Here is a 70,759-nt window from a genome sequence, read left to right on the forward strand (position 1 = left end):
GCCGATCAATCTGAATGGCCAGAGACATAGAATCACTCAGACCAGCAGGCGTGGGGAACCCCACCATAACATCTTTAACGGATTCAGAAAGACCCTTTCTGAAAATTGCCGCCAAGGCATCCTCATTCCATTTAGTCAGTACAGACCATTTTCTAAATTTCTGGCAATATGATTCTGCCGCTTCTTGACCCTGACACAGGGCCAACAAGGTCTTCTCAGCATGATCCACTGAATTACGTTCATCATACAATAACCCAAGCGCCTGAAAAAAGGTGTCTACATTAAGCAACGCCAGATTCCCAGGTTCCAGGGCAAATGCCCAATCCTGGGGGTCACCACGTAGCAGAGATATACCAATTTTAACCTGCTGGATGGGATCACCAGAGGAACGGGGTTTCAGAGCAAAAAACTGTTTACAGTTATTTTTAAAGCTCAAAAATTTGGACCTGTCCCCAAGAAACAAATCAGAATGGAATTCTAGGCTCTAAAACCGGAGTCTGAACGATATAATCGGAAATACCCTGTACTCTAGCAGCAAGTTGATCCACACGAGAAGCCAATCCCTGAACATCCATACCAGCGCCGAACTCCTGAGCCACCCAGAGGTAAAGAGGGGAAAAAAAAACCACAACAGACTACAGAAAAAAAAATGGCTCACCACTTTCCTTCCCTTCTTCTGAGATGCGGTTAACTCATTGTGGGCCTGTTGTACTGTTATGATCTGGTGGCCTAAGAGCAGCATGAGACGTACTCTGGAGAAGGTGGTACCTGTACTGACCGCAGACCCTGAACTTAACACCGCAACTAGAAGTAGCCGTGGAATGTACCTATCACTCCCTAGACATCTCGACACAGCCGGAGGACTAATTACCCCTAGAGATAGAAAAGGGAAAACTATCTTGCCTCAGAGAAAATTCCCAAAGGATAGACAGCCCCCCACAAATATTGACTGTGAGAGGAGAGGGAAAAAACATACACATACTGAAATCAGAATTTAGCAAAGGAGGCCACTTCTAGCTAAATAGAAAGGATAGGACAGAGTACTATGCGCTCAGTATTAAAACGCTAGAAAATATCCACCACAGAAAATACAAAATCTCCACAGCTAACTAAAGATATGGAGGGTATATCTGCATCTCCAGAGATACCAGCTTGGCTAAACAAATCCTTATACAGACCAAGCTGGACAAGACAAAATGGAAAAGAACTGAACAATAAGGCCACAGCATGTGGACAGCAAAAATCAAGGCCAGAACTTATCTTTGTTGAAATGAACAGCAAAGCAGGAGAGAGCAGGCAGGGATGTGAATCCTCCAGGAACAATGGGCAACTGGCACTGACTAAAAGGTCAAGCAAGGCTAAATAGCCCAGTCAGGATTGCAAAAACTTGAAACACCTGATGAATGCTGCGATCCAGAGACAGCAGCACTACCACTTATAACCACCAGAGGGAGCCCAAGAGCAGAATTCACAACACTAGACACACTAAACTTGTGCTCTGTCATGCATCATTTTGGGGGGGCATGTATGCCTACTGAAGACAAGAGTTGAGCGACTTTTACTTCTTTCGGATCGAGTCGGGTTTCGCGAAACCCGACTTTGTCAAAAGTCGGGTCGGGTGAAATCGGCCGATTATTACGAAAAGTCGGGGGCCGACTGAAACACGAAACCCAATGCAAGTCAATGGGGAATCAAAGTCGGCAGTGAGTGGAGGACAGGAAAACACCTACAGTGCCCATTTTAATGCCAAAAACATCAATTCTTATTACTTAAGCTTGTCAATCTTAATTTACTTTATAATAATAGTTAGGCATTGAAAACTGGGGGTCATTTGGCTAAAGTTGTGGGGGGGTAGGGCTGGCTCAAGATTTTCGTGGGCCCAGGAAACGCGGAATACGTCATGGCGGTGGAGCAGGGAGAGGTAAGTATTTCAACTTTGCAAGTGCTGTGATCCTGAGCAAGCAGTGGGGGCCCACTCGTTGGCATTGGCACTGGCACAGGGCCCCTCATAGTATGGCGGTGTGTTTGACGGTGGGTGGCGCCTCCCACCGGCAGAGACACTTTTGCGTACTATGAGGGGCCCTGTGCCAGTGACGTCGCCAACGAGTATGCCCCCCACCTGATGAAGGAACCTGCACTTTCATCTGTACCTTCCTCTTTGTCCCCGTGTAAGGTGGTATAGCATGCGGGAAGGGGAACCTGACTTTCAGCAGGGTCAGATTCTGGCTGTGTAGAGTGCAAGGGGAATGTAGTGGTCGGGGTCAATGTACCAGCAGACTCATCTAGCAGTGGCTGGGCAATGGGCAGGATGAGGAGGAAACACAGATATAGGCCCAAATAATAAAGTGGGTCAAATGCAGTTCAAATGTGGTAACAGGACTAAACAGGCGGCATTGCTTAGTTCAGTGGAGGAAAACTGTAATGAGTGGCAGACACAGTTAGTAGGCCCAAATAATAAAGTAGCCTAAATGCAGTTCAAAATTGGTAACAGGACTAAACAGGCAGCATTGCTTTGTTCAGTGGAGGACAACTGTAATGAGTGGCAGACACAGTTAGTAGGCCCAAATAATAAAGTGGGCTAAATGCAGTTCAAATGTGGTAACAGGACTAAACAGGCGGCTGTTGTGAATTTGGTTTCTGGGCTCCCCCGGTGGTCACTGGTGGTACTGAACTTGTGTGCTTCATCTCCTCTGTTCACCTGTTTCCATCAGGATGTGGGAGTTTTCTATTTAACCTTGCTCCTCAGTCATTTCTATGCCGGCCAACAATGTTACCAGAAGCCTTTCTGTTGCATGTTCCTGCTCCCAGACTACTATCAGCTAAGTTGGACTTTTAGTCCTAAGTTTGTTTTGCATTTTTGTTCCAGTTCTCTGTGATTGAATATTTCTGAGGCTGGAAGCTCTTGTGAGCTGAAATTGCCACTCTGGTGTCATGAGTTGATATTAGAGTCTTAAAGTAATTTCAGGATGGTGTTTTGAAAAGGGTTTTCAGCTGACTGTGTAGTTCCCTTTTCTGTCTTCCTACTATCTAGTAAGCGGACCTCAATTTGCTAAACCTATTTTCATACTTCGTATGTCAATTTCCTCTGAAATCACCGACAATATATGTGGGGGCTACTGTCTGCCTTTTGGGGAAAATTTCTCTAGAGGTAAGTCAGGTCTGTATTTTCCTCTGCTAGGGTCAGTCAGTCCTCCGGCTGGCGCTGGGCGTCTAGGGATAAAACGTAGGCACGCTACCCGGCCACTGTTAGTTGTGCGGTAGGTTTAGCTCACAGTCAGCTCGAGTTCCCATCTTCCAAGAGCTAGTCCTTTTGTATGCTTTACTACGTTCTCTTGCCATTGAGAACCATGACAGTTTGGCCGGCCAAGGGTTAAAATAATTGGCAGAAGAAAGGAGAGAAAAGAAGTCTGCAGAGAATTTTTTTTTTTTTTTCCCTGAGTTTGCTCATTAGTTGATTCACTTGCATCTCTGCTTACTCAGCCTTCGTCTCTCTCTCCTTCTAATCCTTGAATGGTTCTGATTTCACCTGATAAAAATGGATCAGCAGAGTTTAGCTACAGGTTTGAATAATCTCGCTATGAAGGTTCAAAGTTTACAGGATTTTGTAATTCATGCTCCTATATCTGAACCTAGAATTCCTTTACCTGAATTTTTCTCCGGGGATAGATCTCGCTTCCAGAATTTCAAACATAATTGTAAATTATTTTTGTCTCTGAGATCTCGCTCCGCTGGAGATCCTGCACAGCAGGTCAGGATTGTAATTTCCTTGCTCCGGGGCGACCCTCAGGATTGGGCATTTGCTTTGGCACCAGGGGATCCTGCGTTGCTCAATGTGGATGCGTTTTTCCTGGCATTGGGGTTGCTTTATGAGGAACCTCATTTAGAGATTCAGGCTGAAAAAGCCTTGATGGCCCTGTCTCAGGGGCAAGATGAGGCTGAAATATACTGCCAAAAATTTCGTAAGTGGTCTGTGCTTACTCAGTGGAATGAGTGCGCCCTGGCGGCGAATTTCAGAGAGGGTCTCTCTGATGCCATTAAAGATGTTATGGTGGGGTTCCCTGTGCCTGCAGGTCTGAATGAGTCCATGACAATGGCCATTCAGATTGATCGGCGTTTGCGGGAGCGCAAACCTGTGCACCATTTGGCGGTGTCTACTGAGAAGGCGCCAGAGATTATGCAATGTGATAGAATTCTGTCCAGAAGCGAACGACAGAATTTTAGGCGAAAAAATGGGTTATGCTTCTATTGTGGTGATTCAACTCATGTTATATCAGCATGCTCTAAACGTACTAAGAAGGTTGATAAGTCTGTTTCAATTGGCACTTTACAGTCTAAGTTTATTCTATCTGTGACCCTGATTTGCTCTTTATCGTCTATTACCGCGGACGCCTATGTCGACTCTGGCGCCGCTTTGAGTCTTATGGATTGGTCCTTTGCCAAACGCTGTGGGTTTAATTTAGAGCCTCTGGAAGTTCCTATACCTCTGAAGGGTATTGACTCCACGCCATTGGCTAGTAATAAACCACAATACTGGACACAAGTAACTATGCGTATTAATCTGGATCACCAGGAGATTATTCGCTTCCTTGTGTTGTATAATCTACATGATGTGTTGGTGCTTGGATTGCCATGGCTGCAATCTCATAACCCAGTCCTCGACTGGAAAGCAATGTCTGTGTTAAGCTGGGGATGTCAGGGGACTCATGGGGACGTACCTTTGGTTTCCATTTCGTCATCTATTCCCTCTGAGATTCCGGAATTTTTATCTGATTATCGTGACGTTTTTGAGGAGCCTAAACTTGGTTCACTACCTCCGCACAGAGATTGCGATTGTACTATAGATCTGGTTCCGGGCAGTAAGTTTCCAAAGGGTCGTTTATTTAATCTATCTGTGCCTGAACATGCTGCTATGCGGGAATATATTAAGGAGTCCTTGGAAAAGGGACATATTCGTCCTTCGTCATCTCCCTTAGGAGCCGGTTTTTTCTTTGTATCTAAAAAAGATGGCTCTTTGAGGCCGTGTATTGATTATCGGCTTTTGAATAAGATCACGGTTAAATATCAGTATCCTTTGCCACTGCTTACTGATTTGTTTGCTCGAATAAAGGGGGCCAAGTGGTTCTCTAAGATTGATCTTCGTGAGGCGTATAATTTAGTGCGAATTAAGCAGGGGGATGAGTGGAAAACCGCATTTAATACGCCTGAGGGCCATTTTGAGTATTTGGTAATGCCTTTTGGTCTTTCAAATGCCCCTTCAGTCTTTCAGTCTTTTATGCATGACATTTTCCGTGAATATTTGGATAAATTTATGATTGTGTATCTGGATGATATTTTGATTTTTTCGGATGACTGGGACTCTCATGTCCAACAGGTCAGGAGGGTTTTTCAGGTTTTGCGCTCTAATTCCTTGTGTGTAAAGGGTTCTAAGTGTGTTTTTGGGGTTCAAAAGATTTCGTTTTTGGGGTACATTTTTTCCCCCTCTTCCATTGAGATGGACCCTGTCAAGGTTCAGGCTATTTGTGATTGGACGCAACCCTCTTCTCTTAAGAGCCTTCAGAAGTTTTTGGGCTTTGCTAATTTTTATCGTCGATTTATAACTGGTTTTTCTGATGTTGCTAAGCCGTTGACTGATTTGACTAAGAAGGGTGCTGATGTTGCTGATTGGTCCCCTGCTGCTGTGGAGGCCTTTCGGGAGCTTAAGCGCCGCTTTTCTTCCGCCCCTGTATTGCGTCAGCCTGATGTTACTCTTCCTTTTCAGGTTGAGGTCGACGCTTCAGAAATCGGAGCTGGGGCGGTTTTGTCGCAGAAAAGTTCCGACTGCTCCGTGATGAGACCTTGCGCGTTCTTTTCTCGTAAATTTTCGCCCGCTGAGCGAAATTATGATATTGGTAATCGGGAGCTCTTGGCTATGATGTGGGCTTTTGAGGAGTGGCGTCATTGGCTTGAGGGGGCTAGACATCAGGTGGTGGTATTGACCGACCACAAGAATTTGATTTATCTTGAGTCTGCCAGGCGCCTGAATCCTAGACAGGCGCGCTGGTCGTTATTTTTCTCTCGGTTTAATTTTGTGGTTTCTTACCTACCGGGTTCTAAAAATGTGAAGGCGGATGCCCTTTCTAGGAGTTTTGAGCCTGATTCCCCTGGTAATTCTGAACCTACAGGTATCCTTAAGGATGGAGTGATATTGTCTGCTGTTTCCCCAGACTTGCGACGGGTCTTGCAGGAGTTTCAGGCAGATAGACCTGATCGTTGCCCGCCTGGTAGACTGTTTGTTCCGGATGATTGGACCAGTAGAGTCATCTCGGAGGTCCATTCTTCTGTGTTAGCTGGTCATCCTGGAATCTTTGGTACCAGGGATTTGGTGGCTAGGTCCTTCTGGTGGCCTTCCCTGTCGCGAGATGTGCGAGGTTTTGTGCAGTCTTGTGATGTTTGTGCTCGGGCCAAGCCTTGTTGTTCTCGGGCTAGTGGATTGTTGTTATCTTTGCCTATTCCGAAGAGGCCTTGGACTCACATCTCCATGGATTTTATTTCTGATCTCCCTGTTTCTCAGAAGATGTCTGTCATCTGGGTGGTGTGTGACCGTTTCTCTAAGATGGTCCATTTGGTCCCCTTGCCTAAATTGCCTTCCTCATCCGAGCTGGTTCCTCTGTTTTTTCAAAATGTGGTTCGCTTGCATGGTATTCCGGAGAATATCGTTTCTGACAGGGGAACTCAGTTCGTGTCTAGATTTTGGCGAGCATTCTGTGCTAGGATGGGCATTGATTTGTCTTTTTCGTCTGCTTTCCATCCTCAGACTAATGGCCAGACCGAGCGAACTAATCAGACCTTGGAGACTTATTTGAGGTGTTTTGTGTCTGCGGATCAGGATGATTGGGTTGCCTTTTTGCCCTTGGCGGAGTTTGCCCTCAATAATCGGGCTAGTTCTGCCACCTTGGTTTCTCCTTTCTTCTGTAATTCGGGGTTTCATCCTCGTTTCTCTTCCGGTCAGGTGGAGTCTTCGGATTGTCCTGGAGTGGATGCTGTGGTGGAGAGGTTGCATCAGATTTGGGGGCATGTGGTGGACAATTTGAAGTTGTCCCAGGAGAAGACTCAGCAGTTTGCCAACCGCCGTCGTCGTGTTGGTCCTCGTCTTTGTGTTGGGGACTTGGTGTGGTTGTCTTCTCGTTTTGTCCCTATGAAGGTTTCTTCTCCTAAGTTTAAGCCTCGGTTCATCGGCCCGTACAAGATATTGGAGATTCTTAACCCTGTGTCCTTTCGTTTGGACCTCCCTGCATCTTTTTCTATTCATAATGTCTTCCATCGGTCATTGTTGCGCAGGTATGAGGTACCGGTTGTGCCTTCCGTTGAGCCTCCTGCTCCGGTGTTGGTTGAGGGTGAGTTGGAGTACGTTGTCGAGAAGATCTTGGACTCCCGTGTTTCCAGACGGAGACTTCAGTATCTGGTCAAGTGGAAGGGCTACGGTCAGGAGGATATTTCTTGGGTGACAGCCTCTGATGTTCATGCCTCCGATTTGGTCCATGCCTTTCATAGGGCTCATCCTGATCGCCCTGGTGGTTCTGGTGAGGGTTCGGTGCCCCCTCCTTGAGGGGGGGGTACTGTTGTGAATTTGGTTTCTGGGCTCCCCCGGTGGTCACTGGTGGTACTGAACTTGTGTGCTTCATCTCCTCTGTTCACCTGTTTCCATCAGGATGTGGGAGTTTTCTATTTAACCTTGCTCCTCAGTCATTTCTATGCCGGCCAACAATGTTACCAGAAGCCTTTCTGTTGCATGTTCCTGCTCCCAGACTACTATCAGCTAAGTTGGACTTTTAGTCCTAAGTTTGTTTTGCATTTTTGTTCCAGTTCTCTGTGATTGAATATTTCTGAGGCTGGAAGCTCTTGTGAGCTGAAATTGCCACTCTGGTGTCATGAGTTGATATTAGAGTCTTAAAGTAATTTCAGGATGGTGTTTTGAAAAGGGTTTTCAGCTGACTGTGTAGTTCCCTTTTCTGTCTTCCTACTATCTAGTAAGCGGACCTCAATTTGCTAAACCTATTTTCATACTTCGTATGTCAATTTCCTCTGAAATCACCGACAATATATGTGGGGGCTACTGTCTGCCTTTTGGGGAAAATTTCTCTAGAGGTAAGTCAGGTCTGTATTTTCCTCTGCTAGGGTCAGTCAGTCCTCCGGCTGGCGCTGGGCGTCTAGGGATAAAACGTAGGCACGCTACCCGGCCACTGTTAGTTGTGCGGTAGGTTTAGCTCACAGTCAGCTCGAGTTCCCATCTTCCAAGAGCTAGTCCTTTTGTATGCTTTACTACGTTCTCTTGCCATTGAGAACCATGACAGGCGGCATTGCTTTGTTCAGTGGAGGACAACTGTAATGAGTGGCAGACACAGTTAGTAGGCCCAAATAATAAAGTGGGCTAAATGCCGTTCAAAATTGGTAAAATGACTAAACAGGCGGCATTGCTTTGTTCAGTGGAGGACAACTGTAATGAGCGGCAGACACAGTAGTAGGCCCAAATAATAAAGTGGGCTAAATGTCTGGCAAAAAATTGTTCATAAATAAACAGGTGGCCAAGCTAGGTACAGGGGTGGGCTCCTCTGCTGAGTAGCAGACAGTGGTAGTAGGCGCAAAGTATTAACTGGTCTAAGGGCCCTTGTATATTTTAACTATCATCTATCATTTCAACAAATTTGTATTGGCAGTGCCATTGAAGGATTTAACAGCCCAGACTACACAGTGTTGAAGCAGGGAGAGGTAAGTATTGCATGTGGTAGAGCACTGTTCGAGCTGGGGGGAACACTCTCTCGTGGGCGGTGGTACTGGCACAGGGCCCCTCATATTATGACGGTGTGTCTGACGTTGGTTGTGCACCACCACCGTCAGAGACACTTCATTGTACTATGAGGGACCCTGTGCCAGTGCCGTCGCCCAAGAGTGGGCACACCCACCTGTCCAGGCAAACGGCACTCGCACTGGTGCTTGCGCCAGGTGGTGACCACGGCCCTGTGGGGGGAGTCAGCCCATTTAGGGAGGTATAAAAATGGCCTATGGTGGACATTCAGCAGCTGCAAATGGAGGAATTGGAGCAGTCAGTAAGAGGAGGCCAAAAGCAAGACATTTTTCAGGCAAGCTACGTGTTAGCAGGGGAAGGTGGGGCCAAATAATTTGAAATCCATGATTGGTTCATTTTAATGAAGGTTAGATCATCAACATTTCGGGTAGCCAGACGTGTCCTTTTTTCGGTCAGTATTGAACCAGCAGCACTGAAGACTCTTTCTGATAGCACACTAGCAGCAGGGCAAGCAAGCTCCTGTAATGCATATTCTGCCAATTCAGGCCAGGTGTCTATTTTAGATGCCCAGTAATCAAAGGGGAATGACCTGTGAGGGAGAATATCGATAAGGGAGGAAAAGTAGTTCGTAACCATACTGGACAAATGCTGTCTCCTGTCACTTTGAATCGATGCAGCAGTACCTGTCGTGTCAGCGGTCATTGCGAAATCGCTCCACAACCTGGTCAGAAAACCCCTCTGTCCAATGCCACTTCGGATTTGTGCACCTCTAACACCTCTGCCATGTGGCCCCCTATGGCTCGTGTGAGAACCATCACTGCCGCTGTGTGCTGGGAATGCCTGAACCAAACGGTCTACAAGAGTTGCTTGTTTGGTAGCCAATATTTGCTCAAGGTTCTCATGTGGCATGATATTTTGTAATTTTCCTTTATATCATGGATCCAGGAGGCAGGCCAACCAGTAATCGTCATCGGTCATCATTTTGATAATGCGGGGGTCCCTTTTTAGGATACGCAAGGCATACTCAGCCATGTGGGCCAATGTTCCAGGTGTCAATTCACTGCTTGTGCTGGGTTGAGGAGCACTTTCTTGCAAATCAACATCACTTGTGTCCTGTAAAAACCCTGTACCTGACCTTGCAATGCCACCAGTTTCTATTGCCCCCTGAGAAGCATCCTCCTCCCATAAATATTCATCCCCATCATCCTCCTCCTCTTCATCCGCCACCTCGTCCAGGACAGTTCCCTGAGCAGACAATGGCTGACTGTCATCAAGGCTTCCCTCCTCCTCGGCTGCAGACGCCTGCCCCTTAATGTGCATCAAACTTTGCATCAGCAGATGCATTAGTGGAATGCTCATGCTTATGATGGCATCGTCTGCACTTACCAGCCATGTGCATTCCTCAAAACACTGAAGGACTTGACAGAGGTCTTGTAGCTTCGACCACTGCACACCAGACAACTCCATGTCTCCCATCCAAGTGCCTGCCCGTGTATGTGTATCCTCCCACAAATAAATTACAGCACGCCTCTATTCGCACAGCCTCTGAACCATGTGCAGTGTGGAGTTCCACCTTGTTGCAACGTCGATTATTAGGCGGTGCTGGGGAAGATTCAGCGATCGCTGATGGTTCAGCATATGGCTGGAGTGTACGGGCGACCGGCGGATGTGTGAGCAAAGTCTTCGCACCTTCAGGAGCAGGGCTGGTAACCCCGGATAATTTTTCAGGAAGCACTGCATCACCAGGTTCAAGGTGTGAGCCAGGCAAGGTATGTGTTTCAGTTCTGAAAGGGCTATGATAGCCATAAAATTCCTTCCGTTATCACTGACTACCTTGCCTGCCTCAAGATGTACACTGCCCAGCCATGACTGAGTTTCTTGCTGCAAGTACTCGGCTAGTACTTCCGCGGTGTGTCTGTTGTCACCCAAACACTTCATTTCCAACACAGCCTGCTAACGCTTACCACTAGCTGTTCCATAATGGGACACCTTGTGTGCAACACTGGCAGCTGCAGATGGAGTGGTCGTGCGACTGCGCTCTGTGGATGAGCTTTTGCTTCTGGAGGAGGAGGAGGAGGAGGAGAAGGGGTGCCGAACGCCTACAGCCAACTGTTTCCTAGACCGTGGGCTAGGCAGAACTGTCCCACTATGGCTGTCCCCTGTGGACACTGCATCCACCACATTAACCCAGTGCGCCATGATGCGTAACATCCCTGGCCATGCCTACTGGTCCATGCATCTGTTGTGAGGTGCACCTTTCCACTGACTGATTGCCTCAGTGCATGGACAATGCGGTCTTTGACATGCTGGTGGAGGGCTGGGATGGCTTTTCTCACAAAGAAGTGCTGACTGGGTAGGTCATAGCGTGGTACTGCGTAGGCAATCAGGTCTTTGAACGCTTTGCTTTCAACCAACCGGTAGGGCATCATCTCTAACGAGATTAGTATAGCAATGTGGGCGTTCAAACCCTGTGAACGTGGATGAGAGGATGAGTACTTTCTTTTCCTAACGAGAGTCTCTTGTAGGGACTGGAGAGCTGCATTTGGTGGAACTAGCGGTGGTGTTGGACATGGTGGATTGAGAGAGGGTTGGTGATGGTATTCTTGATGTTGGCCTACATACAGTGTTTCCTACCAAGAACCTTGTGATTCCCTGACTGCTTTGGCCTTGCGACGATACCTCCACATTTGCTGCTGGTGGTGTCCTAACCGGTGGGCTTACAGTGAAGGAAGCAATGTAGCATTGCTGACTACCTTCATTCTGAGCAGGTGCACCAACGGTACAGGACGTTTGGTAGTTAGTTCAGTCTTGCAAGTGCATGCTGGTTAAATGTCTAAGCATGCACATTGTATTTAAATTTTGAAGATTCTTCCTTCTGCTAAAGGTCTTTGAGCATTTCTTACAGATAACTTTTGACTGATCATTCAGATCTTGGTTAAAAAATTGCCACACTGCACTCTTCCTACTATGGAATACCTTTTCAGGCATTGCACGCTGTGCTACTTTCACCAGATGGCCACGCTGTCCTAAAACTGTTTTTATTTTTGACAAACGTTTTTGGCCTGAAACGGGCCTGCCAGATGACAGCTGTTGCGATGTAGATGGCTGCTGCAGATCATTCTCCTCCGCTTCTGAGCTACTGGCAGCGGCACCCTCTTCCCCCAATGGCTGCCAATCTGGGTCAACAACTGGGTCATCTATCACCTCCTCTTCAATGTCATGTGCACCTTCCTCTGTGTCACTGTGTAAGGTGCTATAGCATTCGGGACAGGGCACCATAGTCTCATCAGGGTCAGATTCAGGCTCAGTACACTGCAAGGGCAATGTAGTGATCTGAGTCAATCGAACAGCATAATAATCTAGCTGTGGCTGTGCATCAGTGCACTCCATGTCCGATTCATCTTGTAATGGGCAGTTAACAATTTCCCTTTCTAACCCAGGCACGGTATGTGTAAATCGCTCCATGGAGTAACCTGTAGTGTCGCCTGACGCATCCTTCACTTTTGGTTTGGGTGAAGGACACAAGGAAATGTCTTGTTCCTGACCGGGAGCATCCACTGACGACTCGCTGCTTTTATATTTGGAACTTTCTGAAGAGGAGGTGAAAGAGCTAGAGGCTGAGTCAGCAAGGAAAGCCAAAACTTTTTCCTGCTGCTCCGGCTTTAAAAGCTGTTTTCCTACTCCCAGATAAGGGAGCCTTCGAGGCCTTGTGTAGCCTGACGATGATGCTGGCTAAACACCTCCAGCCTTAGGTGTTATTGTGCTTTTGCCACTACCACCAGATGCACCACTACCACCACCACCATCAGTACCAGCTGGCAACGACCGCCCACAGGCTCTTCCACCAGACTTCCTAATTTTTTGGAAAATCTAACCAAAATAACAACCATTATATGGTACTGTAAAACAAGGTAGAAGTGTATATAAACTTGTTGAGAATTTAAATCTCCCTTTTTTTGGGAGACTGAACCAAAACTCAGGCCCAGTGTATAAAATAACACAATGTAAGTGGCAGAAAGTGGCTGGCTGATATACGACAAACTAACAGAACTGTAGTATATCCACTTTGTGAGAACTTGAATCTCCCTTTTTTGGGGGGGAGACTGAACCAAAACTTAGGCCCAGTGTATAAAACAACACAATGTAAGTGGCAGAAAGTGGCTGGCTGATATACGACAAACTAACAGAACTGTAGTTTATCCACTTTATGAGAATTTGAATCTCCCTTTTTTGGGGGGGAGACTGAACCAAAACTCAGGCCCAGTGTATAAAACAACAAAATGTAAGTGGCAGAAAGTGGCTGGCTGATATACGACAAACTAACAGGACTGTAGTATATCCACTTTGTGAGAACTTGAATCTCCCTTTTTTGGGGGGGAGACTGAACCAAAACTTAGGCCCAGTGTATAAAACAACACAATGTAAGTGGCAGAAAGTGGCTGGCTGATATACAACAAACTAACAGAACTGTAGTTTATCCACTTTGTGAGAATTTGAATCTCCCTTTTTTTGGGGGGAGACTGAACCAAAACTCAGGCCCAGTGTATAAAACAACACAATGTAAGTGGCAGAAAGTGGCTGGCTGATATACGACAAACTAACAGGACTGTAGTATATCCACTTTGTGAGAACTTGAATCTCCCTTTTTTGGGGGGGAGACTGAACCAAAACTTAGGCCCAGTGTATAAAACAACACAATGTAAGTGGCAGAAAGTGGCTGGCTGATATACGACAAACTAACAGAACTGTAGTTTATCCACTTTGTGAGAATTTGAATCTCCCTTTTTTTGGGGGGAGACTGAACCAAAACTCAGGCCCAGTGTATAAAACAACACAATGTAAGTGGCAGAAAGTGGCTGGCTGATATACGACAAACTAACAGGACTGAAGTATATCCACTTTGTGAAGATTTGAATCTCACTTTTTTTTTGGAGACTGAACCAAAACTCAGGCCCAGTGTATAAAACAACACAATGTAAGTGGCAGAAAGTGGCTGGAAGATATATGAAAAAATACAAGGACTGTAGTACAATTTCAATCTCCCTACAATGATCTCAGGACAAGTATGGCAGCAATAAAAAGGGCTGCTGCACACAAAAGTGCACTGTGGACAAATAAACAAGATAACTGTGCTGAAAGGAGCAACAGGATTTTTGCTTTTAAAAAAGCAGTTGGTTTGCACAGCAGCATGCAAACTGCAATGCAGCTATCAGGGAGCCTTATAAGGCAGCCTAATAAGCTACAGAGCTGATGCACAAAAATATAGCCTCCACTGTCCCTGCAAAAAAAAGGTTGTGTTGGACAGTGGAAATCGCTACAGCACAAGCGATTTGGGGGTTAATCTTCCCTCCCTAACTATATCCCTTCTTCTGATGAAGCTGCAGCAACCTCTCCCTATGCTAAGATCAGCAGAAGTAAGATGGCGGTCGGCGTGCATGCCCCTTTATACCCCCTGTGACGCCGCAGAAAGCAAGCCAATCACTGTCATGCCCTTCTCTAAGATGGTGGGGACAGAGACCTATGTCATCATGCTGCCCACACTCTGCGTCCTCCTTCATTGGCTGAAAAATGGCGGTGAAAGCGTCATATGAAACGCGACTTTTGCGCGGAGATCGCCGACCTCATGGCCGATCCCACACTAGGATCGGGTCGGGTTTCATGAAACCCGACTTTGCCAAAAGTCGGCGATTTTTTGAATTTGTCCGATCCATTTCGCTCAACCCTTCTGAAGACGCATACCTAGATGGAGGCACAAAAGAGAAAGGCTGCCAGCACTCACTAACTGTGGATGCTCATACAAGCTCCAAGGAACCCTCTTGGAAAATCAGCAACATCAAATTGAAAGAAAACAGCGTTCAATCCCAGGTGAATAATTTCAAAGATAAGGAAAAGTTTATTCAGTCGTCAAAATACGTTTCGACCTATAACAGGTCTTTATCAAGACTGGAGAGCTTGAGCTTGGAGCTTGAGCTTGGAGCTTGAACAAGCGTTCACAGTAAGTGACGTTGTTTTCTTTCTATTTGGTATACCTAGCTGCAGTCTACTACATCTCAGATTGAAGAAAAATATCACAAGAATGGACAACTAATTGGCTGCAGTGTTTCTCATTACATTTTTGAAAGTGAATTATATCAAATTTGCTTACATACTTTTAAGTTATATGGATGTGGAAGGATTCATGGAGGGGATATTACTGTCATGACACAGCTGTTAGGTGACCCGGGACCAGGAGCTCATTCCCTGTCGATAACAACACGGGGCACCCTTGCTCGCCTTGTTTCCCAGGATACTTCAAATGGTGAAGAGTCTGGGCCTCTGCCCTTTCCTTATCTCCTAAGTTAGCCTCCATCTGTTCACATCCCCCACCCAGGGAAAAGGGGGCGCTACTGTGCACTGTAGTACACCAACCCGACAAACAAGGTAACACGGACAAGGGTTAACAGAAAACTCAAGGCATACAAAATATTCAACACATGTAACAGAGGAATGCACCAGGGTGTGAAGGTAGGGGAATAAACCAAAATAGAGAAGGATAAGGAATTACAATGCATACAAACCAGGCAACAGTCACTAATAACTCCTCCAACTCTCCTCATATGAACACCTCTCCCTCCTTTAGCCATGCAGCAAATGCTAGCTCTGACAAGGATTTATATCAGAGCCCAGATTATAAAGGGGAAAGGAGTGGCTAACCAAGCTCAGGGATTTCCAACATGGCCGAATAACCCCTGTTCTGACAGAAGTAAACACATGTAAAATGAAGGAGAAGTGCTTCTTATCAGCGTCGAAGTAGGAGCAATCATAAGCTGCGGTCTTCTGGCTCCACACTGTCGCGGTAACTCCATGACAGTTACTGTGTGCATGCAAATAATAGCTATTTATTTCGGTTGGTTTTAGGTCATGATCTTGCCAATTACAGAGTGGCTTATCCAACGTTTAGCTTTATATGTCTCAATTTACAGCAGCTGCTAATTGCACTCTGACTCTTGGTGTTTCATGTCTCAATGACACATAGTCTGCCCCCTCCATGCAAACGAGTCATTACTGACTCAGCATGAGCTACAACACCATCACCATGCTTCTGTGTTCTCTGCGTTCTGTACAGAGGAAGATAAGAAAATATGAATGCAAATTGCATTTCTGTAATTGATAAGTCTGATTTACAGCCTACATTTTAATGAAAACAAAACATCCTGTCTGGTAAGATGATTCTATAATTGTCTTTCTGATTCACTTGTTTATCAAAATTGCCCATATATAATGCTAGTCATTTATCACAGAAACACTGTATTTATGTAGCATTTTATAAGACCGGTGACATTTAAGTGCATGTGCAGGATAGCAGATAAAAAGTAGTTTCTTACTGTGCTACTAGTAAAGCTGTGACTAATACACACTGCTTAACATCTAGAAAACTATGCACTGGCGCAAGCACCTGTGACATGAAGTGTTATCGTTGTCAGTGGGAGGACACCAGCGGCACCCAACAGACCGCTTAAAAACGATCTGTTGGGTTTCAATCTTTCATTTGCTCTTTTATCAGAAAAGTAACACAGCATGTATGCTCATATACACTGCTCAAAAAATAAAGGGAACACTTAAATAACAGAATATAACTCCAAGTAAATCAAACTTCTGTGAAATCAAATTGTCCACTTAGGAAGCAACACTGACAATCAATTTCACATGCTGTTGCGCAAATGGGATAGACAACAGATGGAAATTATTGGCAATTATCAAGACACACTCAAAAAAGGAGTGGTTCTGCAGGTGGGGACCACAGACCACATCTCAGTACCAATGCTTTCTGGCTGATGTTTTGGTCATTTTTGAATGTTGGTTGTGCTTTCACACTCATGGTAGCATGAGATGGACTCTACAACCCACACAAGTGGCTCAGTTAGTGCAGCTCATCCAGGATGGCACATCAATGCAAGCTGTGACAAGAAGGTTTGCTCTCTGTCAGCGTAGTGTCCAGAGGCTGGAGGCGCTACCAGGAGATAGGCCAGTACACCAGGAGATGTGGAGGGGGCTGTAGGAGAGCAACTACCCAACAGCAGGACTGCTACCTCCGCCTTTGTGCAAGGAGGAACAGGAGGAGCACTGCCAGAGCCCTGCAAAATGACCTCCAGCAGGTCACAAATGTGCTTGTGTCTGCACAAACGGTTAGAAACCGACTCCATGAGGATGGTCTGAGTGCCCAACATCCACAGATGGGGGTTTTGCTCACAGCCCAACATCATGCAGGATGCTTGGCATTTGCCAGAGAACACCAGGATTGGCAAATTTGCTACTGGCGCCCTGTGATCTTCACAGATGAAAGCAGGTTCACACTGAGCACATGTGACAGACGCGACAGAGTCTGAAGACACCATGAAGAGCGATCTGCTGCCTTCAACATCCTTAAGCATGACCGGTTTGGCAATGGGTCAGTAGTGGTGTGGGGTGGAATTTTTTTTCAAGGGCTGCACAGCCCTCCATGTGCTCGCCAGAGGTAGTGTGACTGCCATTAGGTACCGAGATGAGATCCTCCTGAGACCATATGCTGGTGCAGTTGGCCCTGGGTTCCTCCTAATGCAGGACAATGCCAGACCTCATGTGGCTGGAGTTTGTCAGCAGTTCCTGCAAGATGAAGGCATTGAAGCTATGGACTGGCCCGCCCATTCCCCAGACCTGAATCCAATTGAACACATCTGGGACATCATGTCTCGCACCATCCACCAACGTCACGTTGCACCACAGACTGTCCAGGAGTTGGCGAATGCTTTAGTCCAGGTCTGGGAGGTGATCCCTCAGAAGACCATCCGCCGCCTCCTCATGAGCATGCCCAGGCCTTGTAGAGAGATCATAGAGGCACGTGGAGGCCACACATACTGTACTACTGAGCATCATTTCCTTGTCTTGAGGCATTTTCACTGAAGTTGGATCAGCCTGTAACTTCATTTTCCACTTTGATTTTGAGCATCATTCCAACTCCAGACCTCCGCGGGTTATTAGTTGTGATTTACGTTGATCATTTTTAGGTTTTATTGTTCTCAACACATTCCACTATGTAATGAATAAAGATTTACAACTGGAATATTTCATTCAGTGATATCTAGGATGTGGGATTTTAGCGTTCCCTTTATTTTTTGAGCAGTGTATATATTTTAGGACATTACAAAAAATCCCCACATACCACATATTAGTTATATTTGCATTCCATAGACTCCATATGTACAGTATTGTGTGACATGGACTAATGGAACCATTTGAAGTTTATAACATGTGTTTAAATAAATCAAATGCAATTAATATGGGATTTTGGCAGCAAGGTGGTTCAGTGTTGTGCAGGGTACTGGGTTCAAATTCCACCAAGGACAATATCCGCAAGGAGTTTGTATGTTCTCCTATGTTTGATGGCTTTACTCCCACATTCGATAGACATACTGATAGGGAATGTAGATTGTGAGCTCCAATGGGGACAGTGATGATGATCACTAATATGTGTAACATGCTATGGAATAAAGAAAAAATGAAATTATAAAAAATTACATGGAAGTTGAACAACACCACACTAGAATTCCTAGATTCCGACTTCTACCGATGCAGTAGTTGAAAAGTAAAAAAATCCATTTGTTGCATGTACGCCACTCAGGATATGAAGAAAACATGAGCTCTTGTTGAAATCCTGGGGAAATTTTACTCAGGGTGACTGACCATTAATTGCAATTCTTCACAGCAGAAGGAAGGTAATGGTTTACAGGTACACAGCTATGACAGTTCTGAGCTGAAGTTGATCACACGGATTTTATTCAGGTTTTTTTCATCACACAGAATCACTTCTCTTCATGAAATGCTTCATCAACATATATGAAGTCTCTTCACAGATAACTTCTCTTCACACACAGTGTCTTAACTAAAGCAGAACTGTACCTTTCTCATGTAGTGAGGTGAGGAAGGAGGGTGAGTCCGGTGCTGTAGCTCTCTCACTGCTATCTTGAGGTAATAAAGATGCTTCTGGCTGTCCTGACTTCTATGCTTACCTCAAACACTTCCCATGAAGAACTGGTCTATACAGCTTGTCTGATTTCAGTCTGACAGTAGACTCTCTAACACACACCTTACTCTTGGATGTCCAACACAGAGGACACAATATTAACTTTCCCAGTATCCCCTGGGGCTGATCTAACCACTTACTGTCTGCTATACCATTTTAACTCCTCAGCTGGATGATTCTAAATCAACAGTGCAGAATCTACCTGTCACACATTTAACACAATCACTTAAGAAATGCTGCAGAATATGTTAGCACTATAGAAATAAAATTATTATTATTATTGTTATTAAGAAAAATAAAAAAGGTGATCTGTCATCTTTCCTGAGTATTCTTTTATTTATTCTTTTTTAAGCCTGCCATGCTGATAGGGCTCATGCACAAGATCGATTACATTCTATGAAGATGTGTAATTATCTGATTTTTTTCCTTGGTTCGCAGAATAAATTGGAGAAATGTCCAATTATGATCCAGGTGTCGTCTCAAAATCGGCAATGCAAGTCTATGATTCCATTAAAAAATTGGACTTGATATCCAAGTGTGCTTTGATTTTCATGGAGTGACAGAATGGAGAAAGTGTAGAAACCTTTATTTCTATCCACATTCAATGGAAACTGATGCCACATTTATCAAACTCTGAACAAAGTCTGATCAGAATAATCGGACAGTTTTCATTGGATGGAGAGAAAACAGTCGTATGAACCCATCCTTAAAGAGATATGGGACTTTAGGTTAAATTCAACTTTTTAAAGTCTTTACCAAGGGGGCCGGGCTTACAGAATAATAATATAAAGCAGCATTTAGGCACTCCCTAGAGAATCCTGTGAGCACCGCACACTTGGGAACGACCATACACGTTTGCAGCAAATAAAAATGGCCATAATTTCTGGAATCGTAAAAAATCAACACAATCAAAATATGAACAGAGATTAAAGACAGTTTGGTTCTGATTCATGGAAGGTTTTACACCAGAATTTTTGCATTTAAAGCTTTGAAAGGTCATAAAATATTGGTGCGACCCGAGGATGCACTAAAATTTTGCTAATTTTGCTCAACTCATGCCATTTTCACCCAGCTCCGACAAAGTGGGTGCAACTGGGGTAGGAAAGAGAGGCGGCAATCTAAGCTCATCAAATTTATGAAGATTGGATTGGCGGCGTTCCTCTTGTCACAAATCTTACTCCAGCCCCCCATGAATCAGGAGTGTCTGACTCCAAAACTCCTCCTCATCAAGACTGGTGTGAAAAACGGTGATCTTGATGAATCGTGGGGCCTTAAAACATTCATTGAGAAATCTCAACTCATTTCATATGAACAAAACCATAATATTATCTTAAACATACAGTATATTGGTTTTAAGCAGACTATGTAATTCTTACTGGCTTGGACCAATGAACCCAGAAGAAAATCACAATTGTGGTCAATGCTCGTGAATCAGAGTCAGGCTACATTATGAGGCTAAGAAAGTAGATGCAAATAGAATGTGAAATTGGTTCAACAAGAAAAGTCCATTAAAAACTAACTTTTAATGAAAAATTACCTAAAATAAACCCTACGAGAAGTGCTGACCTTAAATATCATCTGTGAACGGTTCTGGATGTGGGTTGGACTTTAATGATTGGGCAATTAACAATATCATCAAGTGATAACTTTTTATTCTCAGTACATGTGCCTTTTGATTATATACATCATGTACAGTACAGACCAAAAATTTGGACACACCTTCTCATTTAAAGATTTTTCTGTATTTTCATGACTATGAAAATTGTAAATTCACACTGAAGGCATCAAAACTATGAATTAACACATGTGGAATTATATACTTAACAACAAAGTATGAAACAACTGAAAATATGTCTTATATTCTAGGTTCTTCAAAGCAGCCACCTTTTGCTTTAATGACTGCTTTGCACACTCTTGGCATTCTCTTGATGAGCTTCAAGTGTGAATTTACAATTTTCATAGTCATGAAAATACAGAAAAATCTTTAAATGAGAAGGTGTGTCCAAACTTTTGGTCTGTACTGTATGTCGCACGTTCCCCATCCCTGACAATCTGCTAATAACTGGTTGATAATTTACATTATTTGCCTATCTCTTTTCCCATGTCTCTTTCTTGGGTGCAGTTATGATACAAAGCCTATAAGTGCTTGCTGCACGCAACCTCTGGAATACATCTGTCATCAACACCTAGCTCTGCTGTTATGCCCGCCCTACATATGGATCTATAGATATCTATGTTGCACCTGTGAGTTTCTTCACTTTTATGCCCCAGTCGGTGGGCACTGGGCAAGCTTTCCCATAAAAGTGCTGCCAACATGCACCTGTGCATTAAGATACACCATTCTATTGGGAATGATAGTTTATTCTGGGCTGAGATACGCTGCTGACTCATGCGTGGTTCATTGTATCTTCTGCGCTTGCGCAGCACCCTGACCATATAAGGTGGCAGTGTCAAGACCCGGCGTGCTTGCGCCATATACATCCTCGGCCTCTAGCATCTGACCGCAGTTTGGTGATGTGCATTGCTGCACTGGGAGACAGCATTCTGGTATGCATAGCTGTACGCCGCTCACCTGGGGGGAGGAGGTCAGTACTTGTATTTATATGGAGAGAGGGTTAGAACAGTTTCCACGTCGTCTGCTGGACACTGACTCATCACTTCATGTTGCCATCATGGATCTCCTGATGAACCTGAAACTATGGGCGAAACGCGTTGAGATAGCTAGTAGGAGCAGTATCACCATTCACCAGTAGGAGCAGTATCATCTAAAGATGAGTTACCAGACTTGTACATATATGTTTGTTTCCTTCTCAGGGGTTATCAGGTTATCACCCTGACATATTTGTATTCCTTGGACTTGCTCACACTGCCTCCCTGCTGGGAAACAATATTAACATCTACATGCTTTTGGCATTTATTTCATTTATATGGCAAATCATGACCTTGAGTATGTGCATTATATGCTTTTAGATTTACTCTATGATCATATGATTGATATCTGCCCACTCTATGCCGCATCTTTCGCACTTTTTTCTTCTGTCCAAGTGTATGGTCTTTGCTTTATGTATGGGACTGTGCTTTTCAATATAATTGCCCCATTCACTATCATCTAATTAATCTAATTTGAACACAAATTGGAGTGATCATTCTACCATATATTTTGCCTTATAGGGTAGCCTATACCAGCTCTACCCCCCCCCCCAAATATTTACCTGTAGACAAATGTTTCATTTTTTCCATCTATACGTCTAACAATAGGGATTATTAGGGGGGCAAAGCCAACGCATGAGCTGGGGCGCCATCTCTCATTTATTTAGGGTGCCAACCTCCGCAAGAAGGAAGGTATTCAGCAGGCTCTAGTTTAGGAGATAGTGCACCTCTCCTTCCACCGAGCTTTTTGTATGAATGCATGCTTCATAATTTCCTGCACTGTGCTAATCTTACATACATACAGATTTACCTAGGCATGTTTTTTTTCAATGGCATTACTATCATGTAATATCCACTTTCCCTTAGCTGGCGTTATTGCAGAATTAGGGTTGGAGCCATTGTGCATTTTCTTTTGCGCATCTCTTTATTGTTATTCTCCTCTTAATGAAGTGTTTTTTATGAGGGACATTGTTTTTTATTTGGTCCCTTGCAAGATTATCAGCAGGGACTATTGAAATGGGAGTTATAGCGCACTCGGATGCATATCTATAGTGAGCGTCTACCCCTATAGTCAGGGTTATATTTTTTCATAAGTGTGAGAATGAACTCATTCCCTGTTCTTTTGCTCTTTTTACTGGTACTTTGTACCTGTTTTGCGCATTTTCACTTTTCTCACCTTCGTAGAGTTTATTTTAGGTAGTTTTTCATTAAAAGTTAATTTTTAAAGGGTTTTTCTTGGTGAATCATCAGGCTGCATTGTTGCAGACATATATACTTTATGCTATGGAAATTCAGAGAAAGCATACTTTGCAAAACCATCCTGGGACAATGGTGCAAATCCTGACAGAAAATGGATAATTTTTAGACCGTTTATGCAATTTAGGTAGCCTAAAAATGTTGATATGCAGACTGCAGAAATATGCCACTCATTACCATCTGTTTTTCCCTAGCCAGGTAGGTTGAATACATTTGTGCTTTAAAAAGGCTGTCTTTGCATTGCAGAAATCAAAATGTGTTCAACTGACTCCAAAGGGAACGCACAGTTTTCTACACATATTGTCTTTTTTTACTTTTTATGAATGTGTTTTAGTTTCTCAACCTGGGTTCTCATGTCTCCCTGCATGTTTTTTTCTACCATTGTTGGATTTGTGTTGAAGTCTCCCCCCCTAGTTGCTCAGAAGATATGAAATACCCCTCGATGGCCTTTTAGGGAGCCAGGTCTTAGGTATTTAGTTGTCTGGCTAGGGCCTTTAGTAGTCTGTACAGGGACAAGTTGGGTACAGGTGCGGCTTCTCTCTTTGGTTAATCTTTCCTCTTCTGTTACCCGTTTGAGTGTGTGAGCATGATCATAACAGTCTTGCATGTGGGCAGGGCAAATACAATGTGTAATTATGAACTAAACGTTAAAACATTGGGTAAAATTGTTGTTGAAAAACACTTGAACATATGGGTTGACAGCAAACGGAACTTTATTGACCAATGATAGGCAGCTGCTGCCAATGGCACCTGTCTTGAAAAATATAATATTACAGATTATGGACACTAGATTCACGATGGGGCGCTGATCCAACTAACCAGTCTGATCGTGGAGTCATGTGGAGTGAAGATGAAGTTTAACCCCCTAATATGAGGCAATTAGCATTTGACTCATGGGATTTTTAACTTTCTCAGGATCAACATGTTAGACTATAAATTGAACTCAGTTGATTTACAGTATGTCTGCCTTCAACCTTAAAAAGTATGATATTAACTTCTACCTTTTATGCAAAGTTTGTCAAAGTGATAGTGATTTTGTTTTATAGTCTCCACTGGAGATTCCTGAACAACTGAACGGTTTCTGCAGTCTTGAAAAACAAAAAAAAGAGATGAAACTCTCTGCTCTTCCTTTTCGAGGTTATCCAACCACATTATGATGGAGCGCTCTCTCTATTTTCTCATATTCTATTAAGTGAAGAGTGAAAAAATACTACAACACTTACTTTCCCAAGGACAAAAATCCTGGGTCTCCTTCTACTCATGTTCCGTGAAAGTCCCAGAAGTTGGACTTATGTATCCTTCCCTTTTTTCATGCTTACAAAAAATGGGTATATAGCTCGACACGATTTTTGTGGTAGCACTTTATGGATGCAATTTTAATTCTTCTATTTTTTATTATAGGCTTAGAATGCTTTCTTAGATTCTACATTGCTTTTCTGCATCATTGAAGAAAAGCGAGATAAGAGGCCATTATGTGTGTACAAGCCAATGCTCATTTGTGTGTATGTGTGCAGTTACGAATGTTTGTGTATGTAGTATCTAAATATGTGCATATTTGTAATGTGTTTATTAGCAATTATACTTGTGCATGTGGATAAGTGTTAACTTTTATTTTTTGAATTACCCTTTAATTTCAGGGTAAATAAGACCAATGTTTGACAAGTGCTTAAAGTATTATGTTATTGTATCAAAAAAGGTATAAATTGTAGTAAATGGTAACATTTTTTCAAAATCTAAATTAAGTGAATTTTGTCGACAAGTATAATTGTTTGTAACAAATTAGAAGCATAAAAGATAAAGAAAAAGATGTTGTCTTTCTTTCAGGTAGCTGATACATAAATCTGTTTTGAAGCACGTATTACAATGTCATTTGAGAATGTGAACAATTATGGAGGCATTGACGGATTAATTCACAACATGCTGCTTATACCCTAGAACATATGCCTAATGGATTTATAGACTTTCTGTATTCTTTCTGTTAGAAAGGCCAAGGTAATTTGGCACTTTGATACAAAGAAGATATAGTGTTATGGTTTGGTTTCTTCATCTTGTTATTCGGTAGCATGGGAAGATGCAAACTTCATGTTAATTTGTTTGTAAATGTGTTAAATTCTTCTTCTGTCAATTTTTACATATTTTTATTTTGGGACGTCCATCTTTATTGACCACCGCTATTTACAAGCTGCTAGATTTGAACAACCAAATGAATTATGGAAACATTTTGAAAAAAAAAAAAAAACAGGCTTTACTATATATTTTCTGGGGTACTTAAGATTGGGATAGGAAATAAGTACACAAAACACTTGGAGTCCGATTCATCAAGACGGGAGTTTTGTACTCCAGTATTGATGAAGAATGCTCTTGAGTAAGATGCGCCCAATTTTTTACAAGGCATGCATCTCTTAAAAATTTGGCATGCATAGCTGCGATTTGCCATCGCCAGAAATTTACTCCGCCAGTGAATTTTTGTCATACCTCTTATGCCCAAATTATGATGAATTTGTTGGCGTTGCTCGACTATACCCCGTTCCACTGAAGCTCAGTGTCTGCAAATTGAGAATCTGGTTTGGCTTGTAAAAAGGCTCGTTAAAGGGTCGATATTGGCTTTTAGGATTGCTAATACCTATAGGTAGAGTTTTAGTCCTCTTCCTCTCTGAAGAGACAATTAACCATTTCATTAAATGTCACAACAGATAACTTATCTTTCAGTTTATGCCATTGAACATATTAACAAATATATACGCGGGTGTGATAAAGAAAAAACGCTATGACACAGGGAAGCATTCTGGATATATTTCCTTAACACACAGGTTCCTGCAGGACTGAATCTAAAACGGGAAATCTTGTTACATTACACAGGTCAACAAAAAAAATTTTTTTTTCTGGTGTCCAAAATATTTTAATGAATTTGGGGTATTTTTGGGGTGCTGATTCTGAATATGCTATCAGTTTTGCCAGATTGGCTCAAGTTTTTGACATTTTTGGTATCTTATTTATAGCACTTGTTGGTAAATGCGACGCATCATCTCATTAATTTCTTTGGATTAGTACTTGAACTGAGCAGTTCTCAATATAGTTTTGTGTTAATTAGTGTTCTAAAAGTTTGTTCATAGCTTGATTTTTGCACTAACTTTATGTTGTTGTCTGTTTTCCAGTGAAAAGCATGAACTCATCAAGAAGAAGTTGTCTTAACGATCCAGACTCATTCTGTTACATTTGTGGTGAATACACACTGCCAAAACATAGAAGAAACATAACAGACTTCGTAAAAAAAGTGTATTTTGCCTATTTTGGGGTTATGCTTGGGGACCAAGACAAGTTTTGGGCACCACACATAGTGTGCAAAGCATGTATCGAATTATTACGAAAATGGAGCAAAGGACAAAGAAAAAGCTTCAAATTTGGTGTTCCAATGGTGTGGAGAGAGCCAAAAAATCATCATGATGACTGTTATTTCTGTGCAGTGCAAGTGCAAGGATTCAATAAGCATAAGAAACGAAAATGGGAGTAACATGAAATCTGCAAGAAGGCCTGTCCCTCATTGTGAAGATGTGCCTGTACCTGTGTTTACCATAAATAACAGTCATCATGATGATTTTTTGGCTCTCTCCACACCATTGGAACACCAAATTTGAAGCTTTTTCTTTGTCCTTTGCTCCATTTTCGTAATAATTCGATACATGCTTTGCACACTATGTGTGGTGCCCAAAACTTGTCTTGGTCCCCAAGCATAACCCCAAAATAGGCAAAATACACTTTTTTTTACGAAGTCTGTTATGTTTCTTCTATGTTTTGGCAGTGTGTATTCACCACAAATGTAACAGAATGAGTCTGGATCGTTAAGACAACTTCTTCTTGATGAGTTCATGCTTTTCACTGGAAAACAGACAACAACATAAAGTTAGTGCAAAAATCAAGCTATGAACAAACTTTTAGAACACTAATTAACACAAAACTATATTGAGAACTGCTCAGTTCAAGTACTAATCCAAAGAAATTAATGAGATGATGCGTCGCATTTACCAACAAGTGCTATAAATAAGATACCAAAAATGTCAAAAACTTGAGCCAATCTGGCAAAACTGATGACATATTCAGAATCAGCACCCCAAAAATACCCTAAATTCGATGAAATATCTTTGGCACCAAAAATGCTGTTGACCAGTGTTATTGATTCAATCAAATACTGAATCTATATACAGTGCGTGTTATCTATTTTCATATTTTCTGCACAACAATGCCTCTTATTTTATTAAAGATTACCTTTTATTGGATTTTGTTGGACCTGGATTTTTCTACCTTCATCCCAGCATCACCTCCGTATCTGGCAGAGACAGAATCCTGTGCTCCACGTATGGACCATGTAATGTTCTTCATTAAGTTGAGTGGAATTCACTACATTTTCTAGTACGCAGCTTACAAACAGAATGCATCTTCACCAGAAATTTAGAGATGTTACTTCAGTCAGTGACATCAGTGTCATAAATTTTATTGAATTATCCGTGTGGGCTTTATCTTCCCCCAAACTGGAGAAAAAAACCAGCAAAAGTTGCAAAATTTTTGTTCAACTCAAAATTGCCCCCCAAAATTGTGACATTTGATGGTATTTCTTCAGAATTGTTGCATAAAGTCTTGCATAAATCTGGTCCAATGTCTAGTATCGCAACTCTTAACTATAATATATACAATATAATACATACATGAATAATTAAGGCCCAATTTCAAGTATCATAGCTCATATCTATAGTATATAAAATATAATCCCAAAATTAGTGCAATTTTACTTATAAATTAACCAGACATTATAGAAGCTTTTCCATCAACGCCTTTATCCTATTAATATATTGCAGTCAACATGTTATACAGCACTGTGTACTTACAATTGCTCATTTTGCCTTTCTACCCAGCTAATTCTTCTCTTTTCTCTGTTCTATGTAGAAAAAGGAAGTATGTTTTCCCTACATTTATTACTCCCCTCTTCAACTCCTGACCAGCTGCTCCTTCTCACCCTGCTAGGAACTTTTGCAGTGATGACTCATGCAGGAAAAATTGACCTCCTCTTTCTACCTAGAGCTTAGAAGGATTCAGCTTGTCAGTTTTTAATCACATGATGTCATCGACCTAATGTAAAAGAGAAGAATTATCTGGGTGGAAAGGCAAAATGAGCAATTGTAAGTACACAGTGTTTTATAACAGGATGGCTACAATATAATAAGGCTATGGAAGTGTTTCTTTGACACATGGAAACCATCAACTTTCTGAATTGGATTAACACCAATAAGAATGGAAACATTAATTTATTAAGTGGATTGCACATAAGTCCAGTTTACCCCAAAGTTACAGTTTTTCCTTTATTCGTACACTTTGTTGTGTTCATTCTAGTTCTCAAACAGTTCTCCATCGACGTCTACCTGGTGAGTGCCTTTTGTCTTTTCATCCCCGTGCTGTAAAGCTTCTCTTAAGCGCATCCAAAAAACTCTTCTCTCTACATATCCATCCACCCACTTCAAGTAAGTGTTCTTGCGAAGATATTTGTTTAGTCCAAGCATATGTTTAAGATGAGCCATATTAACTGCCTCCAGGAGAATAACGATGATTCCACATTGGCTTTCCAAGAACTGCCAGGACATGACCATCTCAAATTCAAAGCTGCACCATTTGCTCTCAATAAAGTTTTGAGACAGGATAATTAAAGCTTTTCTGCTTCTACGAATTCCTTCATTCACAATATTGGTAGTGATGGGCATGCCTGGTATAAAATCTCGGTAATGTAGGCATAATTGAAAGCGTGGATTATTATCTTCTAATTTGGGAACTAATTGTTCTTTTACCCATTCTTCATCTAAGCTGGAATGGATAACAAATGCATCATATTCCTTTTCATAATTTTCATTTTTATCAGTTCGTAATAAATAGCAAAGGTAAAAATACTTTTGTTTATAACAACAAAATATACCCCCAGCAATGGATATTATCATTGCAAAAATCCCCAAACCTACATAAATAATCAAATCACAGTTTAAGTTCACTTCACTAAGCTGTGCACCCTTGAGATCTTCTGGTGTACTACATTTAAGATTTTCACTGAATTTCAGTCCTCTGCTTCTTTGCTCATGGACCCACAGGAGAAATGTTTTCTGGTGACAAGAACAGACATATGGATTATGTGATAGGTCCACGTTTTTCAATTTTTTGGATAGAAATGTAGTGGTTTCCTCAGAGAAACTCTGGAAACTGTTGGAACTCACATTTAACATTGTAAGTCCTATTAACGGACTTAGCATCGGTGGTTGGAGTTCTAGTAGGTTGTTCTTACTGAGGTCCAATGTTTGCAGAAATGTAAGACTAGCAAATGTTTCAACGGGAATATTCTTCAGTCCACAAGATGACACATCCAGTAAGCGGAGCTCAGTCAAGGTTGCAAAAACAGAAGCCAGGATATTAGTATCGAAGGTAGTATGGGCAACTTTAAGCACTTCTACACTCTTCAGGCCACAAAAAGAGCACTGAATAGAAAAATGGCATGATGTGTATGACAGATCAAGGTAAACTAGTCTTTCCATAAGATAAAAGATTGGATATGAGCCTACGTTGGTCAACTGTGTGTGACTGAGATCCAGTACACGGAGATGAGACATGTTTAGGAATAAACTCCTCAGGAATATCTTAGGATTGTAACTAAGGTTTAGGTGTTTCAGAAAAGGTACCCCATCATAAATCAAAGCACAACAAGGGTCAATATTTAGTTTATTCCCGCTCAAGTCCAGTAATTCAAGGTTAGGGGCTTCTATTGTGTCTTCGAAGTAGGAAAGTTGTTCATTTTGTGTTATCCGAATCTCTTTCAGTTTTTTGAGCTTTGAGATGACTCCCGAGGGCATTTTACAGAGCAGACTTTTTTTTACTTCAATCTTTTGAAGGTTGGAGGCTACAGATTTAAAGTACAAAAAATGTAAGTCTGTATTTATCACACGAAGAGACGTGATGTTTCTAAAGCACTCGCAGAAGATATTTTCTTTTGAAAAGTGCATACCACTTATTGCCAATTCATTAATTTTCATTCCGCATAATTCTTCAAAATGTTCACTTTTTACCGAAATCTTTGTTAAAGAGTTTCTGTAATGGCCAATCAATACAGTCTCAACATGAAGTCCATACATGGCATTAAAGCTCCTTTTCATAATATCTGCATTAGAAAAACAGCCTTTTAAATGTAATGTACGTAAAGAAATTAATGCAAAGGCACCAGGATCAATGTGGTCTATATGGTTCTGCGATAATATGAGTGAAAAATTGGAAACATTTACATTCCGTAGGTTCTCTAGGTCATTTTCTTTTATGTCAATAATCTGATTAGCACGGAGGTCCAGAACGTGAAGGGAAGACACATAAATGGGCAGGTACAAACTCTTCAGCAAATTCTTGGCAACATTCAGCTCCTTTAGCGAGATAAGTTGAGCCACAGGAAGCATTGATAGTGAAGTAAGAGATGTTTCAACAACAACAAGTCGATGTAAGGAATCAAGGCCTGAAAACATTAGTGGAGACCAAAATCGTATTGGGTTTCCAGTGAGGATTAAGGTATGCAAATTCTCAAGGCCAACGAAAGCATGATCTTCAATAGAGACTATACTGCACCTATGAAGATGGATACAAAAGGGATTAAAGGTATATTACAAAGGTATATAGGCACAAAAACATTTACATTTACAAGCCACTTTGGAGGATTTGGTGGAATACTCACCCTGTAAGGTCTAGAAGTTCAAGTGTAGATATCTGGAAGAAGTTCTTCTTGTGAAGACTCCTGAGTGGGTTAAAACTAAGGTCTAATCTTATAGAATGTGTAGGCAAATCCTGGGGCACCGTAGAGAAGTTGCAATTACAGCAGTTCAATGATACTGGAGGAAGTTCCTAGAGTGAATTAAAAAAAAATTTATTTTTAAATTAGATTACATTATGATCACTCAATTATTTGTAGTGAAGACTTAAAGGGATCTTCTCATTTAGCATGTTAAAGGCTGTGACAGGGTCTCTAGCACAGTTCATGAATAGAGATATGTGTCCGATATCAGTGATGTAAAACCAGAATAATTTTCCTCCAGCACACTACGTGCTAAGAGGGTTAATTTAAAGTTGTGTACATGGGCTGGTTTTGTGGGCACCCATAGAGTGAGAGGGAGGGTACTCACCATATCTCCACTTGCAGAGCCGACACCAGTATTTGTACAAACAGGACCTGCAGTGATGTCACAGTCATGTGATCATCACATGGGTTTGTTAAATACCTGGACATGAGAGTCAGTTTGGGTTGTGACTTGGGAGAGGAAGGACTCCCACATGGCTCCAGGAGGAACTGAGGACAGTGTGTGGTGTCTGCAGGTGAAAATCTGCAGAGAAAAGACCCCTCACAAGGCATATCCACTAATGAGACCCTCATTTGTCTCCAGAATGGGGCACCATCATGAGCTACTTTCAGTGGAGGGGTGGTTGGAATTGGAATTCCCTTAAAGATAAATGGGAATTTTGACCACCTCTCCACCATTAGTGGCCTGTTGTCTAAATAGATATGGTCTCATTGGCAGGTTCTGCATTTACTATACATTTATAGAATATATTGAAGCTATTAGAGTTGGTGCAAATTGATTTGCAGAAACAGGTCCATCAGCAGTATCCGCAGGATTCTTCTTTTGATTCGTCGGCCTGGCTGAACTTCTAATGTAAAGCTTCAGGCCAGCCAGCTAGTTAATAGAAAAGCTGGGAGATAGGCCTCTCATTCAGTGATTACAGAATACTGACATTGCACTGACTCTAGTCGCTATGCCATAAAAGCATGATATGGGAATACCTCTTTACACAACCTTACTGTTATTAAAACAAAAATCCAGCCCTTATCTCAGTTCCCCATGCCTTACAAATACGAATTGCTAATATGATGCAGCATAAAACTGTGGTTACTAAAGGCAGAGGAGTTTTCTTGTGATCCCCCTGGATATAGCTCATTTAACAGTTATGCATGTATAAAACGCCAGCATAATAAAAACTGCTAAGCATTGTATAATTAAACAAATTACACATCAAATATAAATACAAGCATAATGACCCTGTGTTGCTACATACTTACAAGAGCTAAAGGTAGAATTTAACGTTGATTCATTTATGTGACATTTTGCTCCCCAATTAATAGTGCCAGAGAGTGCAACTTACTAATGATATCAGCAAATTGCACCCTATTAATTGTGGTAGCAAAGTATTGCCCTATTGCGTTTCTATAGTGAGATGAAAAACATGTTCTGTCTTCAACAGGAAATCCTGTAAGACTTAATTAAGAACAAGTATGTTCTCAGCTCATCTCAGATATTATGGAGTTTTGGGGACACACAGTAATAGGTAAACAAAAGAATTCCCCCAAAAACTGGCACAAAAATACAAGTTTTGATCTTAGCAGCTATGGATGAGCAAACCCGTGGATGTTTGGGTTTGCCCAGAATTATTAAAAAGACTGGTTTGGTACCCAAACTTGACCCTGGAAACCAAACACAATATAAGTCAATGGGGACTCTAACTTTAATGCTGTAAAATGTTGGAGTAAGGACTAGGGGGCTGCAAATGGAAGAACAATGTTGGTAAGAGCAGGACAATTGTCCTGAAAACAAATGTGGATAGGGAAATCACTTAAAGGGGTTCTGTCACCATAGCAATCATGGTAAAACAGGAAGTAAATGAATAACATTACACTTTTAACAGTGCCCTCACAGAGTCGGAGGCTTGCTACCACAAGTCCAGTTAAAAAATTCACCCATAGAGCATGGGACACAGTACCCCTAGGGCTCCATAACATCTGCTCCAGTAGCCCACATTACAAATGTTGCTGATGAAAAGCTTTTAGTATGATCCTGGATCGAGCTGGTGATCCACGGGAAGGCTTGCTACCGGCAGTCCAGTTAAAAAGAAGCTTATAATAAATTTCACCCACAGAGCATGTTTCCACAATTATTGCACAGAAGCTGATAACAAATTTCACACGCAGAGCACATGCATTATCTATCTACCCAACCTCCTGATGAGCCTTATGGCGAAACGCATACAGGTTCTATGACATCTATCTTGATAAGTACCCCTCTTATTCATATTATTGTCTATATCAACTTAATCTATGGGTCATTCGAATAACTGATGATGGTAAAAGTTGATGCTGTTCTATTTTGGTTGAAGCACCCTTTATAAGTGTTTAATCTGGCCTGTGTATCATAAGGGTCTCTTAGGGCTAGCCGCCGTGATGCGGGGGCGCCATATCTGCTGATAAGTAGGGTGCCACTGCCAACCTCTGCTGACAGCCATGGAACAGCGGAGGTACAGATTAGAGAGGGGTTACTTATTTTATGCTGTGCATCATTTTTATCAGGCATGGTAATTAGTGTTGAGCATTCCGATACTGCAAGTATCGGGTATCGGCCGATATTTGCTGTATCGGAATTCCGATACCGAGTTCCGATATTTTTGCGATATCGGAAATCGGAATAGGAAGTGTGCGGTGCATATGGTTCCCAGGGTCTGGAGGAGAGGAGACTCTCCTTCAGGCCCTGGGATCCATATTCATGTAAAAAGTAAATAATAAAAATAAAAAATATGGATATACTCACCCCTCTGGCGGACCCTGGACCTTAGCGATGTAACCGGCAGCCTCCGTTCCTAAGAATGAGTGAGTGTAGGGCCTGCGATGACGTCGCGGCTTGTGATTGGTCGCGTGAGCGGTCACGCGACCAATCACAAGCCGTGACGTCATCGAAGGTCCTTCACTCTGCATTCTTAGGGAACGGAGGCAGACGCTTGGACCGGTGAGAGCCGGGGCCGTCAGAGGGGTGAGTATATCAATATTTTTTATTTTTATTCTTTATTTTATACATGAATATGGATCCCAGGGCCTGAAGGAGAGTTTCCTCTCCTTCAGACCCTGAGAACCATTCCGATATTTTGTGTCCCATTGATATGCATTGGTATCGGGTATCGGTATCGGCGATATCCGATACTTTTTGGGTATCGGCCGATCCAATCTGATACCGATACCTTTGCATATCGGAAGGTATCGCTCAACACTAATGGTAATTCACTATTTTCCCTGACCTGATTTATATATACAGGTGCACTGCCTTTCTTTCTGACCTGTTCTATTGGGTACTGTCCTCATATGTTGTGAAAGTGGATCAGCTGGCACTTATTGATAGGGCATAATAGGACAGTAGGGTCAGCAGTCGGTGAGCGGGGGCGCCATTCTCATGTGCGTTGTCATAGGGTGCCAACCTTCCACAGCCGGGCAGGCACACAGTTCAGGGTTCATCTTGAGGGTGGATGTAGCGTGCACATTTTTAGTGTGGTGTTTGTAATTGTTGTTTGTCCCTTTTTAGAGTTATATATTAAAAGTTATATTTTATATTCTTATTATTGGGGAATATTCATGTTAGCTTATATTTATTTACTCCTTATACCTAGTTTGATTATTTCTGCAGAGCATATTTCCACATTTCCCTAAAAATCAAATACTTCACACCCAGACAATGGCCCAGAGTACCCCCACAGGCAAGGTTGCAGAGTACACAGAGCGGCTTAAAGGTACAGTACTCCCACAAATATTAGTTAAAGAATACACATAGCGGCTTTTGACACAGTAAACTCACAGATATGGGTTAAAAAGAATACACACAGCGGCTTTTGGCACAGTACCATTACACACAGGGTTGCATAAGAGAAAAATAATACGTCCAGACGCACTTCACTCCCACCATCACAGTTACAGATTATAAAAACTTTGGGTTAGGAATGGCATTGTCACAGATACAGGTGCAGAGCACACAGAGAGTGGTTTTTCAAAACAGCGCAGATGCAAACCCTTAAACTGTTAATCACTACAGCTGCATCCTGTCCCTACGTTAAGCAGAAGAAAAATAAAAAATAATAGTCTTAAACTGAGAAGAACAGGTCCAAGTGGTGGTATAGGTAGAAGATGCTGCACAGCACTGCAGCTCATTGGTTAGAACTGAAGCTTTGCAGCATTGGGCTCCTGGGTTCAAATACAACCAAGGACAACATCTGCAAAGAGTTTGTGTCTTTTTCCCTTGTTTGTGTAGGTTTCATCAAGGTAATCTGATTTCCTCCCACACTCCAAAGAAAAACTGATAGGCATGAGCTCGCTTGACATGCCTTGGAGGTTTTGTCATGCCCAGAAGCCAGCGTTCCCTTAGAATGTGCTTTCAGCGCTGCTGGTGGTGCCCTGATGGATAAGCGCATCCAGGTGTCCTCTCAAAGTGTAGACCACCTAACTTTCATCAAAATGAACAAGTCATGGATCGCCAATGATTTTTGCACCCCAGTTACAGATTGGGCAGACTAGGCAATGGTGTCATATTTAGTGTCATGTATTCATCTCACATTATTGCAGTCTTTGCCATCTTTTTGTTGTCTTTTGTGCCTGCTGTTGTTACTGCTGCTGATGTTACAAACAATTTGTTTTAAATGTGGAGACTCAAAGTTGGGTCTCCATCTGGTGGGTTGCCTGTGTAAGTAGGGCTCCCAGATAGACAGGCCTGAACCCACTTTCAGTCAATTACATTTGTTACTTTCCTTACATTTTTCTACCAATACTACTGTATGAAACTGATGTTTGTGCTATCTGAGTCTGGCTGGAATTTAAAAAAAAATTAAGGTGTTGCATGAGGTATCAGGGCTCTTATCTAAGAAGACTAACACTGCTCCGTTAACCACCAGGTCCTCATTGAAGCTTCAATTCCAAGCTGTAAATGCTGGACCAGGCCCTGGTGCCATTTGCAAATTTCTACTGTGGGTCAATTAATGCCTCTTTTCATGGTGTCTGCCCCTAATTCTGTTTGGGAAGCTATTTGTCACACCTTAAGATGTTGTCTACGCATTTGGTTTTGGCTTCCTATTGAATCTAATGGGGCTCAGATACATTCGCTGAAACGTTTTGCGGACATCAGTCCGTACGTCAAATCTGAACCGAAACGAACTTTGAAAGGTTCGCTCATCTCTACTGTTCTTTAAAATGGCAGAAAAAGGAGACTGCATAATATTTCCATTTTGTTGCACCCTATTTTAAATCTTACCGACTCCGTGAGAAAATTATATGTCAAGGTAAGTGGTATAACATCTTTATACCTATCCCAGAGTGTCTATCAGCCATATGCTCCTTATTCTCATCACGCTTCCTAAAGCTCAATGTGGACAAAACTGAACTCATCATCCTTCATCCATCTCAACTAACCCCCCTACTAGATATGTCTATAACAATAAATTACACCACGCTCTCCGCAACACAGAAAGTCTAATGCCTTGGAGTAACCCTCAATTCTGCCCTGTCCATCAAAAAGCATATGCAAGCTCTTGCCACCTCCTGCTGCCTCCAACTCAAAAATATTTGCAGATATGTCTTCCCCAACCCTCAATTTAGTAAAAAGTTAGAGCATGCCCTCATCATCTCTCGCCTCAACTACTACAATATCCTCATCTGTGGCCTCCCTACTAGCACCTCTCTGGTCTATCCTTAACTCTGCTGGCCAACTAATCCACCTCTCACCACACTATTCCTCCACAAATCCCTTTTCTGGCTCAAAATTCCTCAATGTCTTCAGTTCAATCTGCTAACACTGAACTACAAAGTAGTCCATAATCTGTCTCCTCCGCATATCTTCGAACTAATCACTCACCCAATGGCTTCCAAGTCTTTTTCTGAGTATGCTCTAATGCTGGATGATGGTGAAATTGCCTACTGCTAGCCAGCAAGAGCAGTGTGTTGGTCACACTTGATGCCTCGCACCCTTGAGGGCCTCGTATACTCTTCACCCTCCTCCCAATCCTGGCAAGGGGGAACTTTAGCAGAGTCCTTCCTAGGTGGTGAGCAGCACAGCGGCTGATGACCAGACACACTAACAGAAGACAGAGCAAACACATCAGAGACAAAAAATTACAGCGCAACTGCATAAATTAAGGTGAACAATAATAAATGAAGCACAGGCACCAAAGCATGAACCTCCTCAGAAGCACAGCAACATTGACATTAAACACCCCCCAGAATTGAGAATAATCAACAACAAAAGGAGAAAATAGCAGGTTTAAATCTGCCTCCCAGCAGTCACCTGACCATGCTAGGGCAATGCCCAATCTCCACTTCGGACCACAGAGACACCGGAGTAGGGGAGAGAAGACTGGAGGGAACCTCATACCCCTTTCAATTAGTTAAACATTAAATGGAATTCCATATTTTTCTGGAATCAACAATCTGTTCGCCCTCATACTTTTCCTGACTATCCACCAGGACAGGGCCCAGGGAGGAATGAGCGACCACCGGTCTCTGAACTTTCTTTAGTAGGGGCCAATGAAAGACATTGGGGACCCTAACAGCAGAGGTGAGTTAACCCTAAAAGCAACTGGATTAACTTCCTCCAGAATAGGAAAAGGTGTAATAAACCAAGGGCCTAACTTAGAGCAAGGTAACTTTAGTTTAAGGTTTTTAGTGGACACTCACATCAGATCCCCAACCACCAACTGCTGCCCTTAAGATAGAAGTTGATCAGCTGCAACCTTCTGCCTGGAGGACGCCTTCTGCAGTTGCCATAGAATCCCCTCCCAAACCACCCTCAGCCTAATAGTAGTTTCATAGACTCCAGGAATTTCTTCCCACCCCCTGAGGAAAGCAGGAGACCTGGTATGGAGATAAAAGTTACAAAAGAAAGAAGACATACCCAATGACTTATGATGTCTATTATTAAAGGAAAACTCTGCCAAAAGTAAATAGTCCCCTATTCAATCTGGTTATGAGAACAAAAGCACCTAAGGTACATTTACAGTGACTGGTTAGTCCTTTCTGAAAGACCATTAGACTGGGGATGGCATGCAGAAAAAAATGACAATTTCGTCCCAATACTGCCACAGAAAGCATTCCAGAACCTATAGATAAATGTGAGCCTCAGACACTATATTGACCGGGACACCATGTAACCTGACCACATTATCAATAAACACGTTTATCATCTTGTGAGAGTAAGGCAAACTTGTCAGATAGATGAGGTGGCACTGGTGGGAGAAACGGTCAACGATAACCCAGATAACAGTCATCCCATCAGAGGCAAGTAGATCTATGATAAAATCCATTGAGATATTCTACCAGGGTCAGTCCGGAATAGGAAGTGGGAGGAGTTTACAAACCTGAGAGGACCATGGCACCTTACTCCTGGCGCGCACCTCACAGAACTGAACAAATGCCTTCACATCCTGATCCAAGGAGGGCCTCTTTTCACCAAGTGCATGGTACCCTTGACCCCAGCCCGGACAGAATTATGAGAGTCCTGGATAATATGGAGCCTAAGGTTAACAGGCTCAAACAACTTATTCTGCGGGGTATCAGTGGGATCCAGTGCTATGACTTAACAATCTTCCATTCTACTTTGTTTGTGGTGACCACCAGGGGATAACATGGGTGATTGACCTCCTCCTGCTGAACAGGGTATAAACTACAGGAGACAGCATCCACATGGGTGTTTTTAGACCCAGGAATGTAGGTAATAGAAAAATGAAATTGTGAAAAAACAAGGCTCATCTAGCCTGTCTGGGATTAAGCCTTTTGGCGGTTTACAAATAGATTAAATTTTTATGGTTAGTGAGCTCTACAAGTGGATGTTTAGCTCCCTCAAAGAAGTGCCTTCACTCCTCAAGAGCCCATTTAATGGCCAACAATTCCCAGTTGCCAACATCATAATTTAACTCCGTGGGAGAAAATGTATTAGGAAAAAAAGCACAGGGCCGAAGTTGAGTAAGAGTAGCATATCCCTGAGACAACACCGCCCCATGTCAACCTCAGATGCATCCACCTCAACCACAAATGGTTTATCAAGGTCCAGATGGACCAGAACCGTGGCAGAGGCAAATGCCTCCTTGAGGCTAGAAAATGCACAATCAGACTCAACCCCTCACCCAGCTACATCGGCCTCCTTGCGAGTAGAGTCGATGATGGGTTTGAACATTTTGGAAAATCCCATGATGAACCTTCTTTTGAACATCCTTTTATAGATTATCAATTATCAATGTAAATCTGTCGTTAAACCCCCAAGTCCTCCTTTTTTTATGGAGGGCTTTAATTAATATTCATAGTTTTTATTATTCTGTTTTTCTCCTAAGTATTACCTCATTCTTTATAAGCTGAGTGGACATGTTGTCATATCAGAGTCCACTTGAGCATTGTATAACCTGCTGACAGGTATAACTTAGAGCACGTACACACATTAATTAATATCTGTGATTTTTATACATATTCAACAAAGCGTCCATTTTGTCTGTAAGCATCCATGTTTTGGATATCTTCAATCTTTAATCAGGATACATATCCTTAATAGCCACCCCTTTGGAGATAAGTAAAATCAAACCCCTAATCTCGTCGAGCCTATCAATCTGTCTTAGTGATCTGATGGATTTTTTCACCGCTTACGAGACAAGCCATCTCTAGTAGATGGACCATCCTTAACAGACTTGTGCAGAAGGAAGTCAGATCCTACTCTCTCCCTCATTGGCATGTTTCAGGCAGACATATTCAGGGGAGGTGGATATGGCATTCCTCTCATGGTTTCACAGCAGCATCTTTCATCTAGAAGATCATTAAAGTCGGCATGTGTGGTCATCACTGTGGTTTCCTTGGTTTTCATCATCAATTTCTTAAGGCATGGAGATATACATATTCAGAAAAGCATCCATTTTGTCTGTAAGCATCAGTTATTTTGTATATCTTCAATCATTAATCAGGATACATATCCTTAACAGCGCCTCTTCCCTTCAGAGCTTTGCACTGTGCCTCAAAAGTAGTATTTCCCCACATATGGTGTATTGGCGCACTCAGGAGAAATTGTACAACAAATTGGTGCATTTTCTACTGTTACCCTTATGAAAATGCTAAATTTGGGGCCATAATAACATTTTTGTGAGGAAAATATGATTTTATTATTTTCGCAGTTCAACGTTATAAACTTCTGTGAAGCACCTGGGGGTTCAAGGTGCTCACCACACACTTAAATACATTCCTTGAGGGGTCTAGTTTCCAAAATGGGGTCACTCGTGGGGTTGCCACTGTTTAGGCACATCAGAGGCTCTCCAAATGGGACATGACTTTCGCTAATGATTCCAGGAAATGTTAAGTTCAAAAAGTCAAATTACGCTGCGGTCCCTAAAAAATGTTTTTGTAAATTTTGTTGGAAAAATAAAAAATCGCTGGTCAAAGTTTAACCCATATAAGTTCCTAACAAAAAATAATTTTGGTTCCAAAATTTTGCTAATGTAAAGTAGACATGTGGGAAATGTTACTTATTAACTATGTTCGTGACATATCTCTGTGATTAAGGGCATAAAAATTCAAAGTTGGAAAATTTTCAAAATTTTCGCCAAATTTCCACTTTTTTTCACAAATAAAGTCAAGTCAAATCGAAGAAATTCTACCACTATCGTGAAATCTCACAGGGATCCGTTGAAGCATTCCATGGTTATTACCTCATCAAGTGACAGTGATCACAATTGTAAAAATTGGCCTAGTCATTAATGTGCAAACCACCTTCGTGGGCTGATTTACATATAAAAAATAATCTTTGAGTTCCTTGAAGGCAATATGAACATGATCCCTATGGGACAACACATCCCTATTAGTGATGAGCGAGTGTGCTCGTTACTCGAGTTTTCCGAGCATGCTGGGGTGTTCTCCGAGTATCTTGGGTGTGCTCGTAGATTATGTTTGAGTCCCCGCAGCGGCATGATTTGCAGCTGCTAGACAGCCTGAATACATGTGGGGATTCCCTAACAAACAGGCAATCCCTGCATGTGTTCAGGTTGTCTAATAGCCACAAATCATGCAGCTGCAGGAACACATATGCGAGGGAGGGCCAGGGCCATAGTCGTGGCTGAGAGTATCTGCTTACACGTGCCCTGGCCTCCCGCCACATGCACACAATGTCCCCTTTTTAGCGTACCCTCAGCTACATCATCTGCATCGTCAGGGTCCCATCTGAGCGGTCATTTCCCAGATGGTCCAGATGATGACAGTCTCACACCAAATGTTTAGTTGACCCGCAGAGGAGCCACAATCTACCTTCCTAGTGTAATTGTCTTTGCGTATATAAGTAGGACATCTTTCCCAGTTGCATCGGCTCCTCCACGATAGATGAAGGTAGTTCTGGAGACAGCACTACTCTCCTACCAGAAGCTTTGTCCCATAAGTGATCTTGTCTCCTTCTGTCCAGATGTACGTCCAGAGTCATGGAGGCTTCCAGGCTTTGAAGCAGTGAGTGATGCACTAACATGTCTTTTGCAGAATCTGCCAGTCTATGCTTTGCATCATTCCGCCGTCTGAATTGAGAACAATTTTTCTCCTCCAAGAGGCTACCCTGAACGAGTGCTCTGAGGTCAGGCTACTTTCACACATCAGGTTTTTGCCGTCAGGCTAAATCCGGTGAGTTTTTAAAAAAAAGTATCCTTTTTTTTACCGCCGGATCCGTTTTTTTCTCATAGAGTTGTATTAGCGCTGGATTGCGCCTGATGGCCACATGTTTCATCCCTTTTTTGATGGATCCGTCCTAAAAGCTGTTTTCAGCGGACGGAGAAAACGTTCTGAGGAACGTTTTCTCTGTCTGGCGAAAAAACGCCCAGTGACTGATCCGGTGAAAAATGTACAAAACAGACATGTGAAATAATGAATCCGGCCTCCGAATCCTGTTTTCCATGCATTCTCCATTCAAATCATGCACATTTTCCATTCTGGGGTCTCTCTCTCTCTCTCTCTTCCCCAGAACAGGAAGTCCATCCGCGGGTTAATTTAAATTAAAAAATATGGATCCAGCAAAAAAACGGATCCGTTGCATCAGGTTTTCCACTATTTGCAACGGATCAATTTTTTCAACAATTACCTGGATCCTGCCTGACGTCAAAGAACTGATGTGTGAAAGTAGCTTTAGAGTTGGTGATGGCAGCTGTATCTGGTTTATCATAAAGGAGTCCAATGCCCTAAAAAATCCTCAATGGAGTTACTGAACAGGGAATCATCAAAGTAAAGGCCCATGTCTGGGGATCCCCCCCTAAATAAAGAGATAGCCAGCTTCACCTGAGACCTCCCGTCCCCTGAAGACATGGGTCTAAACTGAAAATATAAGTTGCAATTCTCCTGAAAATTAAGAAATTGTTAGCGATCTCCCGAAATAAAATCTGTCAATGGAACTTTATGCTCAAGGGATCTTCTGACCCCAACAACAGGGCCCGGTACATGGGGTATAGAAGCTACCAGAGGAGCGGTCGCTTCAGTACGTAACTGAGCTAAGGCTCGGGTATGATGCCCCACAGTAACAGCCAAATCCTGAAACATGCTAAGCAGATTTTGCATCTGCTCTACCAGCTGATTAATTCAATCAAGACTAATTATGTGTAATACTGGGTAATGGTGAAATAACCTACTGCCAGTCAGCAAGAGTAGTGTGTCGGTCACACTGCCGTGCACCCTTGAGGGCCGAGTATACTCTTCACTCACCTCCCTGTAATGGCAAAGGGAAACTTTAGCCGAGCCCTTCCCAGTCAGCGAGCAGCACGGCATCTGGTGGCCGGACACACAAACAGCAAACAAGGAAAACACATCAGAACCAAAAAACTGCAGTACAACTGCATAAACCAAGGTGAACAATAATAAATGAAGCACAGGCACCATGGACCTCCTCAGAAGCTCAGAAACAATTACCTTAATTACTCGTCAGAACTGAGAATAATCAGCAACAAAAGGAGGAAATGGCAGGTTTAAATCTATCTCCCAGCAGTCACCTGAAAATGTCGGGACAATGCCCAATCTCCACCAAAGACCACAGAGACACCAGATGAGGGGAGAGACGATTGGAGGTAACCTCATACTATCTGACTGCACCAGCAGGTACAACGTCCTTCACCCACTGGCAGCAGCTAATACCAAGGGGCCCGGCATCCCGGGGATCACCGCACAGCATAATCGCTAGGAGCAGTGGTGTCCCGCCTCCCAGTGATGGAGGAGTGCATCTCCTAGAATGTGATACCTGGTCTGTTGACCCACTGAAGAGAGGGAGCCCGCCCAGGAGTGCGAGGGGCCTGCTCAGGAAAGAAGCTACCATTCCTGACATATGCCCCATCGTCCGAAATTCTATGCTGCTACAGCTCCAATTATCCAACACCTTTGAATCTTTCAGACAGAACACAGAAAAACCCATCTCTTCAAAAAAGCTGGCATCTTTCAATAACCCCGGCTATTGAACTCCCCAACACCGCAGCTACTGTAACCCCCCAACCTACTTTCTCCTTCCAAATTATCCATGATCCTCTATACTGTAAGCCCACAAGGGCAGGGCCCTCACTCCTCTGTACCCATCTGTCATTGTTAGCTTGTTATCTGTATTTCCTATTTGTATCCTGTAACCCCTGTCATGTACAGCAGCTGGGAATCAATGGTACTCTAAAAATAAATAATAATAATAATAATATTGAGGCTGATAGTAACATAAAGCCAATATTCTGTTGTAATGGCTAAAAATGGAGATAACTCAGATGCAGAACATCTATCCTCATATATAGAAAACACACATCAAGAAGAGAAAGGTAATAATGGATGCATCTTTGGGATAAAATACAGATTAATTTAGTGCATGACACTTGCGCAAAATGCATTGATGTCACATAATGCCAGGACGTAGAGGGGGACTGCTGGGATGAAACAAAGGCACTGCAGAGTCCACAACAGGTGATTGTTGCTGCAGCCGCTGAACACATGTTGTGCCGCCTCTCAGCAGTGATCAGCGGCTAATTCACCTGCCGCTCTGTCTGTGCAGCGGCTGCAGCAGCAATCATCTGAGGCACAGCCCAGTCATCCTTCTTGCTCTGATTAAACTGTTCCAAAGCAACAAACCCAACCAAGGAGCATGGACATGTTAATGAGAAGCCAGAATGCTGCTGTTTCAGACAGCCTTGACAATGTCTAGGACGGAAAATATAGTAGAGATTATGTCCTTCTTCCTCTCCTGCATTGCTAAACCAGTGTGGTGGCACTGACAATAAGAAGGAGGAGGCTGCAAAGCTACCTAAAGCCATGCAGGGATCAAATGCAAAATCTGTTTTATGCCTGTAGCCTAGCCACATTCCCTGTCTGCTGACCCCTTAACAGCTGCCCTTCACTATCCTCTCCCCCACATTCCAACAACCCACTCCAATCCTCTGATTACTCTTCCACATACCTATTGCCCTCCCCACAATAGTTTTCCTGGCCTTCTAAGAAGACAAAAGCCTCACCTATTGCTATCCTTGAATGTAACAATCCTACTTATTTATGTCCAAAAATCAGCTATTTCAAGAAAAATTGTCCATGTAATGTATATATAAATACCATATATGTGCTTGTCATGTGTGTTTATTTGTGCAATGCATATACTGTATTTTTATCGCAAATGTATGTATTTGGGACTAGAAGAAAAAACAATTTAAATAAATTCAATGGGGCAATAGTTTTGTATGTAATCATATAATACCCTAAAAAATAATTTTATTAAATATTATTAAAATGCCACCAACCTGTGGCTACACCAAAAACTAAACAAAAACACACCGTGAAAAAACTGGAATGGGAAAAGAGACATACCCTGATGTGTGTCTATGCTGAAGTCTGCCTGTCTGCGGGGGTTGGCGCCCTAGGGGAAGCATATTGGCACCCCCGCTTGGCGACGGCGGACCCTGGGGTCCCTAGATTGACCCTGATTGGCCCAATGGGGCCCTCTTCCCACACAATGATGCACTATAGGTACCCCTATGGACTATACATGAAACACGTATAAATAGGGAGACCTATATCCCACACCGTTAAAAACAATTAGAGAACATGTTAGTAGGCGTTTGACGGAAATGAAAATGCACTTGTAACAATGATTGTGGATAATTTATGACAAAAAGTACATTTGTACAAATTACTGCATTTTTCATTAACCTCAACTATAATACAATTAAAAAAGCATTTTCCACCGAACAGATCAAAGCTGACCAGCAAACCAATGATAAATACTGTCTGGGCCAAATGAATATATGTCTTATACAAGCATGATGTTGAATAGAAAAAATGATGAACACCAACCAAAACAGATATACATGATCAATAGGGTTGAGCGAAACGGATCGGTCATTTTCATAAGTCCCCGACTTTTGGCAAAGTTGGGTTTCATGAAACCTGACCCGACCCCAGCGTGGGATCGGCCATGCGGTACACGATCTTCGCACCAAAGTCGCGTTCCTTATGACGCTTAAAGCACCATTTTTCAGCCAATGAAGGTGCACGCAGAGTGTGGGCAGCGTGATGACATAGGTCCTGGTCCCCACCATCTTAAAGAAGGGCATGGCAGTGATTGGCTTGCTTTCTGCGGCGTCACAGGGGCCATAAAGGGGCGTTCCCGCCGACCGCCATGTTACTGCTGCTGATCTGAGCATAGGGAGAGGTTGTTGCCGCTTCGTCAGAAGCAGGGATAGCGTTAGGCAGGGTAAATTAAGCCCCAAACCGCTTGTGCTGTAGCGATTTCCACTGTCCAACACCACCTTTTCTTTTTGGGACAGTGGAGGCTCGATTTCTGTGCAACAGCTCTGTCTGTAGGTTATAAGGCTCCCTGATAGCTGCGTTGCTGTGTGTACGCCGCTGTGCAAACCAACTGCTTTTTTCAAAGCACAAATCCTGTTGCTCCTTCATCTCTGCACAGCTATCTTGTTTGTTTGTCCACACTTTTGACTTTTGTGTGATTTGTGTGCAGCAGTCCTTTTTATTGCTGCCTGACATACTTTTCTGAGATTACTGTAGGGAGATAGTAATTGTAGTGCTTTTTTTTTTTTTTTCTATATATCTCTTCAAGCCACTTTCTGCCACAGAAAACCTACTGTATAAGGCCGGTTTCACACGTCAGTGGCTCCGGTACGTGAGGTGACAGTTTCCTCCCGTACCGGAGACACTGACACACGTAGACCCATAAAAATCAATGCATCTGTTCAGATGTCATTGATTTTGTGCGGACCGTGTGCGGACCGTGTCTCCGTGTGCCAAACACGGAGACATGTCAGTGTTCGTGGGAGCGCACGTTTTACACGGACCCAATAGAGTCAATGGGTCCGCATAAAACACGGACCTCACACGGACATTCTCCGCCTGGGGTCCGTGTGCGTGCCGGAGACAGCGCTACAGTAAGCGCTGTCCCCCCCACATGGTGCTGAAGCCGGTATTCATATCTTCCCTGTAGCAGCGTTTGCTATAGAGAAAATATGAAGAATAGTGTTAAAAATAAAGGTTTAGGTGTCCGCCGCCCTCCCACCCCCTGTGCGCCCCCCCGCTGGTCAGAAAATACTTATCCGGGTCCCCCGTCGGCTGTCGCTCCTTCCTGGTCTGGCCGCGGCTTCTCTACTGTATGCGGCCGATTACACTCATGAATATGTGGCTCCACCTCCAATAGGGGCGGAGCCGCCTATTCATGACTGTAAATGATCGGGCCCACGTGACCGCATACAGTAGGAGGCGCGGCCAGACCAGGAAGGAGCGACTGCCGACGGGGGATCCGGGTGAGTATTTTCTGACCAGCGGGGGGGGCGCACAGGGGGTGGGGGGGTGGCGGACACATGGATCTTTATTTTAAACACTATTCTTCATATTTTCCCTGCAGCAAACGTTGCTACAGGGAACATATGAATCGCAGCTTCAGCACCATGCAGAGTGGGTACCACACGCTCCGTGTGGTACCCACTCGCCATACGGGCGGCACACGTGTGCCGCAGGTATGGCCTCCGTGAGTTCCCAGGCACACGGACACGGATAACTCCGGTACCGATTTATTCCGGTACCGGAATTATCTGGACGTGTGGGACAGCCCTAACAGTGTGCCTGATTTCTTCCTAATTCTCCCATAAAAAAAAAAGTGGGAGATTAAGACTGGCCAATCTGCAGTAGTGCCAGTCCTGTGTGTGGCTTCTGTCTTTTTTTTCTGCCACAGAAAACCTACTGTATAACAGTGTGCCTGATTTCTTCACAATTCTCCCATAAAACAAAAAAAAAAGTGGGAGATTAAGACTGGCAAATCTGCATTAGTGCCAGTCCTGTGTGTGGCTTCTGTCTTTTTTTTCTGCCACAGAAAACCTACTGTGTAGCAGTGGGCCTGATTTCTTCACAATTCTCCCATAAAACAAAAAAAAAAGTGGGAGATTAAGACTGGCAAATCTGCAGCAGTGCCAGTCCTGTGTGTGGCTTCTGTCTTTTTTTTCTGCCACAGAAAACCTACTGTATAACAGTATGCCTGATTTGTTCCTAATTCTCCCATAAAACAAAAAAAAAGTGGGAGATTAAGACTGGCAAATCTGCAGTAGTGCCAGTCCTGTGTGTGGCTTCTGTCTTTTTTTTCTGCCACAGAAAACCTACTGTATAACAGTGTGCCTGATTTCTTCACAATTCTCCCATAAAAAAAAAAAAAAAAGTGGGAGATTAAGACTGGCAAATCTGGATTAGTGCCAGTCCTGTGTGTGGCATCTGTCTTTTTTTTTCTGCCACAGAAAACCTACTGTGTAGCAGTGGGCCTGATTTCTTCACAATTCTCCCATAAAACCAAAAAAAAAGTGGGAGAGTAAGACTGGCAAATCTGCAGTAGTGCCAGTCCTGTGTGTGGCATCTGTCTTTTTTTTCTGCCACAGAAAACCTACTGTGTAACAGTGGGCCAGATTAAATCACTTGTCTCACATATCCCCCCAAAAAATTAAAATAAAGGGAGAATAATCTTGCCAAACCTGTGCATGTGTGCGAGTGCTGTCTGTGGTATCTGTCAGTCATTTTGTGCCACAGGAACTATACCGTGATATAGTGGGCCTGATTCAATCCTTTGTCTCCCATATCAAAAAAAAGAGGGACATTTCTATTGCCAGTGTTTTTATCTGCATCACTCCTGTTAGTGCCATATCTGCCAGCCTCTTTCTGCTAATCAAACTGTGTTGTTGTGTAATACAGTGGGCCTGATTTTTCCCTGGATTCCCCCACACATAAAGAGGGACATTTCTATTGCCAGTGTTTTTATCTGCGTCACTCCTGTTAGTGCCATATCTGCCAGCCTCTTTCTGCTAATCAAACTGTCTAGTGTAATACAGTGGGCCTAATTTTTCACTGCATTCTCCCACACATAAAAAAGGGAGATTTACATTCCCAACAAGTTCACGCACACCTTGTACCTGGTTTTACAGGACCACATAACGCTTGTTAGGGTACCGTCTCACAGTGGCACTTTGATCGCTGCGACGGCACGATCCGTGACGTTCCAGCAATATCCATACGATATCGCTGTGTCTGACACGCAGCAGCGATCAGGGACCCCGCTGAGAATCGTACGTCGTAGCAGATCGTTTGGAACTTTCTTTCGTCGCTGGATCTCCCGCTGTCATCGTTGGATCGGTGTGTGTGTGACACCGATCCAACGATGCGTTCGCTTGTAACCAGGATAAACATCGGGTTACTAAGCACAGGGCCGTGCTTAGTAACCCGATTTTTACCCTGGTTACCATCGTAAATGTAAAAAAAACCAAATAGTACATACTCACATTCCGGTGTCCGTCAGGTCCCTTGCCGTCTGCTTCCCGCACTGACTGACTGCCGGCCGTAAAGTGAAAGCAGAGCACAGCAGTTACATCACCGCTGTGCTTTGCTTTCACTTTACGGCCGGCAGACAGTCAGTGCGGGAAGCAGACGGCAAGGGACCTGACAGACACCGGAATGTGAGTATGTACTGTTTGTTTTTTTTTACATTTACGATGGTAATCAGGGTAAACATCGGGTTACTAAGCGCGGCCCTGCGCTTAGTAACCCGATGTTTACCCTGGTTACCTGGGGACCTCGGCATCGTTGGTCGCTGGAGAGCTGTCTGTGTGACAGCTCCCCAGCGACCACACAACGACTTACCAACAATCACGGCCCGGTCGTATCGCTGGTCGTGATCGTTGGTAAATCGTTTTGTGTAACGGTACTCTAAGTTTGGTAACATTTTTCCAAGAATGAGGAAGTCTGGTGGAAGAGGTCGTGGCCGTGGGCGGTCATTGGCAGCTGGTAATGATGGTAGTGGTGGTGGTCGTGGAGCATCAGGTGGTCGTGGGAAAAGCAGTATAGCCCCTAAGTCTCGAGTTGTTGAGCCAGCATCATCGTCTGGCTGCACAAGGCCTCGAAGGCTCCCTTTTCTGGGAGTAGGAAAACCGCTTTTGAAGCCGGAGCAGCAGGAACAAGTATTGGCTTTCATTGCTGACTCTGCCTCTAGCTCTTTCGCCAACTCCTCGGAAAGTGCCAAATGTCAGAGCAGTGCGTCGTCAGTGGATTCTCCCAGTCAGGAACAAGTCGCTTCCTTGTGTCCTTCACCCAGAACAACAGTGAAGGCTGCGTCAGGCGACACAACTGGTTACTCCATGGAGCTCTTTACACATACCGTGCCTGGGTTAGAAAGGGAAATTGTTAACAGGCCATGCCCATTACAAGATGAATCGGACATGGAGTGCACAGATGCACAGCCACAGCCAGATTATTATGCTGTTCCTTTGACTCAGATCAGAACATTGCCCTCGCAGTGTAGTGATCCAGAATCTGACCCCGATGAGACTATGGAGCCCCGTCACGAACGCTATAGCACCGGCTTACACGGTGACCCAGAGGAAGGTGCACAGAACATAGAAGAGGAGGTCATAGATGACCCAGTTGTTGACCCCGATTGGCAGCCATTGGGGGAACAGGGTGCAGGCGGCAGTAGCTCTGAAGCGGAGGAGGAGGAGCCGCAGCAGGCATCAACATCACAACAGGTTCCATCTGGCAGGCCCGTATCTGGCCAAAAACGTATGGCAAAACCAAAACCAGTTGTAGGACAGCGTGGCCATCAGGTTAAAGTAGCTCAGTGTGCAATGCCTGAAAAGGTATCCGATAGGAAGAGTGCAGTCTGGAATTTTTTTAACCAAGATCCCAATTATCAGCGCAAAGTCATCTGTAAGAAATGCTCAAGGACCTTCAGCAGAGGTCAGAATGTTAAAAATTTAAATACAAGTTGCATGCATAGACATTTAACCACCATGCACTTGCAAGCCTGGACAAACTACCAAACGTCCCTTAACGTTGTAGCACCCTCTCACAATGAAGCTAGTCAGCAACGTGACATCCCTTCCCTCACTGTAAGCCCACCGTTTACCACACCACCTGCAGGTAATGTGGCGCTTTCATCACAAGGCCAAAGCAGTCAGGGAATCACCAGGTTTGTAGTCGGAAAAACTGTATGTAGGGCAACAGCAAGAATACCATCACCAACCCTCTCTCAGTCACCCATGTCCACCGGCACCCCCGCTAGTTCCACCCTATGCAGCTCTCCAGTCCAGCTCACCCTACATGAGACTCTCGTTAGGAAAAGGAAGTACTCATCCTCGCATCCGCGTACACAGGGTTTGAACGCCCACATTGCTAGACTAATCTCGTTAGAGATGATGCCCTACCGTTTAGTTGAAACCGAAGCTTTCAAAGCCCTGATGGACTACGCTGTACCACGCTACGAGCTACCCAGTCGACACTTATTTTTGAGAAAAGCCATCCCAGCCCTCCACCAGCATGTAAAAGACCGCATTGTCCATGCGCTCAGGCAATCTGTGAGTTGAAAGGTGCACCTGACAACAGACGCATGGACCAGTAGGCATGGCCAGGGGCATTACGTCTCCATCACGGCACACTGGGTTAATGTGGTGGATGCAGGGTCCACAGGGGACAGTAATATTGGGACAGTTCTGCCTAGCTCACGGTCTAGGAAACAGTTGGCTGTAGGCGTTCGTCCCCCCTCCTCCTCCTCGTCCTCCAGCAGAAGCGAGAGCTCGTCCACAGACCGCAGTCGCATGACCACTCCATCCGCAGCTGCCACTGTTGCACACGAGGTGTCCAATTATGGAACAGCTAGTGGCAAGCGTCAGCAGGCTGTATTGGCAATGAAGTGTTTGGGCGACAACAGACACACCGCAGAAGTTCTGTCCGAGTTCTTGCAGCAAGAAACTCGGTCATGGCTGGGCACTGTACATCTTGAGGCAGGCAAGGTAGTGAGTGATAACGAAAGGAATTTTATGGCTGCCATAGCCCTTTCACAACTGAAACACATTCCTTGCCTGGCTCACACCTTAAACCTGGTGGTGCAGTGCTTCCTGAAAAGTTATCCGGGGTTACCCGACCTGCTGCTGAAAGTGCGCAGACTTTGCTCTCACATCCGCCGTTCGCCCGTACACTCCAACCGTATGCAGAACCATCAGCGGTCTTTGAACCTTCCCCAGCATCGCCTAATCATTGACGTAGCAACAAGGTGGAACTTCACACTGCACATGCTTCATAGACTGTGCGAACAGAGGCGTGCTGTTATGTATTTGTGGGAGGATACACATACACTGGCAGGCAGTTGGATGGCAGACATGGAGTTGTCAGCTGTGCAGTGGTCGAAGCTCCAAGACCTGTGTCAAGTCCTTCAGTGTTTTGAGGAATGCACACGGCTGGTTAGTGCAGACAACGCCGTAATAAGCATGAGCATCCCCCTAATGCGTCTGCTGATGCAAAGTTTGACGCACATAAAGGAACAGGCATCTGCAGTCGAGGAGGAGGGAAGCCTTGATGACAGTCAGCCATTGTCTGCTTAGGGAAGTCTACAGGACGAGGTGGCGGGCGAAGAGGAGGAGGACGAGGAGGATGATGGGGATGAGTATTTTTTGGATGAGGAAGCTTCTCAGGGGGCAATAGAAACTGCTGGCGGTGCAAGGCCGGGTTCAGGGTTTTTGAGGGAGACAAGTGACGTTGATTTGCCAGAAAGTGCTCCTCAACCCAGCATATGCACTGACTTGACAACTGGAACATTGGCCCACATGGTGGATTATGCCTTGCGTATCCTCAAAAGGGACCCACGCATTATACAAATGATGACAGATGACGAATCCGATTACTGGTTGGCCTGCCTCCTTGATCCTCACTATAAAGACAAATTGCAAAATATCATGCCACATGAGAACTTCGAACAGATATTGGCAACCAAACAAGCTACTATTGGTGACCGTTTGATTCAGGCATTCCCAGCAAACAGCGCCGGAGATGGTTCTCACACGAGCTGCAGGGGGCAACAGGGCAGAGGTGTTAGAGGTGCACAGATCAGAAGTGGCGTAGGACAGAGGGGTTTTCTGACCACCAGGTTGTTGAGTGATTTCGCCATGACCGCAGTAACGACAAGTACAGCAGCATCCATTCAAAGTGACAGGAGACAACATTTGTCCAGTATGGTTACTAACTATTTTTCCTCCATTACCGATGTTCTCCCTCAACCGTCATTCCCCTTTGATTACTGGGCATCCAAAATAGACACCTGGCCTGAATTGGCTGAATATGCATTGCAGGAGTTTGCTTGCCCAGCAGCTAGTGTGCTGTCAGAAAGAGTATTCAGTGCTGCTGGTTCAATACTGACCGAAAAAAGGACTCGTCTGGCTACCCAAAATGTTGATGAACTAACCTTCATTAAAATGAACCACTCATGGATTTCAAATTATTTTGCCCCACCTTTCCCGGCTGACACCTAGCTTTCCTGTAAAAAGGTCTTGCTTTGGGACTGGTGTTACTGACTGTTCCAATCTCGTAATTTGCAGCTGCTGTTTGTCCAGCATACGACATCTTTACACCTCCCTAAATGCCCTAACTCCCCCCATGGGGCCGTGGTCTCGCCACTTGTGGCAAGCACCCATCAGAGTGCCGTTTGTCTGAAGAGGTGGGTGTGCCCACTTTTGGTCGACGGCACTGGCACTGGGTCCCTCATAGTACAATGAAGTGTCTCTGGCGGTGGTGGCGCGCACCCAACATCAGACACACCGAACTTGTAACATGAGGGGCCCTGGGCTTGTACCGTCGGCCAGGAGAGAGTGTCCCCCCCAAGGTAAAACAGTGCTCTACCACTTGCAAAATTATCTGTCGCTGCTCCACCACTGTTTAGTCTATGCGCTGAAATCCTTCCATGCCTGGCACAGACAATAACAATTTGTTGACATGTATGATGCTAGTTAAAATACTCAGGGGCCCTGTCCTACATTTACACCAATAAATACTTTGCGCAAAATTAAAATGTCTGAAAGTCAGCATAGGAGCAAACCCCTGTACCTAAGTATGCCACCCTTTTTTTTTGGGGGGGGGGGGGGGGTTTGGTTTTTTTGGGGGAGACATTAACATCTAGTTTGTTTTTGGGAGTACTTACTGTGTCAGACACTCCTTCTAATTGTCCTCCACTGACCACACCAATGCTGCCTGTGTACCCCTGTAACCAATTTAAAACTGCATAGAGCCTATTTTATTATTTTAGGCCTAGGAAGTCTGTCTGCGGTCCCTCCTTCCAATTGTCCTCCACTGACCACACCAATGCTGCCTGTGTACCCTTTTTGCCAAATTTAAGCTGCATGGAGCCTATTTTATTATTTTAGGCCTAGGAAGTCTGTCTGCGGTCCCTCCTTCCAATTGTCCTCCACTGACCACACCAATGCTGCCTGTGTACCCCTGTTGCCAAATTTAAGCTGCATAGAGCCTATTTTATTATTTTAGGCCTAGGAAGTCTGTCTGCGGTCCCTCCTTCCAATTGTCCTCCACTGACCACACCAATGCTGCCTGTGTACCCCTGTAACCAATTTAAAACTGCACAGAGCCTATTTTATTATTTTAGGCCTAGGAAGTCTGTCTGCGGTCCCTCCTTCCAATTGTCCTCCACTGACCACACCAATGCTGCCTGTGTACCCTTTTTGCCAAATTTAAGCTGCATGGAGCCTATTTTATTATTTTAGGCCTAGGAAGTCTGTCTGCGGTCCCTCCTTCCAATTGTCCTCCACTGACCACACCAATGCTGCCTGTGTACCCCTGTTGCCAAATTTAAGCTGCATGGAGCCTATTTTATTATTTTAGGCCTAGGAAGTCTGTCTGCGGTCCCTCCTTCCAATTGTCCTCCACTGACCACACCAATTTTGCCTCTGTACCCCTGTAACCAATTTAAAACTGCATAGAGCCTATTTTATTATTTTAGGCCTAGGAAGTCTGTCTGCGGTCCCTCCATCCAATTGTCCTCCACTGACCACACCAATGCTGCCTGTGTACCCCTGTAACCAATTTAAAACTGCATAGAGCCTATTTTATTATTTTAGGCCTAGGAAGTCTGTCTGCGGTCCCTACTTCCAATTGTCCTCCACTGACCACACCAATGCTGCCTGTGTACCCCTGTAACCAATTTAAAACTGCATAGAGCCAACGTTTTTAGTTAACACATACTGCGTTTGTCTGTATGCGCCACTAAATCACGCTGTCCTCCACTGAAAAAGCTGAGCTTCAACCTTCAGGCTCTCATTAAGTATTCTTAAATGTAACACTTTTGTTGCCCTACTACTTGGGTTGGGGCCTAGTAACGGTGTCTGCCGCTCCTTGGTGTTCTCCTCCTCCTTGGTGTTCTCCTCCAGGTTTCCTTGTCTGAGCTTCAACCTTCAGGCTCTCATTAAGTATTTTAAAATGTAACACTGCAATTGCCCTAGTACTTGGGTCGGTGCCTAGTAACGGTGTCTGGCGCTCCTTGGTGTTCTCCTCCTCCTTGGTGTTCTCCTCCAGGTTTCCTTCTCTGAGCTTCAACCTTCAGGCTCTCATTAAGTATTTCAAAATGTAACACTGCAATTGCCCTAGTACTTGGGTTGGTGCCTAGTAACGGTGTCTGGCGCTCCTTGGTGTTCTCCTCCTCCTTGGTGTTCTCCTCCAGGTTTCCTTGTCTGAGCTTCAACCTTCAGGCTCTCATTAAGTACTTTAAAATGTAATACTGCAGTTGCCCTACTACTTGGGTTTGGGCCTAGTAACGGTGTCTGCTGCTGCTTGGTGTTCTCCTCCACTGAACAAAGCAGTGCCGCCTGTTTCCTACTGTTAGCAATCTAGAACTGCATTTAGCCTAGTTACTTATTTGGCCCTACTCACTGTGTCAGCCTCTCATTACAGTTGTCCTCCACTGAACAAAGCAATGCCGCCTGGTTAGTCCTGTTACCAATTTTGAACTGCATTTAGGCCACTTTTTTATTTGGGCCTAGATCTGTGTTTCCTCCTCATCCTGCCCATTGCCCAGCCACTCCTAGATTAGCCCGCTGGTACATTGACCCAGACCACTACATTCCCCTTGCACTCTACACAGCCTGAATCTGACCCTGCTGAAAGTCTGGTTTCTCTTCCCGCATACTATACCACCTTACACGGGGACAAAGAGGAAGGTGCAGGTGAAAGTGCAGGTTCCTTCATCAGGTGGGGGGCCCACTTGTTGGCGACGTCACTGGCACAGGGCCCCTCATAGTACGCAAAAGTGTCACTGCCGGTGGGAGGCGCCCCCGCCATGCAAACACACCGCCGTACTGTGAGGGGCCCTGTGCCAGTGCCAATGCGAACGAGTGGGACCCCCTGCTTGCTCAGGATCACAGCACTTGCAACATTGCATTACTTACCTCTACCTGCTCCACCGCCGTGACGTAGTCCACGTTTCCTGGGCCCACTAAAAACTTGAACCTGCCCTACCCCCCACAACTTTAGCCAAATGACCCCCCAATTTTCAATGGCTACCTATTATTGTAAGGTAAATTAAGATTGACAAGCTTAAGTAAGAAGAATTGATGTTTTTGGCATTAAAATGGGCACTGTAGGTGTTTTCCTGGCCTCCACTCACTGCCGACTATGCTTCCCCATTGACTTGCATTGGGTTTCGTGTTTCGGCCGAACAACGACCCCGACTTTTCAAGAAGATTGGCCGATTTCACTCGACTCGACTTTTGACAAAGTCGGGTTTCGCAAAACCCGACTCGACCCCAAAAAAGTAAAAGTCGTTCAACCCTAATGATCAACCTATAACCAATGCAACTCTGCCAAATTCAATAAACAATATATCGCAGAAGCTGGAGCATGTAAATAGAGTTGGTACTCATCATTAGGTGAGGTGCCGTCCGCCTAGTATATAAGTAGCCTCAACGCGTTTCGCCTCTCTGGCTCATCGGGAGGCCCGATTTTATGTCATGTGTCTTGATAGGTTGTGATAAGTCTAAACCGCAATGTTTTTACCTCAGTTTTAAAGCCAGGACGCCGGAATTTTCAAGGCCCGCACAGGGATTTCATACTAAAGAAAACACGTGAATGACCGTTGTTCATTTAGTCCCCTGGGGGTCATTGTGTCCATCCTAAAAGTCCACTCACACTCCCTTTGTAGAAATCACTGTGCGGACCTTCATCTCCAGGGATGTGAAGTCTTGTTGGACAATTTGTATTTTGTAATATTTAGGAAGCTTTTTTATGCTCTATTCTGTTGATGGTCCCCCCCTTATGGGGGGATTGACACAGATCCGTGTGTATAATAGATTAAATGGAAATCCTCAGTTTATTGGGACCCTTCTTAATGAAAAAACTTCCATTGTAGCTGCCGCGTCAATTAGGCTATTTTAACCCCTCCATGTTATCACAGTGATGTGTGTCTGTGCCCAAATAAGAAATTGTCATATCCCTCCATCAGGTAGAACTGGCTTATTGAAGGGAGACATATAATTGTTGGATAGCCTGAATAGCCCCTTTAGAAATGAAAATTAATGTTTACATTGTAGGCGTGCACATACTGTATATTGATGTAAATCTGTTCTTGACATTATGGGTACAGACCATGGAGGAGCGGTTATGAGCTTATGCCCGATGGGAAGCGGTTTTCCTTTTAACTATCCGCTTTGACATCGGGAAGAGAATATTGGGATTTGTTTAATTATCTACCTGGTTTGGAAGGTTGTACAGGAGACTTTCATATACCAGTGTGAATCCTTATGGCAGTTGCACTCCGCCTTTATGCGTGCATAGTATCCATGAATTGGGATCTGTATTGGCGCAGGATCCACGTATGTTTTTTATATTAGGGAAATTTATCTATCCCATTTGATTTTGCCCAGGATAAAGATATGGAAGCAGAGAAAGCCCGGTGTGCGCAGCACAACTATATTGTCCATCTTACGCGTGCGCAGCATCTATTAATGCCGATTTGCCATGGTTAATTTTATCTACTCCACTGATTCTGCGCAGGAAAAGGTTGTGGAACGCAGGAAAGTTTTTAGCGTTCCGTCCGACGCATGCACAGTAGCATTTTAGTTTCCACGAGGTTGGACTATGGCTATCATAGCAATTCTGTGCAGGGGAGCCTATGGAACGCAGGGAAGTTGGAAGCGTTCCACCCGACGCATGCGCAATAGGTTTGTAGGCGGAGTTTGATTCTGATGTATGAAACCAAGAAAAAAATGCAGCAGCACTCACCAGGAAGTGTGGTCCAATCTTTTATTGAAGCATATTCATAGCCGCGTCTTCACGGCTCGGGGGAGTGCAGGAGGGAGGAGGTGAGCAGGAGTGACGACGATCATTTTGCGCTGAAGCAGCGAAACGATCGTCGTCACTCCTGCTCACCTCCTCTCTCCTGCACTCCCCCGAGCCGTGAAGACGCGGCTATGAATATGCTTCAATAAAAGATTGGACCACACGTCCTGGTGAGTGCTGCCGCATTTTTTTCTTGGTTTCATTCATTGTTCCACTGTTTCCATGCGAGCACCTCCAGTTCTGACGTCGGACTTTCCGTTCACATTACATGTGAACCACGGTTCACTCCAGGGAAGCTAGGCTGTGCAGCACCATTTTTTTCTTTTTTCTTGATATTGATTCTGATGTATATCCGAGATTCCTAGGGGCGGTGGAGATCCTGCGCAGGACTTAGAATATGACATACTGGGAGGTGCCAGGCAGTGTATCTGGCGCAGGTGTAGGAACTTATTTTAGGACCGTAGGGGGCAATCTATTGGTTGCACTTCCGGCCTGAATACAGAAAGCACGTGCATTGAAAATTCCGGCGTCCCGGCTTTAAAACTGAGGTAAAAACATCGCGGTTTAGACTTATCACAACCTATCGAGACACATGACATAAAATCGGCCTCCTGATGAGCCAGAGAGGCGAAACGCGTTGAGGCTACTTATATACTAGGCGGACGGCACCTCACCTAACGATGAGTACCAACTCTATTTACATGCTCCAGCTTCTGCGATATATTGTTTATTGAATTTGGCAGAGTTGCATTGGTTATAGGTTGATCATGTATATCTGTTTTGGTTGGTGTTCATCATTTTTTCTATTCGACATCATGCTTGTATAAGACATATATTCATTTGGCCCAGAGAGTATTTATCATTGGTTTGCTGGTCAGCTTTGATCTGTTCGGTGGAAAATGCTTTTTTAATTGTATTATAGTTGAGGTTAATGGAAAATGCAGTAATTTGTACAAATGTACTTTTTGTCATAAATTATCCACAATCATTGTTACAAGTGCATTTTCATTTCCGTCAAATGCCTACTAACATGTTCTCTAATTGTTTTTAATTGCACAGTGTGGGATATAGGTCTCCCTATTTATAGGTGTGTTTCATGTACACTCACCGGCCACTTTATTAGGTACACCTGTCCAACTTCTTGTTAACACTTAATTTCTAATCAGCCAATCACATGGCGGCAACTCAGTGCATTTAGGCATGTAGACATGGTCAAGACAATCTCCTGCAGTTCAAACCGAGCATCAGTAGGTGGAAGAAAGGTGATTTGAGTGCCTTTGAACGTGGCATGGTTGTTGGTGCCAGAAGGGCTGGTCTGAGTATTTCAGAAACTGCTGATCTACTGGGATTTTCACGCACAACCATCTCTAGGGTTTACAGAGAATGGTCCGAAAAAGAAAAAAAATCCAGTGAGCGGCAGTTCTGTGGGCGGAAATGCCTTGTTGATGCCAGAGGTCAGAGGAGAATGGGCAGACTGGTTCGAGCTGATAGAAAGGCAACAGTGACTCAAATCGCCACCCGTTACAACCAAGGTAGGCCTAAGAGCATCTCTGAACGCACAGTGCGTCGAACTTTGAGGCAGATGGGCTACAGCAGCAGAAGACCACACCGGGTACCACTCCTTTCAGCTAAGAACAGGAAACTGAGGCTACAATTTGTACAAGCTCATCGAAATTGGACAGTAGAAGATTGGAAAAACGTTGCTTGGTCTGATGAGTCTCGATTTCTGCTGCGACATTCGGATGGTAGGGTCAGAATTTGGCGTAAACAACATGAAAGCATGGATCCATCCTGCCTTGTATGGAGCATCTTTGGGATGTGCAGCCGACAAATCTGCGGCAACTGTTTGATGCCATCATGTCAATATGGACCAAAATCTCTGAGGCATGCTTCCAGCACCTTGTTGAATCTATGCCACGAAGAATTGAGGCAGTTCTGAAGGCAAAAGGGGGTCCAACCCGTTACTAGCATGGTGTACCTAATAAAGTGGCCGGTGAGTGTATAGTCCATAGGTGTACCTGTAGTGCATCATTGTGTGGGTAGAGGGCCCCATTGGGTCAATCAGGGTGAATCTAGGGACCCCAGGCTCAGCCGTCGCCGAGCGGGGGCGCCAATACGCTTCCCCTAGGGCGTCAACCCCCGCAGACAGGCAGACTTCAGCATAGACACACATCAGGGTATGTCTCTTTTCCCATCCCAGTTTTTTCACGGTGTGTTTTTGTTTAGTTTTGGTGTAGCCACAGGTTGGTGGCATTTTAATAATATTTAATACAATTATTTTTTAGGGTATTATATGATTACACACTAGAAGAAAAAAATTGCAACTGGGTTTAGTTGAAAATGTTGCATAGTTTAGCTTTTACAGATTCATTGTTCCCCTGGTCATTCAACTTTGATTTGTTCCGAAAGGAGCTCAGAAAAAGACACATAAAAAAGTTAGAAACGATTCCATTGGAGAGTCAGAATGCGCTCACTGACAGATTCTCAGATAACTCATTCTGCAGCAATATACAGTGTGAAGGAAAAAGGTGCGAAATCATTAATGAAACTCGATCACAAAAAATATATTTAGCCGAGTTAAGTAAAAAAAAACAAAAAACCCAAAGGTGGAAAACACCAAAGAACTATTTTCAACATATACAGTATATAGGAAATCTAGGAAAAATAGTTATTATATTTTATACATTTGAGATGTAGACTAATATTTTTTTACCCTGAACAAGAAAACACAAAAATTAGAGAACAGGTAGAACAACGACCACCTACCTCGATGCAGCAGCTCCAAGCAAAGTGAACCACATACCACAGGTTGAACAATAAAATCCATCGATCTTCCATACTCCATAAACTTCACCTCTGTAGTTTCCTAAATGACTCGCTCATAGGAGAAGAACACGGTTGTGGACATGTTTCGTGCCCTAGAAGTTGCTACATCAAAGGCTGCGTTAATAAGATCAAGGTCACTTCCTGAAACTTGCTGACAAGTTGAACAAACTGCTCTCTGATCCACATCTTAGATACGCACATGATACATAAAACAACATTATTTACAAATAAAATCATAAATGTAAATAAAAAATGTTTTTTGCAATATCTGCAAAAAAGTATGTACAGATATATATATAGATAGAGAGATTTTTATTCTATTGGTATGTTCCATACTCCCCTCTGTAGCAGCATAATTTGTGCTTTCCTCACCAAGACGCCTCTGCTTCCTCTTTTAAGGACAAGCTGGGGTTAATAAGATGAAGTACAAGGTTAGCTTGGTTTTTTAAACATATTACTCGACCTTGACCCTGAAAATTCTATTTGTGACTCATTCAGAATATTTACCTCCTATTGTGAAAGAATACCCGGCCGTCACCACTCTTCGACTGCCCTTTTTCGTTTTATTTTACAGTCACAGAATGATAATGTTTCCTAAATAACCCTTATCCAAAATAATGATAAATGCCCCTAATGTCACTTGAAAGAACCTGACTTTCTTGCAAAAGTCGGGATAGAACTTGTGGATTGTGAGATTCTGGTATGATGAGAGCTGGATCCCATAACTCTCCAAAGTAGTGGAGATTTACTGGTGGACCTGGGGAAGGTGAGTACAGGCCAACTATATTTTTTATACATAGCAAACTGTGCCCAGGAATGAACATTAACTTAAAAGGGACAGCCCCTCTAAAGTCATTTGCTGGGTAAGTAAAGCTGCAATTATTATGTAGGAAGGACCTATTTTCAATTCAGAGGGAACACTACTTGTCAATCAGCAACTGTCAGAGATCAAGGAAATTAATAAAAAATGATTGGTTTCAGATGTCCTTTGTAGAAAGGGATGAGCAGTGCCAGTGGTCTGAGCCTTATAGATGTGACACTGAGGCCATATCGGTATTACAGCACTGGAGGTGCCATATACACAGATGCAACCAACAGGCAAAATACAATGTGTCCATAAAGTCATGGTGCACTTTTGGTGCCCTTTCTCTGGCCCAATCATATCAGACCTGTTCATGAGGAGAGATAACAAGAATCAATCAAACAACACAAACTCATTTAAAGGTACCTTCACACGAAACGACATCGCTAGCGATCCGTGACGTTGCAGCATCCTGGCTAGCGATATCGTTTCGTTTGACACGCAGCAGCGATCAGGATCCTGCTGTGATGTCGCTGGTCGCTGAATAAAGTCCAGAACTTTATTTGGTCGTCCGATCACTGTGTATCGTTGTGTTTGAAAGCAAAAGCAACGATACCAGCGATGTTTTACACTGGTAACCAGGGTAAACATCGGGTTACCAAGCGCAGGGCCGCGCTTAGTAACCCGATGTTTACCCTGGTTACCAGCGTAAAAGTAAAAAAAACAAACAGTACATGCTCACCTGCGCGTCCCCCAGCGTCTGCTTCCTGCTCTGACTGAGCGCCGGCCCTAAAGTGAAAGTGAAAGCACAGCGGTGACATCACCGCTCTGCTGTTAGGGCCGGAGCTCAGTCAGTGTCAGGAAGCAGACGCTGGGGGACGCGCAGGTGAGTATGTACTGTTTGTTTTTTTTACTTTTACGCTGGTAACCAGGGTAAACATCGGGTTACTAAGCGCGGCCCTGCGCTTAGCAACCCGATGTTTACCCTGGTTACCCGGGGACCTCGGCATCGTTGGTCGCTGGAGAGCGGTCTGTGTGACAGCTCTCCAGCGATCAAACAGCGACGCTGCCGCGATCAGCATCGTTGTCGCTATCGCTGCAGCGTCGCTTCGTGTGAAGGTACCTTAAGCTGTTGATGATCCCCCAGTCAGATTAACCCCTGATAAACAGAACTCTGATTAATACACTGTCAGGTCTGTGACATCATGCAACTGCAAGCTTATGCCAGCAGTGTGGTTTTCCATGGATGTGTGTAGGGCAACAATTGGAGCCCACATCGAACTGCACTGAATAGGTATGAAACTAGGAGAGTTTTTCTATTATTTGGAGCAGATTTCACATTTCTATCATCTTTTGTTGTTTCGCAGTGACTGGTCAAAAGTGCACCATGACTTTACGGAAACACTGTAGTTCTCTAAATGGATAACTTCAATATTTTGCTCTTCCAACACTCAACTCTAAGCAGCAAATCTCAGCCTGAACAGCAGAATCCATGGTGGATAAGCTGAGTCAGAGCCAGACACATGACGTGATCATCACAAATGTCTCTGCATTTTAATAGTGAAAATAAAACAATTCTTAGGAAAGTACCAAAACTATGTCACTTCATGAGCCTCACCCGCATGTTCACAAAATGCATTCTACCTATCGATTACACAGGTCTACAAAAAATAGTTTTTGTAATCATCGCAAGTGACTTTTCTGAATCATCGTTTTGTCCTGTCTATAGTTTTTCTGTAGCACGTATAGTTTCCATGGAGCAGCATCATTAGTATAAGGTATAGGAAATATACTGGCGACATTAAGAAAACAGTAATCTACATATCAGAAAAAAATGCTTCACCTTACAAAACAGTTTATATTGAACCAAAATAATTTCACATGAAAAATAGAAACCAAAATATGAGCAGAAATTGAAAGTGCTTGACATTAGACTGTCGCTGATACAATTTTTCAGGGTTGTCCCTAAATAACATCCAACAGTAATCTGCCATCATTGAGTCATTCCAAAAACCCTGGTAGCGGTGTTCCATTAATGTCCTGGTGAAACCGCTCGCCTTGTTCATCGCTTACATCCCCAAGATTTTGAAGGCAGAAATCTAAATGTGAATGCAAAAAGTGCATTTTCAGAGACATCTAAGACACTGGCATGCATTTAGCAGTTCCTCAACACCTTCAACATATTCTGGAGAATTTTGTTTTCCTAAGAAGTTTTCACAGATCCGTCAGAGCCCACATCAAAGCAGGGGATCTGACCTCGGATGTACTATCCTGTCCGAGGTCACAAAGGGGTTAAATCAGTTCAGTCAGTAGGCTAAGTTCAGTTCAATGGTGGTGACAAATGAAAAAAAAGATTGATGAGCCCACCGACTATTTGTAGATATTTCCCCAGAGATGACAGAGGCAGCTTGTATTTAGAACTGATTTTACTGGTGGTAATCTGGTAGATAACTATAAACAGTTGTGAGGTAAACGGGTCAGCCTATTCCTTACAGATGAACATTGGCAGACAGGCAGTTTCTCAGTGTGATATTGACTGCTTTCAGGTTCTCTCTCTGTGGAGACCCTCACTCAGTTACACCTCAGTGGCTGAGCTGTTTTCTTCCCTCTGAGGCGACTTGCCCTCCCAGAAATGCTGTGAAAATCCCCTCACAATGGCGGCTGTACGATGCCTTCCCTTCTAACTCTTTGTGGCATGGCTCAGATCCCTGTAGAGGCCTGTCTCCTGTCAGAGTCTCACACACCAGTCCTTGCTGCCATCACCATCCTTTTCTGACTGACTCACACCTTACTGCTTCATAACAGTTAGCTTCTCCCCATAACATGTGCCTTTCTGAGAAGCAGTCATTGGTTGGCTGCACTTTCAATACTCCTTCTCATAAGACTCACTAAAACCTTTACTGATGTTGTCCCTGTAAGAAAATTCACAATTAAGTAAGACGTGCAAAAAATGGGAATAACATAGGAAAAACCACATACACTGAAAATGCAGAAACAACGCACCGTATATACTTGAGTATAAGCCAAGATTTTCAGCCCATTTTTAGGCTGAAAGTGCCCCTCTCGGCTTATACTCGAGTCATTGTCCAGGGGGTCAGTGGGGGAAGGGCAGCGGTGGCTTTCACATACTCACCTGCTCTTGGCGCGGTCCCTGCATCTCCGATGGTCTCCGGCGTCGGCAGCTCTTCCAGCAGCTCTTCCTACCGAGCTGCGTCGGCAGCTCTTCCTGTGTTCATTAAAGTAATGAATATGGACTCCACTCCCTTAGGGGTGGAGCCACGTATTCATTACTTTAACGAGAGGTTCAATGTGACCGCTGAACATAGGAAGAGCTGCCGGCTCCCGGAGACCATCTGTCAGTGAGAAGCAGGGACTGCGCAGGGAGCAGGTGAGAATAATGGGGGAGGGTGAGCATTGCGTGATATTCACATGTCCCTGTTCCACCGCTGCGTGCTGCTCCATCTTCCGTGTCCTCCAGCTGTGACGTTCAGGTCAGAGGACGTGATGACGTGGTTAGTGCGCACTGCCCTCTACCTGAACAGTCAGAGAGCCGGGAGACAGAGCGGTGCCCGGCGGTGGAACAGGGACAGGTGAATATCGCAAGTGCCGAGGGCCTGAGCGACGAGAGGTGGGTATGTGATTTTTTTTTAATCGCAGCAACAGCATATGGGGCATAGTCTATGGAGCATCTAATGGGGCCATCAACCTTTATACAGCATTGTGTGGGGCATAATCTATGGAGCATCTTATGGGGCCATCAACCTTTATGCCGCATTGTATGTGGCATAATCTATGAAGCATCTTATGGGACCATCAACCTTTATACATCATTGTATGGGGCAAATGTTTCTATGGAGCATCTTATGGGGCCATTATTAACCTTTTATGGAGCATTATATGGGGCATATTTTCGTATGAAGCATCTTATGGGGCCGATCATAAACTGCATGGGACATTATATGGGGCGCATTTTTTATGGAGCATCTTATGGGGCCATTATTAACCTTTGTGCAGCATTATATGGGGCATCTATATATATAAGAGGCATCGTGATTACTTGCTAATCCCACCCCCTGCACAGTACCTCTGCCCCCACCACATCACCACACACAATCCCGCCCCCCACCCCATTAACACACACAATCCCACCCCCCACCACATTACCACACACAATCCCGCTCCCACCACATTACCGCACATAATTCCGCTCCCCACCACATTACAGCACATAATCCCGCCCCCCACCACATTACCACACATAAACCCGCCCCCATCACATTACCACACATAATCCCGCCCCCCACCACATTACCACACATAATCCCGCCCCCCCCACCACATTACCACACATAATCCCGCCCCCACCACATTACCAGACGAGGCTCCATCCCCCACATTACCACACGAGGCTCCATCCCCACACATTACCATACGAGGCTCTGTCCCTCCACATTACCACACGAGGCTCCGTCCCCACACATTACCACACGAGGCTCTGTCCCCACACATTACCACACGAATCCAGTTTGCTTATGATTTTACACTGTGAATAAAATGTATTAGTATTATTCTGATTTTTAGTTATTATTATTGTTATTAACTTCCTTTTAAGTTAATTTACCACCTGCATAAGCGCTATTGAATGTTGTCATTATTTACTTTAGTTTAATCACTAGCAGCGTTAATTAGATAGCAATGAGCATGCCGAACGTTAGCTGGCTGGAAACAGCTAGTATTTTAATATGGAGCATCTTATGGGGCCCATCATGAACTGTATGGAGCATTATATGGGGCTCCTGATTCAATATGGATATTCAAAAACACGTAACCTACTGATGTCTCAATTAATTTTACTTTTATTGGTATCTATTTTTATTTTTTAAATTTACTAGTAGCTGCTGCATTTTCCACCCTAGGCTTATACTCGAGTCATTAAGTTTTCCCATTTTTTTGTGGCAAAATTAGGGGTCTTGGCTTATACTCGGGTCGGCTTTTACTGGAGTATATATGGTAATAACAAAAATACTTCTGTCTCAGAAACTTTATGTGAGCAAAACTAAGCATATTTTTTGAATCAGCACACCAAAATCCATAAAACAGACAAATTACCTTTGCTGATGATTTTTTGTGTTGACCAGTGTTATCTATCTATTATCTATATTATCTATACAGTAAAGGAAATAAGTATCTGATCCTTGCTGAATTTGTAAGTTTGCCCACTGACAAAGACATAAACAGCCTATAATTTTAAGGGTAGGTTAATTTTAACATTGAGAGATAGAATATCAAAAATAAAATCTGTCTATTAAAATTCAAATACTTATTTTCCCTGCTGTATGTATTATCTATCTATCTATCTATCTATCTATCTATCTATCTATCTATCTATCTATCTATCTATCTATCTATCTATCTATCTATCTATCTATCTATTATCTATCATCTATTATCTATCTATCTATCTATCTATCTATATATTATCTATCTATCATCTATATCTATCTATCTATCTATCATATATATTTATTTAACAAAACAAAATAAAATCTAAATGTTTAAATATAAAGAATGCTGCTCTAATAAATGAACATATTTCTGTTTAATGTTTTTAATACTTCCTTGTTTCTAATTTTCTTAAAGCAAACCTCTTGCTTCCTCTTTTAAACATATTGTGAAAATATTACTTTCATTTGTCATTATATACCGGATGATGTAAGAAAACAAAAGTAATTTGTAAATAAACTACTAAAATATTAAGGAGTAGATTTTGCCCCTGCCAAAGCATTTTTTTCTCACCAGTTTGTCATGGACAAGGATTGTCGGCGAGATATTTTGGCAGAATGAGTTGGGGTTTTTGCCATCACTTTGAGGTACAGTATATGTAATATATTGAGTTAAGGGGTTGCCTGGTCACTCTATAACTGCACTGCACGCTAAGAGGATTTTCCGTTGTTGGTGCCAAGAGTGAGCGGTCTTGTGATTGCAAGTGTAATGCTGTTGCAGTGCGGTATAGCACAACCTCCACCAAGGGATGCTGGTGAGGGAAGAGAGGTTACACAGCGCATCACTTCTATGTCATTTATATGGATACGATTGGGGAGGTTGATAGGGTTTATGGGGTAGGGCATGGCTTAGGTATGATGAGCAATTTAGGCAGAAGAAAGCTGTGAGGACTGGTATGAGGTGGGACCACAAGAATATAATAATAATAATAATAATAATAATAATTTGTATTTATGTAGCGCCAACATATTCCGCAGCGCTTTACAACTTATAGAGGGGACTTGTACAGACAATAGACATTACAGCACAACAGAAATCACAGTTCAAAACAGATACCAGGAGGAATGAGGGCCCTGCTCGCAAGCTTACAGACTATGAGGAAAAGGGGAGACACGAAAGGTGGATGGTAACAATTGCTTTAGTTATTTGGACCAGCCATAGTGTAAGGGTCGGGTGTTCATGTAAAGCTGCATGAACCAGTTATCAGCCTAAGTATGTAACAGTACAGACACTGAGGGCTATTAACTGCATGAAGTGTATGAGAACATGATGCGAGGAACCTGATTATGTTTTTTTTTTTATTAGGCCACACAGGGATAGTTAGGTTAATGCGTTGAGGCGGTAGGCCAGTCTGAACAAATGAGTTTTTAGGGCACGCTTAAAACTGTGGGAATTGGGGATTAATCATATTAACCTAGGTAGTGCATTCCAAAGAATCGGCGCAGCATGTGTAAAGTCTTGGAGACGGGAGTGGGAGGTTCTGATTATTGAGGATGCTAACCTGAGGTCATTAGCAGAGCAGAGGGCACGGGTAGGGTGGTAGACTGAGACCAGAGAGGAGATGTAGGGTGGTGCTGAGCCATGGAGTGCTTTGTGGATGAGGGTAGTAGTTTTGTACTGGATTCTGGAGTGGATGGGTAGCCAATGTAATGACTGGCACAAGGTAGAGGCATCAGTGTAACGGTTGGTGAGGAATATGATTCTGGCAGCAGCATTCTGGACAGATTGGAGCGGGGAGAGTTTGGTAAGAGGGAGGCCGATTAGTAGAGAGTTACAATAGTCCAGACGAGAATGAATAAGTGAGACAGTAAGAGTTTTTACAGAGTCGAAAGTAAGAAAAGCGCGAATTCTAGAAATGTTTTTGAGATGCAGATAAGAAGAGCGAGCCAGTGATCGGATGTGGGGGGTGAATGAAAGCTCGGAATCAAGGATGACCCCAAGGCAGCGGGCATGTTGCTTTGGAGTAATGATAGAACCGCACACGGAGATGGCAATGTCAGGCAAAGGTAGGTTAGTAGAGGGAGAGAACACGAGGAGTTCAGTTTTTGACAGGTTCAGTTTCAGATAGAGGGAGGACATGATGTTAGAGACAGCGGTAAGACAATCACTGGTGTTTTCTAAGAAGGTCGGCGTGAAAGCAGGAGAAGAGGTGTATAATTGGGTGTCGTCAGCATAGAGATGGTACTGGAAACCAAATCTACTGATTGTTTGTCCAATAGGGGCTGTATACAAAGAGAAGAGGAGGGGGCCTAGGACTGATCCTTGAGGAACCCCAACAGTAAGGGGAAGGTGAGAGGAGGAGGAACCAGCAAAACATACAGTAAAGGATCGGTCAGAGAGATAGGAGGAGAACCAGGAGAGAACAGTGTCCTTGAGGCCGATGGAGCGGAGCATAGTGAGGAGGAGCTGATGATCCACAGTGTCGAATGCTGTGGAGAGATCCAAGAGAATTAGCATGTAGTAGTGACCATTAGATTTAGCTGTTAGTAGGTCATTAGAGACTTTAGTGAGGGCAGTTTCAGTAGAGTGTAAAGAGCGGAAGCCAGATTGAAGAGGGTCGAGAAGAGAGTTATCTGAGAGATAGCGGGTAAGACGGGAGTGGACTAGGTGTTCGAGGAGTTTAGAGATGAAGGGAAGATTAGAGACAAGTCTATAATTAGCGGCACAATTTTGGTCGAGGGAGGGTGTTTTAAGTAATGGATGTATGATGGCATGCTTAAATGAGGAGGGAAAATAAGTGAGGGAAAGGTTGAATATTTTTGTTAGGTGAGAGGTGACAGCCGGGGAAAGGGACTGGAGGAGATGTGACGGAATGGGGTCACTGGTGCAAGTGGTCAGGCGAGAAGATGCAAGGAGCCTGATTACTTCTTCTTCTGTAACTGGTTTAAAGTCAGAGAGTGAACTAGATGCAGTGGGGGAGGGAGGACAGTGCATGGTATGAAGAGATTGGGAGATGATTTCCTGTCGAATGTGGTCAATTTTTTCTTTGAAGTAATTGGCCAGATCGTCAGCGCGGAGATCTGTGGTTGGGGCCTGCTCTCTTGGGTTGAGTAGGGACTGGAAATTGTCAAAGAGACGTTTAGGGTTATTGGATAGCGAGGTGATGAGGGTGTTGAAATAGGTTTGTTCGGAGAGGTGAAGGGCAGAGTTGTATGTTTTTAGCATGAACTTATAATGGATGAAATCTTCGGGTAGATTAGATTTTCTCCACAGATGTTCGGCGCACCTGGAGCACCGCTGCAGGACACGTATTTGCAGCGTGTGCCACGGTTGTCGCCGTCTGTGCCGAGTTGTTCTATGTATAGGAGGTGCAGCTTCATCCAGGGCACTTTGCAGGGTTTCATTGTAATGCTTCAGAGCAGAATCAGGACATGAGATGGAGGAGATTGGGGCCAATGAGGACTGCAAGTTCTTCATAAGTTTCTGGGTGTTAATGGCCTGTATGTTTCTATAAGTGTGGAAAGTGGGGGTGACCTGAGCGGGATGGCAGTTCTTGATAGAGAATGAAAGAAGATTGTGGTCAGAGAGCGGGAGAGGGGAGTTTGTGAAATCATCCAGTGAGCAAAGCTGGGAGAAGACCAAGTCAAGGGAGTTTCCATCTTCATGCGTTGGAGAGTTAGTATGCTGTGAGAGGCCGAAAGAGGAGGTTAGAGATAAAAGGTGAGAAGCAGATGGGGAGAGGGGAGAAGCAATGGGGATGTTGAAATCACCCATGATGAGGGTGGGGGTGTCACAGGAGAGAAAGTGAGGAAGCCAGGTGGCAAAATGATCCAGGAACTCATGAGAGGGGTCGGGAGGACGATACACCACCGCCACTCGCATGGAAAAGGGGACGTAGAGTCTGACAGCATGGACCTCAAACGAAGGGAATACAAGTGAGGGTACTTGGGGGATAACTTGGAAGGTACATTTGGGTGAAAGGAGCAGACCAACGCCTCCACCTGCTCTGTTGTCCGATCTTGGGGTATGAGAAAAGTGTAGTCCACCATATGAAAGAGCAGCAGCAGCGGTGGTGTCTGACTGCTGGATCCAGGTTTCAGTAAGAGCCAGGAGATTAAGAGAGTTAGAAAGGAAGAAGTCATGAATGAAGGAGAGTTTATTACACACAGAGCGAGAATTCCAAAGGGCACAATTCAAAGAGACAGAAGGCATGCATGGAATATTAATAAGGTTAGAGGGGTTTCTGGGTGTAGCAATTGGGAGGTTTGACTGGCTATAACATGGGGGGCCGGGGTTTGGAGAGATGTCTCCAGCGACTAGGAGAAGGAGGATAGAAAGAGTGAGCAGATGGTTAAGTGATTTGTGAGAGCGTCTCTTGTGTTGGATGGTGGGACTGAATGGATCTGCGCTGTTAAGCAATGTGAACAGAGCATGAGTGCTTTACATAGGAGAGGCAAGGACAGAGGGGCCGATATGGATGGAGTGTAAAGAGTTTATGCAAGGGCGGTGACTTGTGAGTGAATGCAGCAGCCAGGATATAGATTATACAAATACATATGGTGAGTATTTGTTCTGTTCCAAATGAATAGGGAATAGGTTTAGATTGTCTTACCTGTCTCCTGCCCTGTCTATCTGCCATTTTACAACTGCCGAATACTTAGAAAAAAGTACTTTGAATAAAAGTACACGAATAATAGTGCACGAATGCACCCCTGCACAAATGCATCC

General features: G+C 43.8%; 1 protein-coding gene across 1 annotated transcript; it reads right to left on the minus strand.

Annotated features, from left to right (window-relative positions):
* Positions 1-27,175: 27,175 nt before the first annotated feature.
* LOC143809230 (toll-like receptor 4) lies at positions 27,176-60,147 on the minus strand. The gene is made up of 3 exons (XM_077292347.1): positions 59,947-60,147; positions 30,469-30,635; positions 27,176-30,362 (listed from the first exon to the last, which is right to left on the minus strand). Exons 1-3 carry the CDS (start codon positions 60,016-60,018, stop codon positions 28,106-28,108), a joined length of 2,496 nt encoding a protein of 831 aa, XP_077148462.1. The 5' UTR covers positions 60,019-60,147; the 3' UTR covers positions 27,176-28,105.
* Between the last annotated feature and the right edge of the window lie 10,612 nt (positions 60,148-70,759).

The sequence above is a fragment of the Ranitomeya variabilis genome, chromosome 2 (genome assembly GCF_051348905.1).
Source record: "Ranitomeya variabilis isolate aRanVar5 chromosome 2, aRanVar5.hap1, whole genome shotgun sequence".
Lineage (NCBI taxonomy): Eukaryota > Metazoa > Chordata > Amphibia > Anura > Dendrobatidae > Ranitomeya > Ranitomeya variabilis.

Bases quoted from the DNA above. Each gene is read 5' to 3' on its own strand.
- LOC143809230 (XM_077292347.1), bottom strand. From the start codon at position 60,018: ATGGAAGATCGATGGATTTTATTGTTCAACCTGTGGTATGTGGTTCAC. The intron at 30,636-59,946 runs GTAGGTGGTCGT...AATTCACTCTAG, and splicing joins CTTGGAGCTGCTGCATCGAG to GAACTTCCTCCAGTATCATT. The intron at 30,363-30,468 runs GTGAGTATTCCA...CCATCTTCATAG, and splicing joins GAACTTCTAGACCTTACAGG to GTGCAGTATAGTCTCTATTG.